The following is a 72,089-nucleotide window of genomic DNA, read 5'->3' on the forward strand; positions in this document are numbered from 1 at the left end:
TGGCGGCGACGTTGGGGGCGGCAGATTAGGGGTTAATAAGTGTAGGTAGGTGGCGGCGACATTTGGGGTGGCAGATTAGGGGTTAATAAATATATTGTAGGTGTCAGCGATGTTGGGGGAAGCAGATTAGGGGCTCATAAGTATAATGTAGGTGGCGGTGGTGTCCGGAGCGGCAGATTAGGGGTTAATAATATAATGCAGGTATCAGCGATGTTGGTGGCAGCAGATTAGGGGTTAATAAGTGTAAGATTAGGGGTGTTTAGACTCGGGGTTCATGTTAGGGTGTTAGGTGTAGACATAACTTTTATTTCCCCATAGGAATCAAAGGGGCTGCGTTAGTGAGTTTTACGCTGCTTTTTTGCAGGTGTTAGACTTTTTTTCAGCCGGCTCTCCCTGTTGATTCCTATGGGGAAATCGTGCACAAGCATGTTACACCAGCTCACCGCTGACTTAAGCAGCGCTGGTATTGGAGTGCGGTAATGATCAAAAATTTTCTCAACGCTCACTTTTTGTCTTTTAACGATGGATTTCTGAAAACTCAACATACCAGCGCTGCATGTAAGTGAGCGGTGAGACAAAACTGCTCGTTAGCACCGCATAGCCTCTAACGCAAAACTCGTAATCTAGGTGATTGAATCTTGTCTCTTGGTCTTGTCTTGCTATTTGGTTTTGAATATTTTTTTACAATATCCTAAATAAATTGCTGAAAGATAGAATAAAACAAATAAGTTTTAATGAATTTAAACACTTGTCTTAGTGAGACTATATACTTGGTTATATAGTGTCATCCATGTGATAAACTTTGCTTTGAATGGTTATCAGCGCTAATGGCTTCTGGTGTGACAGATAAATGACCTTTTTTTAAAGGATGAATATTGGTCACATCTATGGATCTGTCTCATAGATGTGGACCTCATGTTTTCCAATCCCCTTTTGGTATTTACTCTCTTTTATTTAAATATGTCTCAGTAACTTTTGTTTCTACCTCTGTCATGTTTATCTCAGCCAATGGTTCATCATAATTCTAGCTAATGTTTATATTCATAATAAAAATTAGGATTTCACAATCAATAACTGTTGATTATTAAAATGTATCATTCATGTTGTAATACTGAAATACTTCTAATAAATGTTCTTTGTTTAACTGTGATGATTTTATGGGAGTGATTTATGGTAGGTAAGAGTTTTGACCTTTTTCACTCCTCTTTCTCTCCTACACTTTATCTAACATTCTTCTAATTTATACAAATTATGATTTGGGCATTTTACATTAATTTTCTATGTTGTGGTCCTTGGAGGGTGATGAATGGAGTGTAACCTTGTATGAACAATAAACAATGTTTTCTGAGTTCAAAATGCTAACAATATATGATTTTATCATGTTAAAAAATACAGACTGAAAGTATTATTAAAAATGAGCATAAAACATTCATATATCATTAGAAACTAAAGATGACAAGTCTGCTTATACATGAAAGTAAATTTTAAATAAGGTATAAAGTATTTTACCAACATTTTAAAATATTTTAATATAAATTGACGCAGGATAATGGTAATTGAGTAATGTTGATTTGCAACTCAAATTATGCAAATACTTTTTTGAGTAATTAACAAAGACAGAAGGCTACTTTCTAGATGGGCTCCATTTATTGAACTGTGTATGTAGCTTGGGAGCCCTAGTGGTCTAGGCTCTAACATGTGAAACTACAACTGCAAGTTAAAGAGACCGCTGTGTCTTAATCTCTTCACCACCTCATAGTTGGCAGAGTTAAAACATACCAGACTGATCTGCCCAGGATGATTGACATGCCCTGCTCACATGCAATGATATGGCAGGGTAGGGAGGGATTGCACATTCTTAAATTCAAGCATAATATGCTGCACCACTGTTGGCAAACGTGGACAGATGGTTTCCATGCTTGTGGACCTTATCCTCCCATATGTTCATTAATGTGGGCCAAAGACTAAAAGTTACTTTGTGAATAACAGCTAAATAAATGGCAAGTGGATAGGCAAGGGCAATTAAATGACTTAAAGATGTTAGCAATGGGCAGACCTGCAGATGAGAGGCCAGTAAATCACTGGATTGAAGAAACATTTTGCTGGAGAAGACAGGCTTATTACTAAGAGGCAAGGATACACAGGTTTAGCAGTTGAGAAACCAGGAGACAAAGGCTTGCTAGGAAAGACAAAGAGACGCAGGATTTGTACAGAAAAACTTGGAGACACAGGCTTGCTGGAAGCAGCAATGAGTCACAGGTTTCTATGGAAAAACTAGGAGACACAGGTTTGCTGTGCACAGCCTGGAAGACACTGGCCAGCTATGCTAAGAGGCCATAAGACACAGGGTAGCTGTGATAAGACCAGCAGACACAGGACAAGGACTTGCTATATAAAGCTAACATTTTTATGTACAGGCTGCTGTAGGGACCAAGACACAGGCTTAAGCAGAGGTCATGATACAGGGTGCTGAAGAAAACATTTTAGCTTTGAGCAAATAATCTAATCCTAAACTAGTATGCTGCCTAAAACTATATTTTACTTCCAGTCTTAATTGTAATTACATAGAGAACAGCAGCATTTAACTGTGCCACTTAGGCACGTAGGCTTGTTTTGAATATCCCTGAATGTTAAATCTGTGACCAGCTAAATTACTATACTTCATTTGTGAACAGCTGATATTGGAGGCAAGAAAAGCAACTTAATTTATAATTAATATAAATATATATATATATATATATATATATATATATATATATATATATATATATATATATATATATATATATATATATATATATATATATATATAATAAACAGAATTAGGTACTTCTGGGAGTATGTTCTTTTTTAAACTGAACAATTAACTCTTTCTTTCCATCAGTCTAACCAGGTGAGATAAAGCACAATACAAGGACAGCCTCCTAGATCAGTGATTTTTAACCTTTTTTTTGTCATGGCACACTTTTTTAAATTAAAAAATCCTGTGGCACACCACTATCCCAAAATTAAAAAAAAGAAATCACACATTGTAGCCTAATACAGCAAATATATATATATATATACACACATACACATACATACTGTATGTATTGTGCTGGTATGCCATGCCTCCTACAAACTATACGTGACATATTGACATTCATTCACAAACAATCATAATGATTGTCTGTGAACGAATGTCAATATGTCATGGTTGTACATGATGCCTGTCACATACCTCCCAATATTTCCAAATTTGAAAGACGGACACCCCTGCACTGGGAGTAAAAAACAAGCAAAGTTTAAAAAATATGTCACACTGTTGTCAGTCTGCCGCGGCACACCTGAGGATCTCTCACGGCACACTAAGTTGCCTCGGCACACTGGTTGAAAAACACTGTCCTAGATGATCAAATAGCTCTGCAGATAAAAGTAACAAAGAGGGGAGGGCCACAATAGTTCACTTAATCCTTATCAGGAACGTGCTAAAACAGCTACTGGATTACTTCTGAGAAGCAGGTTGTTCAGTTTTTAAAACATTTTATGCCAATAAAACTCTAATTATAATTTTTCAGATGGTGTGTATGAAGATCCATATTCTATTTGTATACTTTTTATACTATTTTGATTTTGAAAAAAACGGCATTTGAGTTCTACCTAAACAATAATTTGCTGAATACCTGGACTAAGTCTATCTGAGTCAGCTGGAATGCTCATGAAAGCTCCTGGCTTGCAGTAATTAACCCTTTGGAATTAAAGGGACAGTTTACTCAAAAAAATTATACTCTTTAATTTGTTCCTAATGATCCACTTTACCTGCTGGAGTGTATTAAATTGTTTACAAGTATTTTGCATTACCCTTATATAGGCATTTGAAATAGTTGATTTAGCTTATGCTATCCCCACCTATTCTGAAAGATTTTGACCTTAAGGTCAAGCTGTGTAAACACAGCCAGCAGAAGAAATTAAACTCCCAGTGTGGTATAGAAGAGATATGGTAATAAAATGTTAATGTTTCATTGTTATTCAAGTATTGGTGATTGGTTTATGGACAGATATAAGATAATGAAGCATGTATATGTACACAATGTGATAAAGTAATGAGATCTAAATTATACTTACAAGCTCAACCCATTTTATTAGATTGTGGCTATTTTATATACACACATAAACCTGAAAAAGCAAATTCTCATACATTTTATACCCTGTAGCTGGTAAAAAAAAGTAATTGGCAAAACATTAAGGGAAAAACAATTTTATAGTATACTGTCCCTTTAAGTACGTTATACTTTAAAAGGAGGGTATACTGTAAAACAGTTTTTACCCTAATATTTTTCCAATTATAAATAAATTATATATTATTCATTTATGTTTATTTTTGTATTTGAAATATCTGATTTTTTTTCTTTGTATCCATAACCCATCAAAATGGGTTGAGCTTGCAGAAAAATCAGTTATCCTTATTGTATTCCTTTCTGTAGACACACACATGCTTCCTTATAATATCTCTGTACACCAAAGCCCAATACTTAGGGAGAACAACAATTGTTGGTATTGCATTTTATATATGCAAGTTGGTAAATTATATCTAAAAGCCTTGAGCCAATGTATAACAGATATGGCCAAAACTTTTGCAGTTTTCACACCACATGCCTCAGCACTTGGAGACTTCTATTTGTGATTTAGTTTAATGTAGATATTAAAAAACAAAATCAAAAACAAATTCCTTGTATGGACTGTGTTTAATGCCATATGTGTGCTTCAATCATAGACTCTGTCTTTAATTGTTCAAAACAACTTCCTTGCATGGCCTGTGGACTGTGTTTAATGCCATACATGTGCTTCAATCATGGACTGTGTCTTTAGTTGCTCAAAAACATCTTCCTTGTATGGCCTGTGGACTGTGTTTAATGCCATACATGTGCTTCAATCATGGACTGTGTCTTTAGTTGCTCAAAAACATCTTCCTTGTATGGCCTGTGGACTGTGTTTTACGGCATACATGTGCATCAATCATGGACTGTGTCTTTAATATTTAAAAACTACCTCCTTGTATGGCCTGTGGACTGTGTTATGGTACAGTCTAGCACAAACACTTGCTCTGATGGAGTGTTTTTTGTTTAAACTCAGGCTATGAGGGAAGGGTGGCTGATCCTGCAATGTAAATTGAAATATGTTCTGTCAATGCAATGGTCCCATGAAACTTTAGCCTGATGTTTAATAAATAATTATCTATTTTACAATTGGAAATCTGATTTAAAGCAGTGGTGGTGACATGTTTATGAATTGTGGTGATCCAAATTAATTAGTCTATGGTCGAATATAAGGTGTACTGTGTAATATATGTAGTACTATAGTACTACTATACGTAGTACTATAATTATAGATGTGGTGGTGGTGGTGGTGTGCATATATATATCATTTTTTTTGTTTTTCTTGAGTGACTTATTCATTTTTTGATACATCTCAGACCAAGTACAATAAAATTGGAATTATTATTATTATTATTAAAGAGACATTGTACTATGGATTTGTAATAAAATTATAGTACTGTGATGGATGAATAGTTGAAGTTAGCTATTAGTTGAGGAAGTTTCTCATATGAGGCAATAACACTTGGCTACCAAGGTATAATTTGTGCATAAACATGTACTTGGTATATTTATTCACATAATTAACATTTTACCTGATGTACTATACTGTCAGGATAAATTATTTGCAATTTTGTTAACATGGTAATATTTAATGTACAATAACCTTATAAATGTATTTACCATAATGCCCATTTAAAAATATTAATATCTCAGAAATATATTTGATAAAAAAAACATTATCTGATTTGACAGAAATCTTGTGTCATCATCATCTTTATTTAAATGTGTTCTGAAATAGATTTGAAATTAAACTTATGTTGTCATTTTATTTAAATGTCTTAATTTAAAAAAGTTGACAGTATTTTGGCAACGTCATATTCTTCATCTACATCTATAACTATAATCTTGTTTGTAACGCATTCGTCTGTGTTGCCAGTTGCGCATGCATCCTCAAATGAATGTTGGCTGCGTGAGGCAGCCAAAAGAATGTTGGCTGCGCGCGCAGCGAAAAGAATCCACCTGGATGTAGCCAAGCTGCATCCCGGTGGATTCTGAAAATGGCAGGGTGGTGAAAGAATTCACCTGCGGTGGATTCTTTCACCACCCTGCAATTTTCAGAATACACATGGATGCAGCGTAGGCAAACCCAAAGCCTTAAAAAAAAACATGCAACCGCCCGCACAAAATAACTAAAAAACACGTAATCGTCCACAAGAAATTAAAAAAAAAGGAACCGCCTTCACGAAGTATAACAAAAAAAACTAACCTCCCGCACGAAGAATGAACAAACACCAAAACCGCCAACCCCTACATCGCAAAACAATAAAGTAATTAACCCCTAATCCACAAATAACATAATTAAAATATTAACCCCTAAACCACCAACCCCCCACAACGCAATAAACCTAATTAATATATTAACCCCTAAGTTAAACAGCTCTTTTACATTGAAAAATTACTACATCCCCCCTAACAGTAACCCCCCCACCCACTAAACCCCCCAAATTAAAAAAACTAACACTAAAAAAAACTTAAAATGGCATTTGTATGGGCATTGCCCTTAAAAGGGCATTCAGCTCCTTTACTACCCTTAAAAGGGCAATCAGCTCTTTTCCAGCCCATTAAATCCCTAATCTTAAAAAAAAGAAAAAAATTCTAACACTAAGCCCCAAATAGGTACTCACCGTTTCTGAAGTCCGGTGGAGAAGGTCTTCTTTCAGGTGGCTCCATCATCTTCATCCGGAGCAAAGGCGGCACAGAACGGAGCTGTCTTTACCGATGCATGGATCCTCAGCAGCAGTCCTCAACGGCGGCGGTCCTTGGCGGCGGAGGTCCTTAGCGTCATGGAGCCTCCTCTTCATGCAATCATCTGTCGCACACTGAAGATTGAATGTAAGGTACCCCATATTTATTAGGGTACCTTGCATTCCTATTTGCTGAAATTTAGAAATCAGCCAATAGGATGAGGGCTACTGAAATCTTATTGGCCGATTTGAACAGCCAATAGGTTTTCAGTAGCTCTAATCCTATTGGCTGATTTCAAAATTTCAATCAATAGGAATGCAAGGTACCCCAAATTGATTGCAGTACCTTGCATTCAATCTTCAGTGTACGATGGACATCGGATGAAGAGGAGCCTCCATGCTGCCAAGGAACGCCGCCATTTAGGACCGCCGCTGAGGATCCACACATCGGGGAAGACAGCTCTGCACCTCCGCTTTGCGCCACCTTCATTCCGGATGAAGATAGAAGATGATGGAGCCACCCGGAAGAAGACCTTCTCTGCCAGACCTCAGGAGCGGTGAGTACATATTTGGGGCTTAGATTTAGGCTTTTTTATTTTAATTTTTGGGTTGATTTTTTTTTAGATTAGGTTTTTTTTGGGCTTGAAAAAAAGTGGATTGTCCTTTTAAAGGCAATAAAGAGCGATGAATGCCCTTTTAAGGGCAATGCCCATACAAATGCCCCTTCAAGGGCAATGGGTAGTTTCGTTTTTTTTTAGTGTTTTTTTTTTTTTTATTTTGGGGGGTGTGGTGGGTGGGTTTTTTTTACTGTTAATGGGAGAGTTAGTATTTTATAGAGGTAAAAGAGCTGCTTAACTTAGGGCAATGCTCTACAGAAGGCCCTTCTATGGGCTATTGGTAGTTTAGTATTAGATTAGGGGGTGTATTTTTTTTTGGGCGGGTTATTTTTATAGTGGTATTAGTTTAGGTTTACCTTTTTTATTTTGGATAGCTTTGTTTATTTTTTTTCTGTAATTTTACTTTTTTTTATTTTTTGTAACTTTAGCTTGGGGGTTTGTTTTCTTAAACATAGACTGCCCTCTGGGAAGGCTTATTGCCTAGTATCTTAATAAAAAGATTTGACATGATATCTGTGTTGATTTTTTACATATGTTTTATTAAAATGTCTTTATATTTTACACATACATTTTAAACAATTCTAGTCTTAACACTTTTTCCATCTTTGAATAAAGGCCTCCTTTCTTTAAAAATGTTTCAAACAGTGTGTTGTGTTTGCCTGGTAAGTAATGAGTTAAAAAAAGCTTGTATACAAGTAAGGACAATTATTTGCTAGATTGTTAAAAACAATTGTCACATATATGGTTGTAAATAAAGGATGTAAGGATATTTGAATTATTATATGTTAACAATCGTTTAATGCAATGTATGTTGAAGCATCTGTTGCTTACCATATACGGTTTTAAGCAATGGTTAATACAATAATTGAACCATTAACTCTTAACAGTTGTGTAATACTATTTATGGTTAGAAACTTCATATCCACCATAAATAGCAGTGAACCTTTGTTTAGATGTAATTATTCATTATTGAATTCACCATTTTTTATCACTATAGAGTTTAAAACTATTGCTTGCAAACAATGTGTAGCACAAAAGGCTAATTACTTGTATGCAAACCTTATTTTAAAGTCATACATTACTATACTGTACAATTACAAGAGCCTGTGTTAAACATGTATTAATGAAAGAAAAACATTTTCCACACTCGAGTGTTGCACTTATTTCATTTTTTCATTTTCATTACATATACTATTTAGTTAATATAATATACATTTAAAAGAAAGTATATTTTGTAGAATAAATTAAAGATAGATTATGTAGTAAAACAATTATTAGAGCATTATTTTTTTACATTTATTTCAAGAAACATAATAGTTAAAAATTAATGTGCACGTATATTTTTCAAATTTATTTTTTAAATATCCTTTCATTATCAAAATATGTTTGCAGAAAAATGTGTGACTGTTCAGAAGCATACACACATATGCTGTAAGTGGCCTGCACATTTATAAACAAACACCACACATTTATATAGAGCTACTAGTCGCCTAGATTTAGAGTTTTGCGGCCAAAGGGGTGCGTTAGCTACGCGTGCTTTTTTCTGGCCGCAGCTTTTAAATACCGCTGGTATTGAGAGTTCACAGAATGGCTGCGTTAGGCTCCAAAAAAGGAGCGTAGAGCATATTTAACGCAACTTCAACTCTCGATACCAGCGGTGCTTACGGACGCGGCCAGCTTCAAAAACGTGCTCGTGCACGATTCCCCCATAGAAAACAATGGAGCTGTTTGAGCTGAAAAAAAACCTAACACCTGCAAAAAAGCCGCGTTCAGCTCCTAATGCAGCCCCATTGTTTGCTATGGGGAAACACTTCCTACGTCTGCACCTAACACTCTAACATGTACCCCGAGTCTAAACACCCCTAACCTTACACTTATTAACCCCTATTCTGCCGCCACCGCTATCGCTGACCCCTGCATATTATTATTAACCCCTAATCTGCCGCTCCGTAAACCGCCGCTAATTACATTATAACTATGTACCCCTAATCTGCTGCCCCTAACACCGCCGACCCCTATATTTTATTTATTAACCCCTAATCTGCCCCCCACAACGTCGCCTCCACCTGCCTACACTTATTAACCCCTAATCTGCCGAGCGGACCGCACCGCTATTATAATAAAGTTATTAACCCCTAATCCGCCTCACTAACCCTATAATAAATAGTATTAACCCCTAATCCCTAACATCGCCGACACCTAACTTCAAACATTAACCCCTAATCTGCCGACCGGAGCTCACCGCTATTCTAATAAATGTATTAACCCCTAAAGCTAAGTCTAACCCTAACACTAACACCCCCCTAAGTTAAATATAATTTTTTTTTTTCGTTTCAAAAGAGCTTTATTGAAATGAATTTAGATTTACAACATATGCATGAATATACATTCCTTCAAATGAACATGGAAAAGAAGAGTTACATATAAAACCTAGAGATGCACATCCATGTACAAACTTATACAAAGCTCCTTCTTTTTCTTTCTTTTTTTCTCTTGAACAGTTTCAATGGTTTACAGATTAAATCATGTACCTTGCCTACAAATCCCAATCAATGGGATCCATGTCGCATTTAACTTTCATATACAGCAATACAGTTTAGACGGTCATATTTAAGAAGAGTTACAGAAAAGCAAGTTTGAGAGATAGAAGGAAATAGAGGAATAGGGGTAGGGGGATGGTGAGGGGGAAGAGAGAAGGAGAAAAAAAAAATGTATTCTATGTCCCTGTCGTTTTAAATAGTGCCCTTCCAGGTTGCTACGATCATTTTGTGCATATCTAATTTGTCTATTTTGAGGTAGTGGTATCTCTCAAGTGTTAGAAGTTCTGTAACTTGATTCTTCCACTCCTCTACAGTTGGTATTTCTTGGGTTTTCCATCTTTTAGGGATAAGCTTTTTTGCTCCAGTTAACATAATCATTAGTAGAGCCTGTCTAGTCGGATCTTTAATTTTAGGTAATGAGCAAAACAGTATACTCTCCATGCAATTAGGTATGTGTGTGTTTACTAGGTTTGAAATTATGTCAAAAATAGTCGCCCAATATCCCTCTAGTTTAGGGCAAGACCACCAAATATGTAATAGGGAACCTTCTTCACCGCATCCCCTCCAGCAGGTGTTGTTGATGGAGGAAAACATTTTATGTAACCTAGCAGGGGTAAGATACCATCTGCTCGTAAGCTTGTAATGCATTTCTTGTATACTAGCTGACACTGAGGAGCGTTTCAGGAGTTCAAAGGCTTTCAACCATACATCTTGTTCGATAGGCTGAGGAAGCTCTTTGTTCCAGGCAAATGCATAGGAGGGCAGTGTTTTTTGGTTATACTATATAGGAGAGAGATTAGGTGCCTTGGAGTGTTGGGGAGGACGCACAACCCCTCAAAAGGGGTAAGTCCACGGCCCAAGTCGTTCCTAAATTTGTGATGAGAAATGAAGTGGATCAGTTGATTATAATGGAGCCATGAAGAAAACAATTCACTATGTGTTTCGGGTAGTTGATTCTGTGTTTTAGTGACATTGTTCTCCCTAATGAATTGCATGGAGCCTACTCTTAGGCTGTAAGGTTGTCTTAGTCTGCTGCTTAGTTTACTATATGGAAGGTCTATGTTCTCGATTATCGGAGTGAGAGGAGAATATCTTGATGAGATGTGAGTGCTAGTTGCCAGGATTTTATCCCATTCTGATAGCGTTTCTGCGGTTATTAGGTATTTGTGTAGATTTTTTGGTCTATGCGCGGTGTGTGTCCACGCCAACGTACCTACATTATTTATAGAAAATATTTGTCTGTCTAAATGTAGCCAGGCCTTATTTGTATCATTATGGGACCATTCAACTATCCTTTGTAGGAAAATTGCTGACCTGTATACGGAAAGATTCGGTAAGCCCAAACCCCCCCTATCTTTAGACATGTACAGTGTCCTCTTGGGGATCCTAGGTCTAGTATTAGCCCATATATAACTTTCTATTGTGGATTGGAGTTGTTTAAGGAATCCCGCCGGTAATGGTATTGGTAAAGCTTGGAGTATGTAAAGAATCCTTGGGAGGATATTCATTTTGAAGACTCCTATCCTCCCCAGCCATGAGATGGGTTTGTTCTTCCAGCTAGACAAATCTCTAATGATGTCATTTTTTAAGGGAATGTAGTTACTCTTAAATAAATCTTGTAAATTTGGTGTTAATTGTATTCCTAAATATTTAATCTTATGATGTGCTATTGGGATATGGTATTTCAAGTTCAGGAGGCGTATGTGTAGTGGGTTAGTGGTAATATTCATGAGTTCTGACTTGTTTATATTAAGGAGAAAGTTAGATACCTTGCTATATGAATTCAGCTCTTGTAGTAATTCTGGGATAGAGGTTTCTGCTTTAGAAAGGGTGAACAGAATGTCGTCGGCATACAGTGCTTGTTTGCACTCCATATCTCCAACCTTAATTCCGGTAATATAGATAGAAATAGCCAAAAGTAAGGGTGACAGGGGGCAACCCTGTCTTGTCCCATTGGATATACAGAAGGTATCAGAGAGGGTGCCATTCACTCGGACCCTAGCATTAGGGGCAGAATAAAGCGCCATTGACATATTTAAAAAGGGTTCTGGGATATTCATTTCTTTCATGGCTCTTCGCAGGAAGGGCCAGCCTACCCTGTCGAAGGCCTTTTCCGCATCTGTTGCTAATAGGGCCATAGGGATTCCAGTGTTTTTAGCATGATTTATCAACTGTATTACTTTTGAGACATTATCTCTCGCTTCCCTCCCTGGGATGAACCCTACTTGATCTTTGTGTATGAGATCTGGAAGGTATTTATTTAATCTATTCGCTAGAATTTTAGCCAGGATTTTCATGTCTGTGTTTATCAGGGATATTGGCCTAAAGTTACTTGGGCTGGTGGCTGGTCAGCCGGGTTTGGGCAGAACTGTGATGTGGGCCTCTAGAAGGGTTCTAGTTATAATAGGGTCCTCTCTAAGGGCATTGAACAATTGTAACATATGGGATGAGAGTGCCTCACCACACTTCTTAAAATAGGTGGATGGAAGCCCGTCAGGGCCTGGGCTTTTCCCAGACGGGATATCCCTAATCGCTTGTTGGAGTTCTTCTAATGTAATTGGGCCAGAGAGAGAATCTGCTGATTGCGTGTCTATGTTAGGGAGTCGGAGGTCTTGGAAGTATTGGTCTAATTTAGTTTCTATGGTAGGGTCATTCTGTGTAGTATTTCCTCTTAAATTATATAGTCTATTATAGTAGTTACGGAACGTGGCAGCAATCATGGGACTATCCTTCACTGTTATGCCGTCTGGTGAATTAAGGGAGTGTACATAGTTACTCAATTGTTTGCGCTTTAAACTCCTAGCTAGGATTTTGCCAGGTTTGTTCCCCCCTTCATAGTAATACTGTCTTAAAGACAGTGCTTTCTGTTGGTGGATTTTTATCAGGTGCTGTTTAAGTAGAAGTCTATTGTCGTTGAGGTCCGAGAGTATTTGTTTGTCTGATGGATTTTGTTTGTGGGTTGTTTCTAGTGATTTAATGTTTTGTAAGAGATTTGCGTGAATCTCCCTAGAGATTTTGTTCAGGAAGGATTTACGTTTTATCAATATACCTCTTACTACTGTTTTATGGGCCTCCCATTCTAGTTGTCTGGATGAGGATGTGTGTGAGTTTAATGAAAAATATTCCGTTATACTCTTTTGGATCGAATCCAGGAACACTGGGTCACTGAGCAGTGTATCCTCCATTCTCCAAATTCTGTGTGTTATCAGGATGTCGGGCCATAGTATGTTACAAGTCACAGGAGCGTGGTCAGACCAAGTGATAGTGCCAATAGAGCATTCGTTTGTTATAGATAAGCCCTGCTGGTCAGTATAAATGTGGTCGATCCTGGTGTAACAATTGTGGGGGTTGGAGTAAAAGGTATAATCCCTATCTGATGGGTGCAGAGTCCTCCAAGGGTCGTGTAACGTGAGATTTTGGAGTATGTTTTTGACTATTTTCAATTTCTTGTTTGTTATGCTTGAAGTACCTTTTGAAGAGTCTATGAGGGGCTCTAGGGACAGGTTGAAATCTCCCGCTAGAAACACCACCCCCTGGGAGTTATCTAAAATTAGGTTTGCTATCTTTCTGAAAAAAGCAATATGCGACTGGTTAGGGGCATAGATATTGATGTGAGTGATTTGGTGTCCATACAGTGAGCCCCTTAGTAATATATATCTGCCTTCTGGATCTTTTTCAGTTTGAAGGATGTTTATAGGTAGGGCCTTATGAAATGCGATACCTACTCCTGCTTTTTTCTTAGGCCCTGAAGCAAAAATGGCATTTGGGTATTGTGTGTTGTGCCATTTAGGCTCTTTTCCTCTCTGAAAATGAGTCTCTTGAAGCATAAGTATGTGACTGTTAAGTTTGTTCAGGTCTTTGAAGGCTATAGAGCGTTTACCTGGGTTGTTTAGCCCTTTTGTGTTTATTGTGGTCAGTCGTAATGTGTGATCCTGGAATCTACTGATCTTGGTATGCATTTTGAGGGGGGGTAAGGGGAAGAAAAAAAAAAAAAAAAGATAGGGGGAAGGTAAGAGAAGGAGTGGATAGAAAGGAGTAGAAAAAGGAGTTGTTAGGTAGAAAAAGTAAGAAAAGAGTTTCAAGAGGCCTCAAAAAAGTCCTCTGATGAGAATCACTATGGATATGTGCGTTACAGTTTTTATTTTCAAAGTATAGTAACTATCTGGGCCGCAGTAGTCCAGGGAACAAGAAAACAGTTCGTAAAACCACTGCGGACAGAACAACAGACAACGTAAAATCAACAATTGGGGTGAGTACACCCATGCAAGGTCAGCACAAGAGAGTAACATATTAAAATAGAGAGTGATAACTTATAAACCCAGCATAACAGGGACATCAAGGGGAGGTTGGTACAGGAGGGGATAGGGGAATCAGTAGGGGGAAGAATGAAGGGGAAAGTTTGAATGGGTATAGGGAGTGGGTAGGACTGGGAAGAAGATTCTGGGAGTGTTGATAGGTGGAGGCATGAGGGTTAGGTCTGAGGGGGGACAGAGGATAGTGAGGAACAGAACAGGGAAGTTCAAGTAAGGTACCATGCATTACATTGACTTTAACTATATTTCTGTCTTTTACATTGGGTCTTTAACTAAGCCTCTCAAGTAGTATAAATTAATTGGAAGAAAGTCTGTAATCAGTGCAGTTCCATCTTTGTTTGCGGGGACAAGCGTCTATTATCCCCTTTATCCCTGTGACCAGGAATGCCCAGACAGGCTCTTTGTGGGGATATTGAGGAGTGGGGAGGGGGGGCGTTGAAAACAGAACTGAAAAGGTATTAAGGTGTGGAGTGTGGAAGGGAAAGAGGGGAAAGGGGAAGGAGAGGAGCAAAGGCAAAATATATATTCTGGTACAACAATAAAGCATATATTTACTGTTAGGTTTGTATACCCAATTTATATACAGATTTCGGTATAGAGCATAAAACCGAATGTCCTTAATATGATATCACATTGGTCTCCGCTAGGGGAGGACAGAATAAAAGTCCTGTGAAGTGAGTCTCTTAAGATACATTGGTTTCTCATTCTGGGAAGAGTCTTACATGTTTGTCTATACCTTTCCATTTAGCTTTATCTTTTTAATGCTAACATATAGAACTTTGAAAACATTGAAAACATTGGAGTCATTCCCACCTCCCAAAAGGCATACATAGTACTTATCTGGATATCTTAGGTGGAATGTTCTATGAAGTCGGTCGATTTGCTCCCGTCCATTCTTGGTAGTTGTTGTCTGGTTTGCATGTTAATCTCCGGCACGGATAAATCCTTGAAAAAAGATTGAGGGTCTGAGCCTGGCTTGTAGATGACCGTTTTGTTGTTGTGGTTTACAATGAGAGATACTGGGAATCCCCAGCGGTACTGGATTTAATTTTTCCTGAGGTGGGATGTTATGTAGGGTGACTGGAGAGAGATCTGTGAAGATTTGAATTTCTTCCCCTGCGTGGAATCAGCCAATCAGAATCAAGTTCAATCCGATTGGCTGATTCAATCAGCCAATCAGATTGAGCTCGCATTCTATTGGCTGTTCCGATCAGCCAATAGAATGCGAGCTCAATCTGATTGGCTGATCGGATCAGCCAATCGGATTGAACTTGATTCTGATTGGCTGATTCCATCAGCCAATCAGAATTTTCCTACCTTAATTCCGATTGGCTGATAGAATCGTATCAGCCAATCAGAATTCGATGGACGCCATCTTGGATGACGTCCCTTAAAGGAACCATCATTCGTCGGGAAGTTGTCGGTGAAGAAGGATGGATCCACGATGGAGGTCTTGAAGATTAGCCGGTCATCATCGGATTGAAGAACATAGAAGATGCGGCTTGGATGAAGATGTTTGCCGGTCCGGATATCCTCTTCTGCCCGCTTGGATCAAGACTTCAGCCGGAGGATGGACGTCACTCTTCAGCCCCCCGCTTGGGCTTGGATCAAGACATCGGAGGCTCTTCTGGATCGATCGGTGAACCTGGCATGGTGAAGACAAGGTAGGAAGATCTTCAGGGGCTTAGTGTTAGGTTTATTTAAGGGGGGTTTGGGTCAGATTAGGGGTATGTGGGTGATGGGTTGTAATGTTGGGGGGGGGGGGTATTGTATGTTTTTTTTTACAGGCAAAAGAGCTGAATTCTTTGGGGCATGCCCCGCAAAGGGCCCTGTTCAGGGCTGGTAAGGTAAGAGAGCTTTGAACTTTTGTAATTTAGAATAGGGTAGGGCATTTTTTTATTTTGGGGGTCTTTGTTATTTTATTAGGGGGCTTAGAGTAGGTGTAATTAGTTTAAAATTGTTGTAATTTTTTTCTAATGTTTGTAAATATTTTTTTATTTTTTGTAACTTAGTTCTTTTTTATTTTTTGTACTTTAGTTAGTTTATTTAATTGTATTTATTTGTAGGAATTGTATTTAATTTATTTATTGATAGTGTAGTGTTAGGTTTAATTGTAGATAATTGTAGGTATTTTATTTAATTTATTTATTGATAGTGTAGTATTAGGTTTAATTGTAGGTAATTGTAGGTATTTTATTTAATTTATTTATTGATAGTGTAGTGTTAGGTTTAATTGTAATTTAGGTTAGGATTTATTTTACATGTAATTTTGTAATTATTTTAACTATTTTAGCTATTAAATAGTTCTTAACTATTTAATAGCTATTGTACCTGGTTAAAATAAATACAAAGTTGCCTGTAAAATAAATATAAATCCTAAAATAGCTATAATATAATTATAATTTATATTGTAGCTATATTAGGGTTTATTTTACAGGTAAGTATTTAGCTTTAAATAGGAATAATTTATTTAATAAGAGTTAATTAATTTCGTTAGATTTAAATTATATTTAACTTAGGGGGGTGTTAGTGTTAGGGTTAGACTTAGCTTTAGGGGTTAATCCATTTATTACAGTAGCGGCGAGATTCGGTCGGCAGATTAGGGGTTAATTATTGAAGTTAGGTGTCGGCGATGTTAGGGAGGGCAGATTAGGGGTTAATACTATTTATTATAGGGTTATTGAGGCGGGAGTGAGGCGAATTAAGGGTTAATAGCTTTATTATAGTAGCGGTGAGATCCGCTCGGCAGATTAGGGGTTAATAAGTGTAGGCAGGTGGAGGTGACGTTGAGGGGGGCAGATTAGGGGTTAATAAATATAATATAGGGGTCGGCGGTGTTAGGGGCAGCAGATTAGGGGTACATAGCTATAATGTAGGTGGCGGCGCTTTGCGGTCGGCAGATTAGGGGTTAATTATTGTAGGGAGCTGGCGGCGACGTTGTGGGGGTGCAGGTTAGGGGTTAATAAATATAATATAGGGGTCGGCGGTGTTAGGGGCAGCAGATTAGGGGTACATAAGTATAACGTAGGTGGCGGTCGGCAGATTAGGGGTTAAAAAATTTAATCGAGTGGCGGCCATTTGGGGGGACCTCGGTTTAGGGGTACATAGGTAGTTTATGGGTGTTAGTGTACTTTACCGGCGTTAGCCAAGAAAGCTCTTAACTACTGACTTTTTTCTGCGGCTGGAGTTTTGTTGTTAGATTTCTAACGCTCACTTCAGCCACGACTCTAAATACCGGAGTTAGAAAGATCCCATTGAAAAGATAGGATACGCAATTGACGTAAGGGGATCTGCGGTATGGAAAAGTCGCGGCTGGAAAGTGAGCGTTAGACCCTTTCCTGACTGACTCCAAATACCGGCAGTAGCCTAAAACCAGCGTTAGGAGCCTCTAACGCTGGTTTTGACGGCTACCGCCAAACTCTAAATCTAGGCCAGTGGCTTTTATAGTTATGATGTACTGTACAATAAACAAATAAAACAAAAACAAGATTGTAGGTACATGACTATGTTAAGCCTTCTGTAGCACGTATGATGCCTATTATGGACCTCTCCTTAAAAACAGTATAACTCAAATATCTCATAAGGTTTGACACATGAAAGGTAATGAACATAGAAATAGAGTGGGGGGGGGGAAACAGATCCCAACTATCTCCTTAAGGAGACGGTCCTTACGGTAGGAATAGTCAAGTAGCACATCAATTAGTAGGGGGGAGGAGTCTTATGTCATGGCAGATGGGCACCAGGAGGTCTCATTGTCTAGCTTTCCAGTCAGCCCATGCCATTTCAAACAAATCAGATTTATTCAGATCGAAATATATAGCCTTTTCCATAGTATAGAGAAAGGCCATCATACCCACAATATCCCCCCATTTAGGAGGTGATTCCTTTTTCCCCGCTCTAGCTATGTTTATTTTGATTGAGGGCAGTAGGTATATACTGATTAAGCTATGATGTTTACTCAAGGTGAGTAACCCCAAGTGGAGAAGGGCTGAGGCTGGGCTGTTGGGAATCCTAATTCCCATGTTAGTTAGGGCACGAAAACCTCTATCCCAAAGGGGTGTGATTTTGGGGCATTCCCACCAAATGTGTAACATATCACCAGGCAGACCACAACCTTTCCAACAAAGAGGGGAAGTGCCGGGAAACATTTTGGATAGCCGCATGGGAACAAGATACCAGTGAGAGATGACTTTATAATAAGGCTCGAACATTGTTATGCAGTGTAATGATTTCTTGGTCAGTAGGATGATCTTTGCCAGGTGTCAACTGGAATGTGAGTGTGCAGGAGTGTGTCCCACCTAAGCAGATGTGGAGCTAGCTCAGGAGGCAAGGTGCCATCCAGTAATTTGTAGTATGTCGTCAGTGGTTTGACAAGTCTGCGACCCCCCGGTCAGATGGACTCCCATGGGGTGAGAGGGCGGGAGGATGAGGGAAAAAAGCCCCAACTTTTCAGAAATGTTTTGACTCTAAGGGCTTCAAAGTAAAGAATAGGGGGAATATCTGCACAAGACTCCAAGTGGGATAGTTCAATAAATCCATCTTGTTGGGTCACAGACCAAAAGTCTGAGACCTGCCTAACCTCCAGTCGAGCCTAGATGTTAGGGTGAGTCTCCGCAAGTCCTTTAAAAAGACCCGCTGCCGAAGTAATCAGGGAGGGTTGAAGTGCAATTAACTGACGATGTTGAATCTTATCCCAGACTGAGAGGCATTATAGAATGACAGAGTTATGAATGCCCAGGGACCTGCGGCAGTGCTGTGGGGTCCAGATCAAATCTTTAAGAAAAACATTGGAGGGCAACGAAGCTTGCTCAATTTCCCTCCACCTGTTACACGACTGGAGTACTCCCCACTGGGAAACATGCGTGAGCATAGCAGCCTCATAATATTTCATGATGGAGGGGGAGGCCAATCCCCCCAGATGGATGAGGAACTGAAGAGTTTTGTGGGCAATTCTAGGAGTTTTAGAAAATTGAAACTGGAAAAAGCGGAGCACAGGAAAGCACTTTGAAGCATTTATTTTGTAAGCAGCACATAAAAAAGCAATAAAAAAATATACTTGCAAGTACAGGATAGGCGGTATGATGCGTTTCGGCCTAAGCCGTCATCAGATACCTAGATAATCACTAGTACTGTAGCCTTTTATAGGCATATGTTATACTGATTAGGAACACCTGATAGTCATTGATGAAAAACTCACATGTGCGAATTTAGACTCATTCTTTATTACTTAACCCTTAAATCCATTTTGTATGGTTTATGTATGGCTAATACCAAAAGAACCTATATTAGAATAGTTTTATCTTTATAAGACCTAAGCTCAAAATAAGACCCTTTATCTATCTAGTGTGTTATTTACATTCTTTGTGTTATATCAATGGCCCAAGACTTGCACTAAAGACATTATGTCTTAAATATACAGCCAGTATCTAAATTGCCACCCCTCTCTGGAGTCCTGACCTTTTCTATTATCAACCATTTAAATGTGTTCACAAGGCCGTCATGTTTCTCTATGAAATGCTGTGCAAGAGCAGAACAGGGAATTGATGATGAAATATCATTTAAATGTTCCCTGATTCTTACTCTGGCCTCCCTAGTGGTCAATTCTAGGAGTCTTACCTTGCCAGATAAAGTTTGATATCTCACTCTGAAATTGTAACAAAAGATGCATGGGGATTTTAATCGGGAGGCATTGAAAGAGATACGTGAGCTAAGGGAAGCTATTCGCCCCATCCAGGAGATGGACTTGTGGTCCCATGTGTGTTTAAGGGTACGCAATTCCATCAGGAGGGAGATAGTTATCTTTGACCATTTGTGCTACACTGTTGGATATCCGCACACCTAAGTAAGTGACCTGTTCACTTGTCCACTTAAAATTAAATTTGTCCTTCAATTTGAAGATGTAGTCTTGCGGGTATCCCCAAAAATATATCTCAGTCTTGGAAACATAGAGTTTGTAAAAGGAAAGGTTGCCATAGGCTTTTAGGGTATCCAAGAGTAGATATGGTGCTGGAAGGATCTGCCAAGAATATAGTAATATCTTCCACGAATAAGGCGATTTTATGTTTGGTACCCGATAGTATAATTCCCTGCATGTCTTTGTCTAAACAAATTCGTTTTGCCAGGGGTTCCACCGCTGGTGCTGTTCGAGATTCGAAAAGGAGGAGAGTGGAAACCTAAGCACCTGACAATTGCCGTCGGAGTGGAGTACAGGGAGTGCAGAATTATTAGGCAAGTTGTATTTTTGAGGAATAATTTTATTATTGAACAACAACCATGTTCTCAATGAACCCAAAAAACTCATTAATATCAAAGCTGAATATTTTTGGAAGTAGTTTTTAGTTTGTTTTTAGTTTTAGCTATTTTAGGGGGATATCTGTGTATGCAGGTGACTATTACTGCGCATAATTATTAGGCAACTTAACAAAAAACAAATATATACCCATTTCAATTATTTATTTTTACCAGTGAAACCAATATAACATCTCAACATTCACAAATATACATTTCTGACATTCAAAAACAAAACAAAAACAAATCAGTGACCAATATAGCCACCTTTCTTTGCAAGGACACTCAAAAGCCTGCCATCCATGGATTCTGTCAGTGTTTTGATCTGTTCACCATCAACATTGCGTGCAGCAGCAACCACAGCCTCCCAGACACTGTTCAGAGAGGTGTACTGTTTTCCCTCCTTGTAAATCTCACATTTGATGATGGACCACAGGTTCTCAATGGGGTTCAGATCAGGTGAACAAGGAGGCCATGTCATTAGATTTTCTTCTTTTATACCCTTTCTTGCCAGCCACGCTGTGGAGTACTTGGACGCATGTGATGGAGCATTGTCCTGCATGAAAATCATGTTTTTCTTGAAGGATGCAGACTTCTTCCTGTACCACTGCTTGAAGAAGGTGTCTTCCAGAAACTGGCAGTAGGACTGGGAGTTGAGCTTGACTCCATCCTCAACCTTGAAAATGCCCCACAAGCTCATCTTTGATGATACCAGCCCAAACCAGTACTCCACCTCCACCTTGCTGGTGTCTGAGTCAGACTGGAGCTCTCTGCCCTTTACCAATCCAGCCACGGGCCCATCCATCTGGCCCATCAAGACTCACTCTCATTTCATCAGTCCATAAAACCTTAGAAAAATCAGTCTTGAAATATTTCTTGGCCCAGTCTTGACGTTTCAGCTTGTGTGTCTTGTTCAGTGGTGGTCGTCTTTCAGCCTTTCTTACCTTGGCCATGTCTCTGAGTATTGCACACCTTGTGCTTTTGGGCACTCCAGTGATGTTGCAGCTCTGAAATATGGCCAAACTGGTGGCAAGTGGCATCTTGGCAGCTGCACGCTTGACTTTTCTCAGTTCATGGGCAGTTATTTTGCGCCTTGGTTTTTCCACACGCTTCTTGCGACCCTGTTGACTATTTTGAATGAAACGCTTGATTGTTCGATGATCACGCTTCAGAAGCTTTGCGATTTTAAGAGTGCTGCATCCCTCTGCAAGATATCTCACTATTTTTTACTTTTCTGAGCCTGTCAAGTCCTTCTTTTGACCCATTTTGCCAAAGGAAAGGAAGTTGCCTAATAATTATGCACACCTGATATAGGGTGTTGATGTCATTAGACCACACCCCTTCTCATTACAGAGATGCACATCACCTAATATGCTTAATTGGTAGTAGGCTTTCGAGCCTATACAGCTTGGAGTAAGACAACATGCATAAAGAGGATGATGTGGTCAAAATACTAATTTGCCTAATAATTCTGCACTCCCTGTATAGGGCCTGAATAGCCCGACAGATTGCAGGGGGACATTTTAATAATTTTAATGTTTCCCATAGGTAGGCTCATCAAACTCAATTGAAAGCCCTCTCGGGATCCAAAGAGATGACCGAGAAAGGCTTATGCATCCTAGTGGACTCGTTCACAATGTTGATAAGTCACCTAGTATTAACAGGGCCTTCACGATTGTGGATGAAGCACATCTGGTTAGGGTTAATTTGACTCGGCAGAAGTTTAAAGACTCGATTAGCTAACAATTTAGAATATATTTTGACATCTATGTTGATCAAAGAGATCGGTCTGTAGCTAGAACAGAAAGTGGAGTTCTTATTTGGATTAGGTTTCGTGACAATGGTAGCCTCTAAAAACTCCTCTCTGAAATGTCCCTTACCTCCCGCAAAATAAAAAAAACTCAAAAATAGGGGGGGATAATTTGTGAATATTAGTCTTGTAAAATTGGGCAGGGAATCCATCCAGCCCAGGGGCCTTAAAGGGCTTTAGTTTGACTGTTTATTTAAGTTCCGTCAGTGTAAATGGGGCTGTTAGTGAGTCTTGTTGTTCGATGAGATTCAGACTAGCTAGAAACGGCCTGATGGTATGAATGGGGGCTGGTTGAGATTTTTCTGTGGTTTCAATATTGTATAATTTGGAATAATAGTCTGCAAAACTTTCCCCTATCAAAGATGGTGTTCTGAATGTTTTGTGGTTATACTGAATATAGTGTATTCGGGAGGCGTTATGTTTATGTCGCAGTTTATTAGCCAGCATTGTATCAGCCATATTGCATTTGTGGTAGTAAAGTTGCTTGAGCTTAATAAGGTTGTACTGGGTTCGGCGTAACTCTAACTGATTAATATGATCTCTAATGGCAGTGATTTGTGCTGTGATGTCTACATTGATAGAAGCCCGATTAGTAGACTCTAAATTTCAAAGCTTAGTATGTGCCTGTGCCAGTGTGAGTCTCTCCAACTTTCTCAAGGGGGCTTGCTTTCGATTCGAATAATAAATCCTCTAACCATTGCTTTAATGCCCCCCCAGAGGGTGTCATCCATAGTCTGCATATTGTCATTCTGTTTAATGAGTTCAATCATATGTTGTCTCAGTTCCTCCCGGAATGGGATGTCTATTGTCTACCAGAATGTGCCTTGGGAGGCACCAATTAGCTCAGGGAGGTGGGTTGTCAGAGGGACGCAAGTCGTGATCTGACCAGGAGCTGAGGGAAATGCAAGTATGTGAGATTGAGCCAAGAGTCTCCACTTGGTAAAACATATGGTTTAACTGAGAGTAAGTTTTATGCAGATGGGAATAGTGGGTGTAGTCTCTCTCTCTCTTTAGCATGCATCAATCTCCAGATATCAAAATATCCAAAATGTGACATAACCAGCCTGAACTGAGCAGAGGTGTGGTCAGCGTGTGGATTGTTCCTGCCCATGGTCTCTGTCTTACGGTCAACCTTGGATTCACAAACCATATTGAAGTCCCCCACTAATAGGACCCTGCCCTGTCTATATTTGTCTACTACTTGAAATATCTAAGGTATGCCGGTTGATGAGAATTGGGCAAGTATATTGACACCAATGTGTGGAGCACATGGTTTAGCCTACAAACCAAGATAGTGTATCTGGCCTGCGGATCACTAATCAACTGTATATGTTCATAAGCCACCCTAATATGTATCAATATAGCTGTACCTCTAGCTTTCTTACTGAATGTGGAATATTCCAAGGTTGTGTAGGAACGAGAGTGGAAGCTAAGGGGGTGCCCATCTGCCAATGAATCTCCCATAGGAAAACTACGTCTGGGTTGTGGAATTTAAGAGAGTGGGCCAAAAGGCTCCTCTTAAAAGGAGAATTGAGGCCCCTTATGGGTGAGAAATCTGTGGTGGTTTATCGTCATTATCTGCTCTTATTAATCAGTTCGAGAGGGGGAGGACAAAGCTGGAGCAATTTCAGAGTAGACATTCAGGGGGTTTAAGGTGAGGGATAGAAGATAGCAAAGAATGGAGGGGAAGAAGGGAGAAGGAGAAGGAAGGGGAAGTCAGCCAAGTTCGGGTAATGTATTAAGAATTGAGGTGGAAAAAGTCCACCTGGGTGGAACCCTGGAACGGGCTACCCTATGCGGGGGGAGCTAAGCGTAATGAAGGGGTCATAAGGGCCAGAATGTCCGGCCCGTTCCACAAGTATGGAGGTTGAGTCATGTGAATGGTCTTTGGTGTCTGTCAACCTAAGGGGTGTGTAGAGATATAATAACATTTGTTCAGAAGTAACAACAAAATAACAGTACATTAAGATATCAGCAAAGTTATCAGTATTATTATCACGCCATCGAGGCTATGAACTTTTAACCTGTGCCGTGCCAGCCCTATGCCATAATTTAACATGTACAACATCAAACAGAATAAATAAAAAAGACAAACTGAATAAACTTATCTGAACTATTGGGGCATCTTCTAAGCCATGTATAATTAAAAAAACCTCACGTCACTCTGAAACAACTGCTGGAATTAACAGAGACAGAAAGACTCTTTAAAAGGATTTAACTGTCCTACAAGAAGAATTTGTGGTCAGAGGGGAAGTGCATGGGGTCGCTGAGAATCCTGCATCGGCTGCATTTTTGCCTGACCATTCAGGAGCAGTGGCCTACAGTTTAACCTGAGTAGGAGGGGGTTCTTGCAGATTATCAGCTGTGAGTCCCCATTAAGCAAGCTAAGTGGTCCCCTGGTGGACACTGTGTGTGTCTGATTATCCCTGGAGACAATCAATTTGGTTGGATAGCCCCATTTGTATTTGATACCTGCCCATCTGAGTATCATTGTGACTGGTTGGTACAATCTCCTATGTTGTAGAGTGTGCGCCGATAGGTCAGGCAACAATTGGATATCCTTAATCTTCTCCAGCATCTGCGGCTTGCGAAAGGCAGCCTGCATAAGCTTATCCTTGAAGAGAAAGCTGTGGAAGCAGATGATGACATCTCTTGGTTTCTCTTGTGAGACTGATCTCGGCGCAAAGCCCTAGGGGCTCTCTCCATGGTAGCAGTCATGCCCTCGATAGGGCCCAATAGTTCACCAACGTGCTCATTTAAATAGTTCTGAAGCTCGGCTGGTGGGATATCCTCTGGAATCCCTCTAAATCTGATGTTGTTCCTGCGGGCTCGGTCTTCAACATCAGCCAGCTTAAACTCAAGTAGGCTTAGTTGATCTGATAATGCCTCTGAGTACGCCAAGAGATTTGTTTGATCGGTGAAAATGTTATCTTGTTTTCTCTCAAGGGAGTCCACCCTTTCCCTAATTTCTGAGATGTCCTTTTTAAGCTCAGCATGACTCCTCTGAATTTCCTTTGTAATGGAGCGCGTTTGACATGCAACATTTTTTTGGAGGGTGGCTTCCGTGATGAAATGTTGGGATTGAGAAGACAGCGAGGTATCAGGTTGATATCCCTCTCACAGGGAATCTGACTCACTGAGACCATCATTTGAGTCTTCCTCTGGTTCCTTGGACGGCTGTGTGAAATGGTCTAGAACTGTTTTTTTAATGGGCCCAGGGGTTTTCGAGTGTCGTCTGGAAGTATGTCTCATTCTCGAATGTAATGGGGAAGCAAACAAATAAGAAAGGCTTATATGCTGGATAGAGAAGATGGATACTCAGTTCACACTGTAAACACAGTGCTAATAAGAATCATAGAGGCGCCACCCAAGGCTAATTGATGATTCAGGTATTCCACCAAAGGGCAGCTCTTCACTGAAACGATAAATCTGGATAATATAGGATGATATAAAAAGGTGCTCCAATGGCGTATAATCTCAAGGATATGAGCCCTCCAACCACATGAAATGGCCCAAATAGGAGTTATACTCACAAGCTCCAAGCACTTATCGCAAAGTGCTCAATAATGCAGTCTGGAAAATTAGGAGCTTCCCAGCTAGCTCTCAAACGATCTAGTGATGTTGAAGGTTCCCACAGTGCCAAATAACACCCTTGAGGAACTCAGTAAATACACTTCAAGGTTCGAAAGTGTCAAGTACAATTTATTAAAATGTGCAATAAAACACATTAAAAACAAGCTGAACGCGTTTTGCAAGGGATTCTTGCTTCCTCAAGCAGCATGCTGCTTCCTCTGCAGCAACGCCATTGGAGCGCCTTCTCATTTTTATATGCAGGATATATATGGATATAAAGACACAGGACGGTTATCCCTCAGGTTGACAGAATAAGTGTAAAATCAAAAATTTCTGAGCATTAGCCATCAGAGCTGGGCCAGATGGCCCCCTTGACCTCATCTGGAAGTATGAGGTATTTACAGTTATGGATTGTAGATACAAGCTATATACAAATGTAAGGGCACAGAGTAATTATCAATTGGAGTGACAGAGTAAATGCAAAGTTAAAATTTACTGTATAATAACATTCAGAGCAGAGCTAGACGACCCCTCCGGACCCCTAACCCCTCATGTCAGCGATCATTATATAGACCAAAACTCTGTCGGGCTTAGAATGTGCCGAAGAGTGCTGCAACAAAGAGGCAGGGATCAGTGAGGCTCCCCAAGCACAGGCCAAAAGCTATGACCCTCAGTACTTTAAGACAGTAAGAGACCCCCTCTCAACTCGGGGAATAGGGGATATGACCCGAAGGAAGGGGAAAAGAAAAAGGGAGGTGACTAGCTCAGACAAGCAGACCTGGAAAGGGAGAGTTTTCGAGGGAGTCCCACAATTCTCAGTGTACACAGAAACAGAAAAGCTTCAGTAAAACACACAGTGCAATCAAAACTTATGGCATATGGTATAATGGCAGATAATACAAGATTAGAACCCTATGGATGTAAGATTATAGGTTAAGCAGTAAAATGACACTACACTTTGGGTTGATTTCCAAAAATCTACTAATGAAAGTTCCTCACAGGTATGCTAATGCCACAAAAGATGTGTTTATGACTTCTCTAAGAACCACCTCCAGAATCTCCACAGAGAGGGTAACCAAGTATGAAGGCTTTTAGGTGACCCAAGTAACATCAGAGCAAGTCCAGGTCAGGGATAGGCCTGAAAGTACAGGTTTCCTCACCATGGGATGGAGGCACTAGGTTCCCCACTATAGGTGCTAGCCAAACAGAAGGGGAGAGCAATGTTCCCAGTGGGGCCAATAGGATAGGGGACAAGGGGTAGAAGGGCTTTCCTGCAGGATTCCTCTGCAATGTCCCTCTCTTTCTGCCCCTGTTTACCCTCTCAGGAGTAACAGTCTAAGCACTAATGGTGTCCCTACTGCTATAGAGGGATAACATATTTTTACACTTTCATAGCTATATAATATGCCTTTTGTTTTAGCACATAGCCCAAAATGTGTGCTTGTCAGTGCTGCTATATGAATGTACATTTTCCAAATACAATGTGCCAACTTTGCTACTTACAACATGACACCAGACTTCCGACTCAACATTCACTAACTTACTTTCACTCAACACCATTATATTTCCACTCGCCAATGGCTTTTGGAAATTTTGAGTCCTGTGTGCAACGATGGGCAGCAAATGTAATTATATATATATATATATATATATATATATATATATATATATATATGTTGATATGTGTATATACATATAGTTCCCATAGACCACAATGTAAAGGCCCCCCATAGTTGCCAACTTTAGACCTTAAAAAAAATTAGCGCTCCACCTGTTATCTAGTCCTATGTGTATAAAGTGTGGTTCATCAGATACAGATCTTAGACAGATCTTAGACATTATCTAACACAATGTTCAAAATAGGACAATTTTGGCAAAAAGTGCCACATAGAAAAAAAATGACAGGACAATAACTGAAGACAGAGAAAATGTAAGTTATTTGATTGATCTTAATATAAAATAACTCTGTAATATAATATTAATTACTAGGATATATATTTAAGCAACTGTTACTCACAGAAGCTCCTACAATATATAAAACATTTATTTTTTTATTGCAGATATTTTATATTGATATTTGGAAGGTTCACCAGCCTTGACATGCATGTTATGTGGTTAATGCAGTGGATGGAAGTTATTGTGGTTAGGATTTATTGCAGTGGGGGGCTTCAGCTTTGATTATGGGGACAACAAGTGGCCCAGACGAATCAATTGATAACTATTTGGTGACTGTTACTTAAAAAAAACAAAAAAAAAATGTGCCTCTATTTTTGTGGCTTTGTTAAGTATCTAGCACTTATATGGACACAGTTTTAGGGGCCTATTTAACAAAGGTCTGTCGGACCTGATCCGACAGTGCGGATCAGGTCCAACAGACCTCGCTAAATGCGGAGAGCAATACGCACTCCGTATTCAGCATTGTACCAGCTGCTGGTGCAACACCGCCCCCTGCAGATTCGCGGCCAATTGGCCGCAGCAGGGGGGTGTCAATGAACCCGATCATACTCTATCGGGTTAATTTCCGGAGATGTCTGTCCGCCTCCTCAGAGCAGGCAGACAGGTTATGGAGGCCTGCAGGCTCGTCAAAAACACAGGGCTTTAAGCTCAGTACGGAGCTTGATAGATATGCCCCTTGCAGGTTAATCTGATTCTTTTATTTGAAGAAAGACGCATACATTTTTTTTATTTTTTTTTGAGTTTTAAATTTTTATTGAGAGAAAATAACATATACACATTGCAGAAAAATGACAAATTATCAGATATTTACAGCATATCTTTGTCCATTATAAACAGCATTCCTCTTTTTGTTTTTGAGTCCATAAGCTAATCATATAGTGACACAGAGGAACTATATCTAGAGAAGAAGACAACATTTCAATTACATAACTACCGGAAACTGTTGTGGTGATACATGGGCCACAACTAGGCACATATTTTATGCATACCCGCTTACCAAGTATAAAGTAATGTTAAGCGGAATAAAAGAAAAAACATATTAAGAAAAAGAAATAGGCTAACTACCACTTTTAGATTGTCGTGCTCACTTAGATGGGTTCGGTCAGCTATGCGTCATTGAAAGGGTAATTTTGCATCTCCTGTCTAGTTGAGGGGACCACCCAGTGATCTAATAATTTCCTAAATATATTTGGAGCAGAGCGTAATACTATTCCCCCTATTGTTGAGTAGGGATAACATCATTGTAGCATTCACAGTATTATAATTAAGTTTAGTGAAAAGGAACAGTTAAAATGTGCCTTATATTTCTAGGTAAAAGGTGGCATCCTATAAGCTGTTGGTCTAGCTGCTAGGTTAGAACCATATAAGTGTAAACCTATTGGGGAACTTCTGCCCTATTATGTGTGGATTGGCTATGAAATATATTTGCTATAAAAACAAAAAACAAAACAAAAAACATTCCATAAAAAAACATCTATAGAATTATTCTATAGAACCAAATTGATTTAATCCCCATCCAGAGAGAGGTTACCCCTTATATCACTCCACATACATACACTTGTATAATATTATAAGTATAGAAATTAAATGAAAATCTATTGGGAAAGAGTTCCCTTTATAATAGTGTGTTCAGCTTACATCATACCATAGTATGTTTTGTTGTATGTTCCTTACATTCTTTGTTCATAAATTTATACATTTATCCCCCTTTTTTCATAACACAAGGTTTTTCTAAACATAATAATGTTAAGCTCCATTCATAGTTTATTTGCTAAGAACCCCTTTACTATGTATAATAAAGTTTTAAGTACATTTACCTTGAGGGGATAAACTACTAAAGAGTTAACATAGGGTTAAATGTCTTTTCTAATACAGGTGTGGAAGGTTGAGTAACGCTGCTCAAGAACCAATCAAAGGGTTTTTAATACTTTTTAAAGAGTTTAGAGCAAGCATGTAATAGGCTATGAGTACGGGAGTTTCCCAAAACGCGTAAGCTGCACAACTGCACTCTCTTTTCACCTTTTTTTCTTTGGCGGCTATGTCAAGATTTTAAAGTTTGACAAATAAAGATACAATTTTTTATTCATCACATCCAAGCGTGAATTTTTCTCCTTTTCAAGTTATTGAAGTAAAGGGTTGGCAGTATATTATAGGTAAGTTATTAAATTAGGTATATATCTGCTTATATATGTTCACTTGTTTGCAACTAGGAATTCACTCCCATATCATCACCTATATATATGTATATGTGAACAGGATCCCCTTATTACGCCCTGTGGTTCAAGTAGAAACATTATGTAGACCTGCAAATATGGAGATATATGCATAATTGTTAAAGGAGAGCTTCTACTAAATACGGCAGCTCTGCACCAAATGTTTACAAACATGTCATGCTTCTTATCCTCACCTATTGTAACATAGCACTGGCCCTTTAAATCCCCTGCAACTTCCATAAATAGCAACAATCCTCACTTACTCATTGCTTGGTATTGATTCATTCCGGACCAGACCTGAGCTCCACCCTCTACCTGCAGTCTGTGCAGCAACCGCTCCCTGAGCCCTGTCTCATTCAAGCTGTTTCCCTGTGAAGTGAACTGCTCCGCTAACCGGAACTCCGGCCTCTGTGACGTCACACGCCACTCTCTGCCGACTTCAGCTGCTATCTTACCGCTCTCAGCACTTACCTTACTTGCGGTTATACCGAAGTCCAGTCTCCAACTTTAGGTCTATCAGGTACCAATATTAAGGGGGTTCTTTTGCTTATATTGTTATGCTGCTCAAACTGTACACTTTGCCGCAATCTTCTATGTGCACTAGTTACAAGAGCTCATGTTACTTTACAAGTATCCATTTTCCCATTGCTTCCAAAAAACCTTAAGCCTTTTCCATTCCTTGTTCTGTGCACAAACATATATATATTCAAGGTATAACGTTAACAATAATTTCATAATTGAGGTTAAAGCAACTAGTTACACTTTTATTTTATTAATCCTGATACTTCAGCTATAGTGCTTGCTGCTGCTTTGTTTATTTTTTTTCCTTTCTTCACATAATAACTGCTAGTTGTGTGTGTGCTAGGTTATCACATATTACTAAAGGGTAATATCTATGTGACACCCTGCTACACACTTAGCTACACCATTTATATATTTATATATTGTTTAATCAGTAGCTGAGGTCCACTCTAACATATGTCTCTTTTTTCAGACATTACAAAACACCAACATTATTTATGCATTTTCCAGGGGCTGAGGGGGATATCAGTGAGGAGGAAGCATTTGAAGTACATTATGCAATATAAATTTAACATTGTAGAGCAACAAATAATAACTGAGTAAGACATGCATTGAACAAAACTTACATGTGGAAATGCTATATTTTTAAAAGGGTACCTAACTAATGATATTTAGTCCGAAATTCTCTTCAACCTGTATCAAGTCTTGTAGTTGGCTTGGTTTTTGTTATTGAAAAGAGCGGAAAGTTCCCTGAAGTTGCGACTGATATGCTATAGATAGCATTATTTGGTATAGCTATCTCAAACTCACATTGTGTTGATGGTAATCGAACATTATAATAATGCATTTCTAAAGCAGTGACGGTTATCTCCGGGTCAAATTTTCTCCCCTCACCAGGCTTGCTGTGCGAAAAGTACCATAAAAGTTGCTGCTGATATGCCGTTAATACTTTTTGTCGTTGTAATTGTCCCTGTCTCACGAGGTGCTGATGGTGATCGGGTATTGCGGTGATGCAGTTTAGGATCTGTTGTACTCATCCCCTGTTCAAGATTTTTTCTCTCACTAGGCATGGTTCCAGCTCGCTCACCAGGAATGAAGGAGATCTGTGCGGTCATATCTGGCAGCCATGAGGTATGTGATTGTCTTTCAGCCACGCCAGGGCCCTTCGGCGCAGCCTGTAAAGTAGAACCAACCAGAGCTTTTTCTCTGCCATAGGGATGGTAGTTGATCTCTCGGGAGGCATTGATTAATGCTTGATCACCCCGTTTTGTTGGCAGGACTGGTATAAGGGAAAGTCTCTCCTCCGTTAACGCTCCCCTCTGGTTGCCATCTTTATTTCCAGGTGTTGGTAAAGCACTGGTCTGATATGTCGGTATGTGAATTCCTGTGGCCAGTGTCCTCTGTGGGGACTTGAGGAGATCTTTGGTATATTTTTTTAAGCAAACTGTTCAATCTAGCGAAAGGCAGATCAAGTTCCTGTTCCATCCCTATATCCCAAGCGGTCACCATTTTAGAATAATCTGCTATCCGGTAGTTTATAGAGTAAAGATTAGTTTTGTTATGAATTTTGTAGCGATATGCTAAGCTATGCAATGTTGCTTAGAAGGTCAGTAAGGCTGTCACCCGCTGACAGAACTGGTAACCCGGAGGAGCGGGGGGGGGGTCGCTACCTATGGATGGGCCGCCGCCTAGGTATTAAGCCTCCAAACCGTGGCAAATGAAAGTTGGAATATGTTCACCTTATGTTAGGTAATAATAGTTTGTTGAGTGGAGTAGCAGGATTTGCTGTTAAAGGCTCTAAAATTAAAGAGAAGTCTTTCAGAGCTTACAGTAAGTGCGCAGTTTGGACACGCCCCTCCAACACATACATTTTTTAAACAAGTTCAAATGCTATTTGTAGATGGAGCCCAACACTAAAAAAAAGAATAGAACAACTGCTTTAGTAAAATAACATCAAATAATTAGTGAGACATGAGACTGGAGAGTTCCATAAATGTCAGTTAAAATTCATCATATCTAAAACAAAAAACTGATGTCATATATTTAATTTCTCTCTCACTGATGGATTCACCAATTTCTCTGCATTTATTTAAAAAATCTTATTCAGTGATGCATGGCAAATAAAGTGTTAAGACAATCAAAAAAGACCCTTATTTTGTTTGTTAATCGACCAATAGTACTTATTATTACTATTACTGCATCCAGCTAATGTATGTATATGTGGAAGGCAAATAGTAATTTCAGGCATATAGATTTAGCCTAGGCAAATATTTTTTGAGATATTGTTTAAGCTTTAAAAACCTTTGTCTAACTACCATTCAGGCAAATAGTTTTCAGAAAGTGATTTTTAAACCTAAGATACCCTGGGAAAATATATGCCCCCTGGCACCCTGGGAAAGTTGCCCCTGCTTGCCAATAAGTTAGCAGGACCCCCAAGGAAAGTGGCCCCTGCTTGCCAATAGGCTCCCAGGCCCCCCCGGGAAACTGGCCCTTGCTTGCCAATATACTTCGAGGCACTCCCAGGAAATCTGCCCTATTTTTCCAACATGCTCCCAGGCACCCCAGGAAAGTGTCCCTTTCTTGCCAATATACTCCCAGGCACCTGGGAAAGTGGCCTCTGCTCCCCAATAGGCTCCCAGGCACACTGAGAAAGTGGCCCCTACATGCCAATAAGATCACAGGACCATTGGGAAAGTGGCCCCTGCTCACCAATAGGTTCCTCAGCACCTCAGGAAAGTGACCCCTGCTCATCAATAGGCTCCCCAAAGAAGTAACACCTGCTTGCCAATAGACTCCCAGTACCCACGGGATTTGGTCCCTGCTCAACAATAGGCTCTCTGGCACCCCACAAAAGTGGTCACTGATCAACAATAGGCTTCAAAGCACCTATTGGCAAGCAAGGCAACTTTTCCAGGGTGCGTGGGAACATATTGGCAAGCAGGAGCCACTTTTTTGGGGTGCCTGGGAGCCTATTGTTGAGCAGAGGCCACTTTCCCATGGTGTCTGGGAGCCTATTAGTGAAAAGGGTCCACTTTCCTGGGGTGTCTGGGAGTCTACTGGAAAGCAGGGACCATCTTCCTGAAGTGCCTTGGAGCCTATTGGCAGGTAGGGGGCACTTTTCTGAGATGACTGTGAACATATTGGTAAACTTACTGGTGAGCATTGGCCACTTTCCCAGTATGCCTATGAGCCTATTGGTTAGCAGGGTCCACCTTCCTGGGGTGCCTTGGAACATATTGTCAAGCAGGGGCCACATTCCCAGGAGGGATGGGAACCTATTGGTGCCCAGGGGCCACTTTCCTGGGGTACCTAGGAGCCTATTGGCAAGCAGGGGCTAATATTTCGGGGCAACATGGGAGACTATTGACTTTTCCAGGTTCCTGGGAGCCTTTTTGCAAGCAGGGGTCATTTTCCTTGGAGGTCTTGGGAACTTATTGCAAGCAGGGGGCCACTTTCTCAAGGTGTCTGGGAACCTATTGATGAGCAGGAGCCACTTTCCCAAGGTGTCTTGGCTTTGAAAAGCTAAAAACAAAAGACTATGCACAGCTAATTATACTTTCTGAATAATTTGACTTACTGAAAACCATGCCTAAATATCATGGCTTTTAAATCTTAAAGCTTCAAAAACTATTTGCCTAGACAAAAGCTTTTTGCCTACCTACCCCCCCCCCCCCCCACACACACACACATATATATAGAGCTCATATATAAGAAACAAGTATTGCATTATATTGCATGTGATTAACATGCTATAGCTTTTTCTATACTGTTCATATCATTTTACCAAGGATCTGAAGATAGATGCTTTTAACCTCTTAGGACTAACAAAGAGCTGTGCATTTTATTTCCTATCTTCTTAGAAATATTTTGCATTTAAAATAGCTATAAATCTTTTGGTATGTTACATTTGTATTCAATTAATTATCTTCTTCTCATGTTATAATACAGCTTTTTAGAGGTAGCGTTGCCATAGTACATAGTATATTACTTTTGCAGACTAATGCCCAGGAATATTTAAATTTAATGTAGGGACAGACACATTTTTCATCTGAGAATTATGCTTTAAACAATTTGCAGCTAATACATACAGTATGTACCTTATCTACACCCACAGCTGAAACATTGGTTGGTATGCTCTATTTAATAGCCGTTTGAAAGTCACAGATGCATGGTGCTGTTAGAGTTTGTCTATTTATGTGAATTCTTGTTAGTTAGTCTTGGCCTGGAAATCAATCCAAATCCTGAAAATTTCAAGTAGACAGATCTAGTAACTTTTCAGATGTTTAACATTTAAAAAAAATCTACATAAATTGTAATAGAATATTGTGCAAAAGTTCATTTATTTCACTAATGCAACTTAAAAGGAGAAACTAATATATGAGATAGACTCAATATATGCAAAGCAAGATAGTTCAAGATGTGATTTGTCATAATTGTGATGATTATTGCTTACAGCTCATGAAAACCCCAAATCCACAATCTCAGAAAATTAGAATATTGTGAAAAGGTGCAATATTCTAGGCTCAAAGTGTCCCACTCTAATCAGCTAATTTAGCCATAACACCTGTAAAGGGTTCCTGAGCCTTTAAATGGTCTCTCAGTCTGGTTCAGTAGGAATCACAATCATGGGAAAAACTGCTGACCTGACAGTTGTGCAGAAAACCATAATTGACACCCTCCATAAGGAGGGAAAGCCTCAAAAGGTAATTGCAAAAGAAGTTGGATGTTCCCAAGCACATTAATAGAACGTTATCTGGAAGGGAAAAGTGTGGAAGAAAAAGGTGCACAAGCAGTAGGGATGACCGCAGCATGGAGAGGATTGTCAGGTAAAGGCCATTCAAAAGTGTTGGGGACTTTCACAAGGAGTGGACTGAGGCTGGAGTCAGTGCATCAAGAGCCACCACACACTGACGGATCCTGGACATGGGCTTCAAATGTCGTATTCCTCTTGTCAAGCCAATCCTGAACAACAAACAATGCCAGAAGCGTCTTACCTGGGCTAAAGAAAAACAGACCTGGTCTGTTGCTCAGTGGTCCAAAGTCCTCTTTTCTGATGAGAGCAGATTTTGCATCTCATTTGGAAATCAAGGACCCAGAGTATGGAGGAAGAATGCAGAGGCACACACTGCAAGATGCTTGAAGTCCAGTATGAATTTTCCACAGTCTGTGTTGATTTGGGGAGACATGTCATCTGCTGGTGTTGGTCCACTGTGCTTCATTAAGTCTAAGGTCAATGCAGCCGTCTACCAGGAGATTTTGGAGCACTTCATGCTTCCTTCCACAGACGAGCTCTATGGGGATGCTGGCTTCAATTTCCAGCAGGACTTGGCACCTGCCCACACTGCCAAAAGCACCAAAACCTGGTTCAATGACCGTGGGATTACTGTGCTTGATTGGTCAGCAAACTCGCCTGACTAGAACCCCATAGAGAATCTATGGGGCATTGCCAAGAGAAAGATGAGAGACATGAGACCGAACAATGCAGAAGAGCTGAAGGCCGCTATTGAAGCATCCTGGTCTTCCATAACACCTCAGCAGTGCCACAGGCTGATAGCTTCCATGCCATGCCGCATTGAGGCAGTTATTGCTGCAAAAGGGGCCCAAACCAAGTACTGAGTACATACAGTATGCAAGCTTATACTTTTCAGACGTCCGATATTGTTCTATGTACAGTACAATCCTTGTTTTATTGATTGAATGTCATATTCTAATTTTCTGAGATTGTGGATTTGGGGTTTTCATGAGCTGTAAGCCATAATCATCCCTATTATGACAAATCACGGCTTGAACTGTCTTGCTTTGCATGTAATGAGTCTATCTCATATATTAGTTTCACCTTTTAAGTTGCATTAGTAAAATAAATGAACTTTTGCTCCATCTCTTTTATGGAGATGCAACTAGATGACTTCTAAACTCGTTTTTTTCAAAATATATTTTTTAAAGATTCTAAGATGTAAGCATTTAAAACTAATAAAAAATTTAAAACATGCAAACATCTAAAGAAATTACTTTTTCATACTTAGGAAAGTATGGTCAGTAGGTTTTTTAATGTATTTTGTATAGTTGATGTTATATCTACATATTGCCTAGGTTAAAATAGAGCACATTTCAGAAATCCATTATATATTTATTTTCTTAAATGAAACTGAGTTTGTGTGTATGGTTTTTGCATAATGGAATAATTAAATAAGCTCATTTAGAAAGAGAACTTGCATGTGAATAGTTTTCATATGAGATATTCTGAATGACTTATTGTTGTAATGGTGCATGGAAAATGCATGTAGAATTAATTAAGAGCTTGTACAGCTTAATGGTTATGTTGACTGACTCATTTAGTCTATGCCCCAGGTTCAAGTATTCTTGAAAATACTTTATTTATTGTTTGTATAGTTATCTATGGGCTGTTATAAACAAAACTCTTGCTTTTTGTCTATGTGTTACAACAAGGGTTTAGTCAACCTTCTATGTATAGTATAAAAAGTCATAACATTTATAGTATAAAAGATAATGAAAATTAATTGAAAAAAAAAAACATTCATATCATTGTTCTCACTCCTACAACACAATAACATCTGATGATATTATTATTGTAGAAGAGCCGCACAAAATTGCACAGCATTAATCATTGACGTTGCATTTTATTTGCCTAATACAGTCCTTGGCAGAGAGTGCTTTAGGTGTATCCTTGAATTGAGGCCCTTTCCTCAAGTTTCAGTTATAGTTAATGGATTTTTTGGTTTGGAAAAGTTTATGTTAGAGATATAGTAACCAAAAGATTGCCATTGAGCAGAGCCACTGATAATTTAGGAAGGTATGTGTTTAACCCTTGAAAAGAGGGTTAAACACCATTTGGACCTAACTGATCAGATCTGGTAATTCAATGGCAAAAGGCAAGTTTGTTTAGCCTCCAATCACCAGCAAGCTCACAGCAGTGCATTGCTACTTATGAGCATACCTAAGTATGCTTTTCAACAAGCAATACCAAGAGAACAAAGTATGTTTGATAACAGAATTAAATTGAAAAGTCTCTTAAAAGGAAAATGTAATTTAGTCTTTCATGTTACTTCACGTGTTACAAACCCCTAAACCCCACTATTTTAAATGAATGTTCCTGCTCTTTCAAATGGTGGGAGTCTTGCAGTGTAAAGCAAATGCAAAGACTTAAAAAATAAACAAAGCTCCATATTCCACAAATTGCTGTGCATGACAGATTTTGGGGTACAAAAACACAAGTAGCCCCACATTTGAAGCAACAACATGTAAAATCTGTGTATAATTAAATAAGTGTCATCAAACTTGTGTGTTGTCTACTTTCTTATCTTTATAGCTAAACCTCCCAAAATAATACTGTGGTGCCCTCTCTTTATGTCCTTTTAGCTCACCTTACAAGAATTTGGTGACAACTTGCAGAGAGGATCCACTTTCTAAAGGGACAGTACACCGTAAAATTGTTTTCCAATTAATGTATTTTCAATGACTTTATTATATTATTTTGTTTATATTATTTTGTTATACCAGCTGTTTGAGAATTTGCATTTTCAGGTTTATTTATGTATATGAATTAGCTGGTTTATGCTTTAAACCACAGCCTATTACAATGGGTTGAGCTTCAAGCTAATATCAGATCACTTTTATTCACACAGACTTGCTTCCTTAGCTTATATCTGTTTGTAAAGCAAAACTCAATACTTAGAAAGGACAATGGAAAAGTCAAATTGTATTACTTAAACTATCCTGCAACCCACTGATACTGTAATTTCTTCTGCTGGCTGTGTTTACATAGTCTGTCAATAGCATATACTCCAGTATCAAAACCTTGATAATACCACAAAATACTTGTAATACCACAGGTTAAATTAGCTATTTCATATGCTGAAATAGGCTTAAAGGAGCTACTTGTAAACAATTTAATATACTACAGCAGGTAAAATTGATCATTTTTTTGGGTGAACTGTCCCTTTAAGCTTTATAATTAAGGGCATTTTCCTTATGAACTGTGAACTAATGAGCTGCTTGTGTCTAAGCTGTCTGTATGATATGAAAATCTAATAAATTTTAAAGGGTCCCATAAAAGAAAAGTTTCATTATAATTTGCTATTAGCTAACTCACTAAATAGTGTCTACTATTATAAGGCTTGGTCCTATACAATACAGGGAGTGCAGAATTATTAGGCAAGTTGTATTTTTGAGGATTAATTTTATTATTGAACAACAACCATGTTCTCAATGAACCCAAAAAACTCATTAATATCAAAGCTGAATAGTTTTGGAAGTAGTTTTTAGTTTGTTTTTAGTTATAGCTATTTTAGGGGGATATCTGTGTGTGCAGGTGACTATTACTGTGCATAATTATTAGGCAACTTAACAAAAAACAAATATATACCCATTTCAATTATTTATTTTTACCAGTGAAACCAATATAACATCTCAACATTCACAAATATACATTTCTGACATTCAAAAACAAAACAAAAACAAATCAGTGACCAATATAGCCACCTTTCTTTGCAAGGACACTCAAAAGCCTGCCATCCATGGATTCTGTCAGTGTTTTGATCTGTTTACCATCAACATTGCGTGCAGCAGCAACCACAGCCTCCCAGACACTGTTCAGAGAGGTGTACTGTTTTCCCTCCTTGTAAACCTCACATTTGAAGATGGACCACAGGTTCTCAATGGGGTTCAGATCAGGTGAACAAGGAGGCCATGTCATTAGATTTTCTTCTTTTTTTTTTTTGAAAATAATTTTTTTATTGAAGTTAAAGCATATATCATGACAACAAGAACTCGCCCTAAGGCCAAAGTTACAACAAAGAAAATAATACATTGTCTATATAGAGGTATTATAAAGTAAGCAATATGCATATATATTTCAAATCTGGACATGAAAATAGACAATGTCTTAGGCGAGATGGGATAGAACTTCATTTTATATTATCAGCATATGAGCTCCACATTCTAATAGTGTATTACCTAAGACCAACATAACAGCCTGTGGAGATTTAACATGAGTATCAGCCACTCTTGGGCTGAGCTATATAGGGGGGAGGGGGATATTCAGCGGGTAAGCACCGCTATGTGCATAGGGAAAGGAGGTGGGGGGACGGAGCCATGTATAAATGTAAGTAACATAGGGTGTCTGAAGTGGACTTAGAAATGCCCGATCGTAAAGATCTTATGTTATTGGAGTTTAAGTAATGTCAATGTACCCTACAATATATATGGATCTAAGTGGGGAAATTACTAAAACCTCCTGTAGTTATATATAGGCTAAAGAGTAGATGGGTTGCAGGAGGGTTGTTATAAGTTGCAAAATGTATGTGTCTATATGAGATGGAGCAGATGCATTATTGTCTGGGCTAGCAGCTATTGTCATGGGTATAAACACCTAGTTATTGGCATATTTTAAGACTTATGTTATGTCGTGTAGCCAATAATCTATCTAACTTAGTACATTTGAGAAATATTTTAAGCATATCTAAGACTTAGAGAACATGAGGAAACCACGACAAAACAGACAATATATAGTATAAGAATTGTATAACAATTAGCCAACATAAACAAATACCTGTAGGTCTAAGAATAGAGTTAAGTCTATATAATACCAAACAAAGAATAGAGCATGCTTAAACATAAGAAAGTTACCTCTAAAACAGTAAGGAGCTGCGGACCTATACTACGTGTAAATGTGAATTATACAATTCTTGATAGGAGTTAATTTTAGGGTAAGAAGTGATCCAGCAATGCATAATGCTAGATTGAATATGGACCAGGATGCTAAGGTACACCTAAATACAGATTTATAGTCATATAACCGTTTTCTTCTATACTGCTACCCCAAAACTAACAGCATACTTAGATATGGCACAAAAGTAGAAAGCTAGACAGGAATAATCTCTGAGAGAGATACACGTGTTAATAGTAAGGTGAGGTATGTCCTCAATAGCCAGTTTAAACACATAGGTTTAGATAGACGTGCAACACAACATAGACCCCACTCTTAGGAGATCTTGTATATAGAAAATATTACCATGGAATGTATAACTATATCTAAGTTGTAAGGTCAGATTAATACATTATTTAGGTATAAGATAAAGGAGCATAAAACCTTAGAGAAATTCCCTATTGCTAGTATCATGTTACTTAGATACAATAATCAGGGATCTCTACCTATTGGATGATAAATAATCTGGATTTAAACAGCCTATATAATATTTAACGGCCTAAATTGTACCTAGGTACATAGGATAGAGGCTTAACATATATCATAAGATAAACTAAAGATATTCTAGTATTTTTTTTTTGTTTCTTGTTATATAATTACATTGATCAGTCCAGCATACTCTATAAGCTGATATAGTAGATATAGATTATATTGTCTGTTAGCATACGCAGTTAATGGGACATGGAGACAAGCTTACATTGTTTGTGCTATGAACTAAATCCATTATTTTATACACCTGATTGTTTCTCAGAGAATGCTATATGAAGGTTTAAGGACAGTTAAGCACATAAATTGTGAGTAATTGTAAAGCACTCCAGTAATCTGGGTGAGTGCCAAATAAGAGATGATATTAAAATACTGAGTTTGGTATCAACCCTAAGAGCATGCCTAAGAACCCATCTAACATATAAAACAAACCTAGGATATTGTAGTCTTAATAAACTATATAATTAATAAAGAGAATATATTCCAAATGTCCTTTCAGTCAATGAGCATTTAACGTTGCAGATGTAACTATAAAACAAGTAAATAGGCCCTAGAGTCAGCATAGATAAAGTTCAGCAGCTACTCCATAAAAATCCGGATTAAGAGATAATAGGTACCTAAGTACCCTGTTATGTGGAATAGACAGTGCCTCCAGGATTAGGGACTCTTAAGGAACCTAGGTAGGCTGATCATTTAGCGTTAGTGTTATTATTCAGAGAGAAAGTTTCAGACATATAAGGGAAAACGCCATCAAACCATACTGTTATACTGACTAAAAAGTTTGTGTGCCTCACGTGAGTCTCTGTATATAGATGTGTTATCCCAGAAGTTATATCTCTGTAAAACCAGCAAAGTCCAGCAGATTAGTACTTCACTAGTAGCAGGTTATACACCGGGCAGGAGATGATTCAACCAATTCCCCTTCTAATGTAGTCTGCAGAGGGGGCAATGGCAAGCAGGAGCTCTGAAAAATGCAGCAAGTGCGATTTCCGGACCATGGCTGCTAGCTGATATCTTGCCCTAATCTTTTGCAGGAATGTAATGTACACTGATTCAGGTAGTCTCTGCGTGCATCTATGATCAATATGAAGGGGCATTTCCCATAGTTGGTCTGCATAGCTTCTCACTTTAGAACCCGGGTCTCGCTCTCCCAAAGTAAGAAATATCCCCATACCTGGCGGTGCAGAGGGTAGGGCGTGATCCGCTTGATCTGCTTCTTGTGAAATCGGCCGTAATCCTTGTGTCCTGAGAGATGAGGCGATCATATCAGGACTCTGACTGAATGTGTAGTCTGGCCACAGAAGAGGTACGGGATCTCTAGTGGAACTTTTCAGCTGAGCCGCCTTGTTCTTGTTAGCTGCCGCTTGCAAAGGTCTTCTTGCGGTGTGGTTGGATGGGCATAAGTTAGCCGAGTCTTGCCATGTATTTCCCGTATCTGACTCGCAGCTGTCATGCATGATGTTACTCTGCATATTCTCAGATCGATATACCGGCAGTTGCTCCGTGTGCGCATCTGCTCGGTCAGGGTCTCCCTTGGCTGATTCCCCACGAGTCACCATTTTCAGGGTGTTTTGTAAATCTAGGAAACAATTATCTAATTGCCGATCAAACGCTAATAATAGAGTCTGCATCAATCTGTGTGTCTCCTCCATCTTGAGTGCAGTCCCTGAAGTATTAGGAGATAGAAACAATACAGATATTATATCTGATGTATCAGAGGCGTTAATGGCGTCGCGATGAGGCCTCAGTAGGCCAGAGCAGGGCAAAAACTGATAGAATGCCAATACAGATATTGAAGTTAGTTAAGGCTCCCGAACTCCACTTCAGAGTGTTTTATGCAGCTGGGGTGATCATCAAAACCAGAATAAATGCTAAATAATTGCTGATTAAGCTCTATTCTAGACATCTGGAGCCGGGAGCTCTGCAAATATGCGTCCATCCAGATTTTCTTCTTTTATACAATTTCTTGCCAGCCACGCTGTGGAGTACTTGGACGCGTGTGATGGAGCATTGTCCTGCATGAAAATCATGTTTTTCTTGAAGGATGCAGACTTCTTCCTGTACCACTGCTTGAAGAAGGTGTCTTCCAGAAACTGGCAGTAGGACTGGGAGTTGAGCTTGACTCCATCCTCAACCCGAAAAGGACCCACAAGCTCATCTTTGATGATACCAGCCCAAACCAGTACTCCACCTCCACCTTGCTGGCGTCTGAGTCGGACTGGAGCTCTCTGCCCTTTACCAATCCAGCCACGGGCCCATCCATCTGGCCCATCAAGACTCACTCTCATTTCATCACTCCATAAAACCTTAGAAAAATCAGTCTTGAGATATTTCTTGGCCCAGTCTTGACGTTTCAGCTTGTGTGTCTTGTTCAGTGGTGGTAGTCTTTCAGCCTTTCTTACCTTGGCCATGTCTCTGAGTATTGCACACCTTGTGCTTTTGGGCACTCCAGTGATGTTGCAGCTCTGAAATATGGCCAAACTGGTGGCAAGTGGCATCTTGGCAGCTGCACGCTTGACTTTTCTCAGTTCATGGGCAGTTATTTTGCGCCTTGGTTTTTCCACACGCTTCTTGCGACCCTGTTGACTATTTTGAATGAAACGCTTGATTGTTCGATGATCACGCTTCAGAAGCTTTGCAATTTTAAGAGTGCTGCATCCCTCTGCAAGATATCTCACTATTTTTTACTTCTTTTCTGAGCCTGTCAAGTCCTTCTTTTGACCCATTTTGCCAAAGGAAAGGAAGTTACCTAATAATTATGCACACCTGATATAGGGTGTTGATGTCATTAGACCACACCCCTTCTCATTACAGAGATGCACATCACCTAATATGCTTAATTGGTAGTAGGCTTTCGAGCCTATACAGCTTGGAGTAAGACAACATGCATAAAGAGGATGATGTGGTCAAAATACTCATTTGCCTAATAATTCTGCACTCCCTGTATACTTTTGATAGAAACAGTTGCACAGCATTATTGCAGGACTGTAACTATCAATGGATGGTAGTCAGCCATCATACTTCAGACCTCAAAAATTGTGATGCTCCTAATAAATACTAAGAAATGATCCATTGCACTGAGGTTTAACCCTTGAAGAGGTTAACTCTAGCACTTCTGACCACCCCACACAGACTACTACAAACATTAGCTCCTCACAAAAAACTAAAACTATTCCTTCTTAAAACTACCATTAGAAATGAATCCAAACTTGGTGCCCAGATCCTCAACAGAAAAATATCCTCACCTAAGCCCCCCAAAATTGCTGACCCAGTATCATTAAAATCAAATATCATGACAAGTTAAATCATTAAATCATGTTAATCAGGATTGTGACTGGCAAGCTGCTACAATTAAGTTTGCCCACTCTTCAGAATGGTTGATAACATTGGGTGGGTGTTAAAGGGACACAAAACCCAAACTTTATATTTCATGATTCAGGTAGAGAATACAATTTTAAACAACATTCATATTTACTTCTATTATCTAATTTGCTTTATTTTTTAGATATCCTTTGTTGAAGAAATATCAGTGCACATGGGTGAGCCATTCATATGATGCATCTATGTGCAGCCACCAATCAACAGCTACTCAGCCTATCTAGATATGCTTTTCAGTCAAGGATATCAAGAGAATGAAGCAAATAAGATAATGTAAGTAAATTAGAAAGTTGTTTAAAATTGCATTCTCTTTCTAAACCATGAAAGAAAAACATGGGGTTTCTGTCCCTTTAAACAAAACTTCCCCCTATGACTAAACATCTACTTAAACTTAAAGGGACATAAAACCCATTTTTTTTTCTTTCATGGTTTAGAAAGAGCATGCAATTTTAAACAACTTTCTAATTTACTTACATTATCTAATTTGCTTTATTCTCTTGACATCCTTGACTGAAAAGCATATCTAGATAGGCTGAGTAGCTGTTGATTGGTGGCTGCACATAGATGCATCATATTATTGGCTCACCCATGACCATTGCTATTTCTTCAACAAAGGATATCTAAAAATAAAGCAAATTAGATAATAGAAGTAAATATGAATGTTGTTTTAAATTGTATTCTCTACCTGAATCATGAAATATAAAGTTTGGGTTTTGAGTCCCTTTAAAGGGACACTGAACCCAATTTTTTTTTCTTTTGTAATTCAGAAAGAACATGGAATTTTAAGCAACTTTCTAATTTACTCCTATTATCAATTTTTCTTCGTTCTCTTGCTATCATTATTTGAAAAAGAAGGCATCTAAGCTTTTTTTGGTTTCAGTACTCTGGACAGCACTTTTTTATTGGTGGATGAATTTATCCACCAATCAGCAAGGACAACCCAGGTTGTTCACCAAAAATGGGCCGGCATCTAAACTTACATTCTTACATTTCAAATAAAGATACCAAGAAAATGAAGAAAATTTGATAATAGGAGTAAATTATAAAGTTGCTTAAAATTTCATGCTCAATCTGAATCACGAAATAAAATTTTTGGGTACAGTGTCCCTTTAAGTATAATTAAGTTGGCAGATATTTGCTTTTCTGGGGGATGTTTTGGTTAAGATTAAATGTGTCAGGGTATTAAGTAGAGCTTGGCTATGATATTTTGCAGCAGAGGGAGTAAGTGTGGTTTGTGTCTTTTTTGTGAGAATTGAGGTAAAGTTGTTTTGTGATGGGTATTTTGAAACAGTTGTAGTATTTTGCTTCAGATGGTTCAGGACAACTGTACTGTAAAATGTTTATCAAAGCTTCATAAGCCTGTTATTCAGAAAAAAGTAGAGGTGCATTTTGTTTCAGGACAATTTTGGAATTCGGCCGAATTTTGGCCGATTCGGAGATTCAGATGCATCCGAATTTCCTAATCTGCACATCCCGAAAAATTCAGAAAATTAATAAATTAGTTTCTGAATTTTCGGATCCATTATTCATATTCGGGAATTTTTCATTGTTCCTAAACTACAGTTCCCAGACACTAACTCTGTCTATAATAAAGCTATTAACCCCTAAATCGCCATTCCCCGACATCACAGACAAGAACTAAACCTATTAACCCCTAAACCACACCCCCACAATGCCAACACAAACTAAACCTATTAACCCCTAAAGCGCCAGCCCCACATCGCAACAACCTAAATTTAGACATGTGCGTTTCATTTCGGACAAATTCGAAATTTGGCTGAATTTTGCCTGATTCAGAGATTCGGATGCATCCGAATTTCCAAATCGGCACATCCCAAAAAATTCCGAAAAATTCAGAAAATGAATAAATTAGTTTCTGAATTTTAGGATCCATTATTCATATTCTGAATTTTCAATATTCCTAAACCGCAGTTCCCTGACACTAACTCTAAGTTTATAATAAAGCTATTAACCCATAAACCACCGTTCCCCGACGTCGCTGACACTAACTAAACCTAATTACCCCTAAACCGCCATCCCAAAACATTGCTGACACAAACTAAAGATATTAACCCCTAAACCGCCGTTCCCAAACATCGCTGCTACTAAATAAAGCTATTAACTCCTAAACCGCACCCCCACATCGCCAACACTACCTAAACCTATTAACCCCTAAGCCCAACCTCCCCCACATTGCCAACAGGAACTAAACCTATTAACCCATAAACTGCTACTCCCCCACATTGCCAACACTAACTAAACCTATTAACCCCTAAACCGCCTGCCCCCACATCTCAACAACCTAAATTAAACTATATTAACCCCTAACACTACCTAACTTTAAACCTAACCCTAAACCTAACACCCCCTAACTTTACCATAATTAAAAATAGACCTAAATTTAAGTAAAAAATATTAACTAAATAAATAGTATACCTATTTAAAACTAAATACAAACGGCTAGATTATGAGTTTTTGTCGGTAAGGCTGTGCGGTGCTAACGCTCCTTTTTTTCTCACCACTCACTTAAGACAGCACTGGTATTACGAGTTTTCTGCAAGCCGGCGTTAGCCTCAGAAAAGTGAGCGTTGAGCAAAATTTAGCTCCACATCTCACCTCAATACCAGCGCTGCTTACATTAGCGGTGAGCTGGCTAAACGTGCTCATGCACGATTTCCCAGGAAATAATGGGGCTGAGATGGCTGAAAAAAACCCTAACACCTGCAAAAAAGCAGCGTTCAGCTCCTAATGCAGACCCATTGATTCCTATGGGGAAATACATTTTACGTCAACACCTAACACCCTAACATGAACCCCGAGTCTAAACACCCCTACACTTATTAACCCCTAATCTGTCACCCCCAACATCGCTGACACCTACATTATATTATTAACCCCTAATCTGCCGCTCCGGACACCGCCGCCACCTACATTATACCTGTGAACCCCTAATCTGATGCTCCTAACATCGCCGACCCCTACATTTGATTTATTAACCCCTAATCTGCCGCCCCCAACGTCGCAGCAACCTAACTTTAATTATTACCCCTAATCTGCCACTATAATAAAGTTATTAACCCCTAAATCTAAGTCTAACCCTAACCCTAACAACCCCTAACTTAAATATCATTTAAATAAATCTAAATAAATATTTCTATCATTAAATAAATTGTTCCTATTTAAAACTAAATACTTACCTATAAAATAAACCCTAAACTAGCTACAATATAACTAATAGTTACATTGAGACGTCTTCACCCAGCTGGGCCAAAGTCCTCCAAGAAGCCGGGAACAAGTGATCCTCCAGATGGCCAGAAGTCTTCATTCGATCCGGGCAGAAGAGGTCCTCCAGAGGAGCAGAAGTCTTCATCCAGGCAGCATCTTCTATCTTCATCCTTTCGGAGTGGAGCGGGTCCATCTTCAATCCAGATTACGTGGAGCATCATCTTCCAACGAAGTCCACCAGATGAATGAAGGTTCCTTTAAATGACATCATCCAAGATGGCGTCCCTTGAATTACGATTGGCTGATAGGATTCTATCAGCCAATCGGAATTAATATAGGAAAATTCCTATCGGCTGATGCACCGGCTGGGTGAAGACGTCTCAAGGTAGGGTAATCTTCAAGGAGTTAGTGTTAGGCTTTATTAAGGGGGGTTTGGGTGGGTTTTAGAGTAGGGTTGGGTGTGTGGGTGGTGGGTTTTAATGTTGGGAGGGGTATTGTATTTTTTTTTCAGGTAAAAGAGCTGATTACTTTGGGGCAATGCCCTGCAAAAGGCCCTTTTAAGGGCTATTTGTAATTTAGTATATTTTTTGGGGGGCTTTTTTATTTTATTAGGGGGATTAGATTAGGTGTAATTAGTTTAAAATATTGTATTTTTTTTTATTTTCTGTAATTTAGAGTTTTTTTTTCATAATTTAGTTTATTTAATTTAATTGTATTTAATTGTAGTTAGGGAATTAATTTAATTATAGTGTAGTGTTAGGTGTAATTGTAACTTAGGTAAGGGTTTATTTTACAGTTAAATTTGTCTTTATTTTAGCTAGGTAGTTATTAATTAATTAATAACTATTTAATAACTATTGTACCTAGTTAAAATAAATACAAAGTTGCCTGTAAAATAAAAATAAACCCTAAGATAGATACAATGTAACTATTAGTTATATTGTAGCTAGCTTAGGGTTTATTTTATAGGTAAGTATTTAGTTTTAAATAGGATTAATTTATTTAATTGTAGTAATTTTATTTTGTTTTATTTAAATTATATTTAAGTTAGGGGGTGTTAGGGTTAGACTTAGGTTTAGGGGTTAATAAATTTAGTATAGTGGCGGCGAAGTTGGGGGCTGTAGATTAGGGGTTAATAAATGTAGGTAGGTGTTGTCGATGTTAGGGATGGCAGATTAGGAGTTAGTAATATTTAACTAGTGTTTGCAAGGCAGGAGTGCAGCGGTTTAGGGATTAATATATTTATGTAAGTGGCGGCTATGTCCGGTCGGCAGATTAGGGGTTAAAAACTTTAGTCAAGTGTTTGCGATGTGGGGGGGGGGGGTTGGTTTAGCGGTTAATAGGTAGTTTATGGGTGTTAGTGTACTTTTTAGCACTTTAGTTAAGAGTTTTATGTTACGGCGTTAGCCCATAAAACTCTTAACTACTGACTTTTAAATGCGGTAGGAGTCTTGACAGGAGAGGGTGTACCGCTCACTTTTTCAAGCAATCGTAATACCGGCGCTAGGAAAATCCCATTGAAAAGACAGGAAACACAACTGACGTAAGGGTATTTGCGGTATGCTAAAATCGTGGAAAAAAAGTGAGCGGTACACCTGTACCTGTCAGACTCGTAATACCAGCGGGCGTTAAAAAGCAGGGTTGGGACCCCTCAACGCTGCTTTTTAAGGCTAACGCAAGACTCGTAATCTAGGCGAAAGTAACTTAACTGTGAAATAAAACCTAAGCTAACTACAATATAACAAATAGTTATATTGTAGCTAGCTTAGGTTTTATTTTTATTTGACAGGTAAGTTTGTATTTATTTTAACAAGGTAGACTATTTAGTAAATAGTTATTAACTATTTACTAACTACGTAGTTAAAATATATACAAACTTACCTGTGAAATAAAAGTAAAACCTAAGCTGCCTTAAACAAAAACCTAACATTACAAAATAAAAAAACCATCATTACAAAAAATAAAAAAACACTAAAATTACACACAAAAAAAAAACTACCATTACAAAAAATAACAAACGAAATTATCCAGAACAATAAAAATGATTCCTATGCCTTTTGTAGGGCATTGCCCTAAAGAAATCAGCTATTTTTCTAGAATAAAATACAAAAACCCACTAACATTACAAACCCCCACCCCCCCAAACCCACAAAATAAAAAAACTATCTAAAAAAACCTAATCTACCCATTGCCCTGAAATGGGCATTTGTATGGGAATAGCCCTTAAAAGGGCATTCAGCTCTTTTACTGCCCTTAAAAGGGCATTCATCTGTTTTAAGAGTACCCATTACCTTAATCTAAAAAAAAAACACACCAAAAAAACCTTAAAAAAACCTAACACTAACCCCTCTTTAGGTACTCACAGTTGCTGCAGTTCCACTTGAACGGTCTTCATCCCAGCGGCTCCATCTTTTCCAAGCGGCTCCATCTTCATCCCTCGCGGGACCAGCATCTTCTTCATCCCTGCGGAGGCGGAGCGGCGATGCGCGGAGGCGGAGGTCCATCGATCTGACAAGGAGGTCCTCTTCATGCAATTGTCCGCCGCACACTGAGGATTGAAATGCTAGGTACTCCTTTTTTTATTGGGGGTACCATTGCATTCCTATTGGCTGAACAGTCAATAGGAATGAGAGCTGCTTAAATGCCCTTTTAAGGGCAGTAAAAGAGCTGAATGCCCTTTAAAGGGCAATGCCCATACAAATGCCCTTTTCATGGCAATGGGAAGATTAGGTTTTTTGGGTAGTTTTTTTATTTTGTGGGGTTTGTAATGTTAGTGGGTCTTTGTATTTTTGTTTAGAAAAAGAGCTGCTTTCTTTAGGGCAATGCCCTACAAAAGGCCCTATTAAGGGCTATTGGTAGTTTATTATAGATTAGGTTTCTTTTTTTTGGGGTATTTTTTTTTAAATGGGTATTAGAATAGGATAATTGTTATTATTTTGGATAATTTGTTTGTTATTTTGTGTAATGTTTGTTTTCATTTTGGGTGTTTTTTTTTTTTTAGAATAGCCATTTTTTTATTTTTAATGGGCAGCAAAAGAGCTGAATGCCCTTTTCAGGGCAATGGGTAGATTAGGTTTTAGTTTTTTTTTTTTATTTTGCGGGTTTGTTTTTCTTTTGTAGGAAAAGAGATGATTTATTTAGGGCAATGCCCTACAAAAGGCCCATTTAAGGGCCCTTATTATTTTTTTTTATAGATTAGGCTTTTTTTATTTTGGGGTGTTTTTTTTTTTTAAACAGAGTATTAGAAAAGGAATATTTTTTATTCTTTTGGATAATTTCGTTTGTTAGTTTTTGTAATGGTAGTTTTTTTATTTTTTGTAATTTTAGTTTTTTTTTATTTTTTTTTAATGGTAGGTTTTTTTTATTTTCTAATGTTAGGTTTTAGTGTAAGGCAGCTTAGGTTTTACTTTTATTTTACAGGTAAATGTGTCTTTATTTTAACTAGGTAGCTATTAAATAGTTAATAACTATTTAATAACTATTCTACCTAGTTAAAATAAATACAAACTTGCCTGTAAAATAAAAATAAACCCTAAGATAGCTACAATATAACTATTAGTTATATTGTAGCTAGCTTAGGTTTTATTTCACAGGTAAGTTTGTTTTTAGTTTTAAAGGTATTATTTAGTTAATAATTGTAAGTTTAATTTAGCTCTATTTAAATTATGTTAAATTTAGGGGGTGTTAGGGTTTGGGTTTAGGGTTAGGTCTAGGGGTTAATATAGTTTAATTTAGGTTGTTGCAGAGGTTTAGGGGTTAGGGGTTAATAGGTTTAGTTAGTGTCAGCGATTTTGGGTAACTGCGGTTTAGGGGTTACTAAGTTTAGTTAGTGTTGGCGATGTTTGGGAATGGTGGCTTAGGGTTTAATACTTTATTTAGTGATTTATTTAGTGTTGACAATGTTTGGGAACATGCAGTTTAGGGGTTAATAGGTTTGGGTAGTGTTGGCGATCTGGGGGGTGCATTTTAGGGGTAAACAGGTTTAGTTCATGTACGCGATGTCGGGCAACTGCGGTTTAGGGGTTAATAACTTTATTTTGTGATTTAGTTAGTGTTGGGATGTGGTGGGGCGGCAGTTTAGGGGTTAATTGGTTTAGGTAGTGTTAGCGATGTGGGGGGGCGGCAATTTAGGGGTCAATAGCTTTATTTAGTGGCAGCGGCAGTGGTTTAACATAATTTTTTTGGCAATAGCCGAAACATTAGTTAGAAATAGCGATTCGGTCCGTAATAACGATTTGGTCCTACATTAATATTAATTCAGTTACGGTTTCGAATGAATCTGAATTTCAAAATTCAGAACGACACAAATAAATCCTGAAACCAAATTACTGACACATACCGAATTATTACGAATGTCTTGAACCGAATTTCTTTATGACTCAAATCGAAACAAAACAAAGCAAAACAAATTTTTTGATCATGCACAAGTCTAGAAAATAGTCAAGCATAATACATTGTGCTTGCCCTTGAATTTGAAATATAGGGTTCCATTTACTAAAGGCTGGATGGACAAAGGCGAACAATTCTGCCCCTGTCTGCCCAGCGTTGTGGCTAGTGGGAAGCAATATGCTGCACGCATGTATCATGCACAAGCCGCTGCATGTGCATTGCCTCACTCTGCCAATCATGTGCAAACAGGGACTGTCATTTACACCAGTCAGAGAAATCTGGGGGGGATTGAGAAACGCCACTTTAGAGTTGGTATAGTAGGTTAAAAAGCAGCCGTCTTTTAACTGCTACTCTTAGTAATAGGCTTCAGTCTCGTTCATGTGAGCCTGCAGCTGAGGGCGCTCTAGAGCTGCATTCACAGCTTCTAAAATGGAGCCCATAATTGAGCTTAAAGGGAAATGAAACCCCAAAATTTGTTTCAGATAGAGAATACATATTATATATTTTAATAAATCTTTCCAATTGACTTATATTATCAAATTTGCTTCATTCTCTTGGTATCCTTTTTGAAGAAGTATCCTTGCACTACTAGGAGCTAGCTGAATACATTGGTAAGCCAGTGACTATAGTCATTTATGTGCAACCACCAATCAGCAGCTATCTCTTATTAACCCTACCTTGGTATCCTTTTCAACAAAGAATACCAAGAGAATGAATCAACTTAGATAACAGAAGTAAATTGGAAAGGTGTTCAATATCATATGATCTATCTGAATCATGAAGGAAACATTTTGGGTTTCATGATCCTTTAAAAGTATAAAATGTAAAATACTGTTTGCAAAATGCACAATGCCCAATGCAAAACTGTTTTTTATTCCTTTTAATCCTTCTTAAAGATTACATAAACATTTCTGTGTTTAAAAAATAATTTGGCTTGCGTTCAATAACTCTTAGCTAAGCTGCTTTTATTATATCTCTGTTCAAATACATTTATCTGTTTTCTTACAAATAAGCAAACGTCATTTCCTAGAAATAACCATTCTACTTTCTATGTAATTAAACTATTAAGATGTAATTTGTAAAAAGAGAATTAAATATTGTTTAGCCATTTCCAAAATAAAAAAAATGAAATAGCAGACAGATCTTCAATAAATAAATGACTGTATAGCACCAAATGCTTCATACCACATTAAAAACAAATGTTTAAACTTCCTTAATTAAGTTAGCGGATGGTTAGAGCAGCCAAAATATATACAACTAATATTTCATATCGTTTTAACAGTAAGAAAAGGATCATTGGGTAGTTTAATTTTGGTAAAAAAAAAATAAAAGTATAAAGATAGAAAGCACAAGATTCCTATTTATACTAAGCACAATTCTCCATTCAAGCAAAACAACTATAAAGTGACATGTTATTGTCCTTTGGAACAATCCAATTAAATAATTGAAAATATACTCACTGGTGTGTGAAACAAAGGTCATATGTTTGCACAAAATGCAACCCACCATTTCCAAGGTATCCCTCTAATGAAGGCAATATGGATTCATCTTTTATTAAAATAAATGCTTCAAATAAGAAACAACATGTGGGCATATATTTAGTGAGCATACAGCAAAACAACTATACATTTATCTTTTTCCATGTGTGAGTGATATTTAAAAGTTATCAGGGATCCAAAGTAAATGGTATAAGACAAGGCGTTTGACTGCAAAGGGTTATATTGTATATATACATACATATATATATATATATATATATATATATATATATATATATATATATATATATATATATATATGTACAGATGTGTGTACAGGTGTATTTATGTTTTAATGTGTTTTACTGTATATCTACTGTACATCTTTAACATTCCAATGTTCTTCACATGATAATGTAATTTTTATTGTAAATACACATTTCTATAAATATCTGTATATACCTATACTGGTATATTAGTGCATTTAGATATATAGGTATAGATATCTATTTTACATTAACATTATCACATATATATATATATATATATATATATATATATATATATATATATATATATATATATATATATATATATAAATATATATTTAATAATAAAAAAAAATATATGTGAAGAACATAGGAATATAAAATATGCGTTATGCAATTCATGTTTCGCTATTTAGGTTTAAAGCGGGGTCAGGTAAACGCACATGAAGAATTACTAATCTTACATCACATTATTGAAATATTACATATAAAATATTTAACATAAAATAATAATAATAATTATTTAAATCATTATAGATACTGTAAAAAATTCTAAATAATCCATAGGGGAAAAATAATAATTAAAAAGAAAAATTAATATATATATATATATATATATATATATAGAGAGAGAGAGAGAGAGAGAGAGATAGAAAATGATTAGTGGAGGATTTTAAACTCACTTTTCGCCTCCCCATAAATTTAAATTTTGTTGTATTTCGCACAGAAATCAACTTCACCCAGCAGTGATTCAAACCTGCTCCCAGCTGATGAGTGGCAAACACCATGGAAAAGGCTGTCCTGGGATGGTTCTGAATCACTGTACAAACCCTAGCTAAGCGTATAAGCTGTGTGAACAGCAATGCTATATCGTAAAGGGAGTCTGCATAAAAGCAGATTGAAGTAAAAAAGGGAATCATTGTGAACCTCATTTGCCTATCTTACCCAGAATCCTTTGTTCAGATGTTTTCTGTGGGAAAAACAAGCCTTTTGGCTTGTCTAGATTTGTTAATGTACTACACAATGAGTTATTTGCTCTATATTTTGTGCTTAGTGGAGGATTTTAAACTCACTTTTCACCTCCCCATAATTTTAAATGTTAAACATATATACATGTACATATATATTTCAGTATCTATAATCATTTTTATTTATATTATCCTCTAAATGAAGAACATTGGAATGTGAAATATTCACAACTTCTGTTGGGTTAGTGTGCTAGTGATAGGATTTTTTTCTTCTGCGTTCTCCATTTACTTCTATGGCGAGAATACATTAACATGGTCACGATATTTGGTTAGCATGTGCTGGATTTCTCTTGTGCGCAAACTTTTTATTTCCAACTTGTACTATGCGCACAACCATCATGTTCAAAAAGCTTACTTTCGCTCAAGCGAAAAGCACTAAATAGCATGCCACTTTAATCTAGCCCTTAATGATGTATTATTGTGATACAACATTACTAAAAATTGTCTGGTGACTTATACACATGGATTTCCTATTTGTAACATTGGCTCACAAGCTCTATCCCTAAAAAAGATATCATTATGTTTTCTCTTTTTGGAGTGGTTGGGGGAGGGGATCTTTTTATTTTGCTAAACTCTGTAGTCAACTGTAAATTCTTAATTTATAATTTGTAACATTGATGTAATCATCAGTATCCTTGCAAATATGCTCTGTAGAGTTATCACAGAAATCATTAACATTCTCAATAGAAACAAGAAAGGCTAATATGCAGTGTATTTGGAAGAACTTACAGAGTCCAATTAGGAACATGATGAAATGCTTTATTGATTTCAAGAAGCATATGAAAAAGATTGTTTTGTTTGCTAGAATAATTTTCATTTTAATTAAATCAGTAATAATGTCTTTCAGTATATTAATCTTTTAAGAGATAAAAACAAAAAAAGGACAAGAATATGAAATTTGGAGGTGCATATAATTACAATATACCATAATTTATTAACAAATTTAAATAACTGATGCATATCATATCCATCTTATTTGGATAAGGTAAGGGTATTTTGAAGAGAAATAGACTAATAAAAAAAATTAGAAGCAAAAATACTATTACTGTAACATATTTTGGCCAAAAACACTCATTTTCAAGCCAAGGAATAATACAATAAAATACTATGGAATCTTTGATTATTTTTTTTTTTACACATAAAATACACCAATGTAAAAAAATTATACATTCATTCCTGTTTTCCAATTGGCTTGGATTGCACAACATTGTAAAGTTAGTGATTTAAATAAATAATTTCAAGTACTTTTTAACAAACTGTGAAAAAACATAACACAGTAACATACTATGTTCAAAAAAATAGAGGGCTAAACAAAGTCCATATTAACATACAGATCAACAAATAGAAAACATACTTTGATGAACAAAATATAAAAAATAACAGATTTAATGGCTTAAGGTCAGTGGCAAAGGATACATAAGAGTTAATTGAATTAAATATGTGCAAATGACAAAAAAATTACATAAATATAATCTTTTAGAAGATTAAAGGGACATCAAACACTAAATATATTTCATGCACCTCCCTCTAACTATAGGTGAGAAAACTTAGGTTTCACTGCACTGAAGGTGTCTGAAGGAGAGTTTCTGCACACTTGCAAGCACATGTCAGCACTGGAGTGCACAGAGCGCTAGATTTTAACATGGCATCCCCAATGATGAGAGGGAGGATAACCTTTACTGTTTAATGTTCCTTTAAGTTGAGCATTCACGGGACACTGAACCCAAAATGTATCTTTCGTGATTTAGATAGATCATGCAATTTTAAGCAACTTTCTAATTTACTCCTATTATCAATTTGTCTTCGTTCTCTTGCTATCTTTATTTGAAAAAGGCATCTAAGCTTTTTACTCTGTTCAGAACTCTGGACAGCACTTTTTGATTGGTGGATGAATTTATCCACCAATCAGCAAGGACAACCCAGGTTGTTCACCAACAATGGGCCGGCATCTAAACTTACATTCTTGCATTTCAAATAAAGATACCAAGAAAATAAAGAAAATTTGATAATAGGAGTAAATTAGAAAGTTGCTTAAAATTTCCAGCTCTATCTGAATCACGAAAGAAAAAAAATTGGGGTTCAGAGTCCCTTTAAGGTGGACTATATGATATGACATGCGGAAAGATGATATAGGGATATTATAAGTATCAACCAGCATTTATTGTATTCAGTATTGCCATTAGGATATATTGGATTTATAAAAAATATCTATCTACATTCTTTCTTAAGTAATTGTAATTAAATTGCACTTGCAGACTTGGAAATAATATATTGTTCAAATTTAGGGGTTTGCCACACCTATGATTTATTAAGATTTCCTTAATCATATTTTGGCAAACTCTGTAATTGCCATAAGTATCTTACCCTATAACAATTACAATCAAATAATTGAAAAGAAGATTTTTTTTTTAGGTGAAAAGTTCCACCTAAATATGGAAGGGGTGGGTAAACTGGTTTGAAGACCAGAGGAAAACTTTTTTTATACTATATACAGCACAGCTCACACAGGAACAAACACTGCAACCAAACAATATCTCTTTAAAGAGGAAAAAAGATGACTTCAAAATCAGGACCTGCCTACACATCTACAAGAGAGAACCTGTTGTTCTGGGGGTACCCCTAGTTACATTTTTTAATTCATCCCAATTTATAGGGTAGGGTCCAGGTATTTTAAGGTCCATTAAATGGATATGGAATCAACAATTAAACATTCATGCTCCAGATACAGAGCACAATTTAAAAAAATCTTTTTTACTTTGGTCCTTTCCAAGAGGGCATAGAAGTGTGCGTGTGTGAAGGCGCGCATAGTTTTTATTTCTATTGTAGCTGTTTTAAACAATGTTACACATATAAAGCTCAAAACAAATGTACACTATTTAGCCAACTTCAGTATGCTTTAATGGCAACGAGTTTAGTTTAAAAAAAAGGTAAAGAGAAAAAGCTTAATTTGATAACATAAGTAAACATAAAAAATATTTCCTTTTCTTTAATTTTATACCCTATCTGAATTTTAAATTTTAAATTACGTATCCCTATAAAAGTTTTTTTTTAATCATTAACAGTTCAGGGATGCACCCATTGAAAAGCCTGTTTGAATCAAATGTTTGTTGAGGCTTATTAGGGACAGATGTGAATGAACTTGTACTCAGAGCAACTACTGTGTAGAATGTTGCAGGATCAGTTAATTTCACCATAAAGTAAAATACTGACACTTCAGCCTGTCTGGAAGGAGTGTAACAAAAATAATTTTCAGATGTACACTGTGTGCAGAATTATTAGGCAAATGAGTATTTTGACCACATCATCCTCTTTATGCATGTTGTCTTACTCCAAGCTGTATAGGCTCGAAAGCCTGCTACCAATTAAGCATATTAGGTGATGTGCATCTCTGTAATGAGAAGGGGTGTGGTCTAATGACATCAACACCCTATATCAGGTGTGCATAATTATTAGGCAACTTCCTTTCCTTTGGCAAAATGGGTCAAAAGAAGGACTTGACAGGCTCAGAAAAGTAAAAAATAGTGAGATCTCTTGCAGAGGGATGCAGCACTCTTAAAATTGCAAAGCTTCTGAAGCGTGATCATCGAACAATCAAGCGTTTTATTCAAAATAGTCAACAGGGTCGCAAGAAGTCTGTGGAAAGACCAAGGCGCAAAATAACTGCCCATGAACTGAGAAAAGTCAAGCGTGCAGCTGCCAAGATGCCACTTGCCACCAGTTTGGCCATATTTCAGAGCGGCAACATCACTGGAGTGCCCAAAAGCACAAGGTGTGCAATACTCAGAGACATGGCCAAGGTAAGAAAGGCTGAAAGACGACCACCACTGAACAAGACACACAAGCTGAAACGTCAAGACTGGGCCAAGAAATATCTCAAGACTGATTTTTCTAAGGTTTTGTGGACTGATGAAATGAGAGTGAGTCTTGATGGGCCAGATGGATGGGCCCGTGGCTGGATTGGTAAAGGGCAGAGAGCTCCAGTCCGACTCAGATGCCAGCAAGGTGGAGGTGGAGTACTGGTTTGGGCTGGCATCATCAAAGATGAGCTTGTGGGGCCTTTTCGGGTTGAGGATGGAGTCAAGCTCAACTCCCAGTCCTACTGCCAGTTTCTGGAAGACACCTTCTTCAAGCAGTGGTACAGGAAGAAGGCTGCATCCTTCAAGAAAAACATGATTTTCATGCAGGACAATGCTCCATCACACGCGTCCAAGTACTCCACAGCGTGGCTGGCAAGAAAGGGTATAAAAGAAGAAAATCTAATGACATGGCCTCCTTGTTCACCTGATCTGAACCCCATTGAGAACCTGTGGTCCATCATCAAATGTGAGATTTACAAGGAGGGAAAACAGTACACCTCTCTGAACAGTGTCTGGGAGGCTGTGGTTGCTGCTGCACGCAATGTTGATGGTGAACAGATCAAAACACTGACAGAATCCATGGATGGCAGGCTTTTGAGTGTCCTTGCAAAGAAAGGTGGCTATATTGTCACTGATTTGTTTTTGTTTTGTTTTTGAATGTCAGAAATGTATATTTGTGAATGTTGAGATGTTATATTGGTTTCACTGGTAAAAATAAATAATTGAAATGGGTATATATTTGTTTTTTGTTAAGTTGCCTAATAATTATGCACAGTAATAGTCACCTGCACACACAGATATTCCCCTAAAATAGCTATAACTAAAAACAAACTAAAAACTACTTCCAAAACTATTCAGCTTTGATATTAATGAGTTTTTTGGGTTCATTGAGAACATGGTTGTTGTTCAATAATAAAATTAATCCTCAAAAATACAACTTGCCTAATAATTCTGCACTCCCTGTATTTTACAACGAAAGCAGGTAAAATAAATAAAGTTTGTGCCTTGCAGAGTTGTTATTTTCCTTAAGTACACAATTTAAGGGAGATTTACATTCTGATGTAAATTATTTATGAATTCCTTTGCTCATTTAAGTCTTTTGCAGCAACTCACATATCTTTTTTAAGTAAATCATGTTCAACCAACAAGACAGTACCTCATACAAAATTATTGTCTTCTCCAATCAAGGCCAGCTTTTTTTAAGGCACACCACACTAAATAAAAAAATATATATGATGCCTATGAAAAAACAGCATTTTTTCATAAAGACATGTTAAATAAAGGCTGTTTAATATATTTAAATGAAAACAAATGTAAATGTATCAGATAAGAGCATCTCTCATAGCTCTATTGGAAGACAGGGCCACTCCTCTTCAAGGGCCAGATGATAAAAAATTCACCTGCTTGGTATTGTATATTACTTTAGACTTCAGATTAAGTTTTATTACATTTAAAACTTTGCATTTTGTATTTTAATGCATATAGAGTCTGTATTTAGAATTGTGATTTTACAAATTCTGATTATGCTTTGACAATTTCTGTCCAACTTAGGGTCATACTTTGTATATTTATGGGTATGTCATTTGTAAAATATACACATAAATATACAAAGTATGACTCTAATTTGTTAAAAGGATATGAACCTCCAAAAAATTATTTTGTAATTACGACAGAGCATACAATTTTAAATACGTTTCCAGTTTACTTCTATTATTATTATTTGCCTTGTCCCTGTGAAATTATGTGTTGAAGTGATACCTAGATAGGAACCTGGAGCACTACATGGCAATAAACAGTGCTCCCATCTAGTGTTCTTGCAAATGGATAAAATTCTTGCAAAACTGCTGCCATATAGTGCTCTAGAAATATGCCAGCACCTGAGAATGTGTCCCTGCTTTTCAACAAAAGATACCAAGAGAACAAATAAAATTGGATAATAGAAGTAACTAGAAAGTTGTTTAAAATTGCATGCTCTAACTGAATCATGAAAGAAAAATGTGGGATTAATACAAAATATCAAAGCATAATCAAAATTTGTAAAATCACAATTCTAAATACACTGCTTTATACAGAATATATATATATATATATATATATATATATATATATATATATATATATATATATATATATATATATATATATATATATATATATATATATATATATATATATATATATATTAATCCCAAAAAGAAGCAGGCACTCTCCGTTTGAATTTCAAAACAATTTTACTTTGTAAAATTGTTTTGAAATTCAAACGGAAAGTGCCTGCTTCTTTTTGGGATTGTTTGCACTTTTGCTGTGCACCCCGGATTATAATTGAGAGTGCTTTACCACTGGATTTTGCTATATATATATTAAAATACAAAATAAAAAGTGCAAAGTTTAAATGTAATGAAGCTTAATCTGTAGTATAAAGTAATATAAAATACTAAGCACAACGTGTAAATGCAGCAGAACTGTCATGGCATGCAGTGTTTTATTCCACTGGGCTTGTCTCTCCTTCATATACAGAAATGCAGGGAATGCCCCTTGGAGTTGTATAGCAACATGTGCTTTTTTAGAATCTTGGGAGGGATCTCGCTGTGAGGATCATTTTATATCATCTCATCTGAGCAGAGCTTTATATTGCCAGGAAATAAATTTGACAGAAAAGTAACAAGTAAAAAAAATGAAAATGTCATCTTTTGTTGAAGTAAATAAAAACAATGACTAATATCCCTTTAGGTCGAAATCATTTAAATGCACATTGTTTGCTTGTGTTGTATAATATATTGCTTGTGTTGTATAATATATTTTATTATTATAAACATAATCAGAAATGATCATATACTCTTCTTGACTTTCCATTATTTTATAATAAACTTGATACCTCATTTACCTAAGCAGAAAATATAAAGAAATCTCTACACTATGAGAGATGAGCATCAGTGTTTACTTCTACAATGTTTCAATGGTAGAAACACAGATCTTTAAATTAATTTAATCTTCTTTCACCTACAGTATGTTTATTGTCTTTTTATGCTTTTTTTCTAATGTCCTAAATACCTACTGGATGTGTTTCTCTATTACTCATATTGTAAAATGGGCATATCTTAAATTTGCATAATAGATGCCTACATGGAACATTAGTAGAAATCACAACCTCTCCCTTACATATCATATGAGTTTATTATATTACAATATAGGCCCAATATTTTGACCTATATTCATGAAGAGGAAGTGTATACCACAAGGTCTTTATCATGAATGGGTGAATCAGTAGTAAGATAATATCTATAACATTTATTATTCTATATTAGTGCATTTGAGGATTATTTTACTCTTTAATTGCTTAAAAAATCCACTGGGGATCATAGACCCAACATTAATATGCTATATATTTCAATTAAGGGTCTAATTAGCTAGCAGAAAATGAACATTACATTATTAAAAAAGATATATGTGTTTCTGTTAATTAAGTTTGTGTTAGACTCCTGTCAGCCTTATTACTAATGTATCTATACTTCCTCTTTATTTTTAAAAGCTGTCTATATGAGTTTTATTTTAAACGCTCCAGGAATAAAACAGTGTACCTTAAATTAATTTAAAATACAATTTAGATCTTAGCGAGCATATAACAATGCTACAGAAAAAAATGGCACAAAAAGGATAATGATAATAACTGTTTCCTGGGTGATAAAGGTTTATGTTAGCAATTTGTACCATTTTTATGTGAATTCTTTACATATGGTTGGACACAGTCCATTTTTACTATAAGTTTAGGTAGCTATGTACTAAAAAATGTAAAGTAACATTAAAAGTTGTTTTTATAGATTTATAACATATAAGAGCAAATTCAGACAAGATTGCAAATCTACAAAAAGTATTTTAAATTACTTATTTATTTATTTATATTATTTTGGTAGAACAATCTACAAGGTTCCTCCTGTGCCTTTTCAAATCCATTCTCCTGTTTTTTTTTGTTTTTTTTTAAAAAAGTTTAAATGAGGACAAAAAGCATATATCATACATTATATAAACATTGTACCAGATATTCACATCATATCTGAAAAAGATTACATACTGTATATTGGGTTATAGTCCTTGTTTATTCTTCCCCTTTTTTTCAATGTTAGGCCACTCATGGACCCATTGAGATGATCTTGTTTGAGTCCAGGGGTTAATGCAAAGCTGTAAGGAAAACTCAAATGGAAAGAAAAAAAAGGAGACTGCATCTAATAGAAAATCATTGCTGGAATAGTATGGGCAGATTTCTCTTGTTAAGTGTAGTCAGTCCACGGGTCATCCATTACTTATGGGATTATATCTCCTTCCCAACAGGAAGTTGCAAGAGGATCACCCAAGCAGAGCTGCTATATAGCTCCTCCCCTCACATGTCATATCCAGTCATTCTCTTGCAACTCAACATAGATAGGTCGTTGTGAGAGGTCTGTGGTGTTTTTTAAACTTAGTTTATGTCTTCAATCAAAAGTTTGTTATTTTAAATGGCACCGGAGTGTGCTGTTTGTTCTCAGGCAGTATTAGAAGAAGAATCTGCCTGCATTTTCTATGATCTTAGCAGAAGTAACTAAGATCCACTGGCTGTTTCTCGCACATTCTGAGGAGTGAGGTAACTTCAGAAAGGGGAATAGCATGCGGGGCCCCCCTGCAAACGAGGTATGTGCAGTAAATTATTTTTCTAAGGAATGGAATTGACTAGAAAATACTGCTGTTACCAATGTAATGTAAGTACAGCCTTGAATGCAGTGGTAGCGACTGGTATTAGGCTGATGAGTGTACGTGCACTGGAGTATTTTTCTAGGGAATGGAATTTGTCTAAGAAAATACTGTTAATGCTGAAGTAATGTTTGAGCCTTAACTGCAGTAAAAGCGACTGGTAGCAGGCTTATTAATAACACTTCATAATCTTTTAATGTTCAAAACGTTTACTGGCATGTTAATCGTTTTTTGTGAGGTACTTGGTGATAAAACTTATTGGGGCATGATTTTTCCACATGGCTAACGTTTATTTCTGCATAGAAACAGTTAACTGAGATTTCCCACTGTTGTAATATGAGTGGGAGGGGCCTATTTTAGCGCTTTTTTGCGCAGTAAAAATTCAGTCACAGTCTTCCTACTTCATCCTCCATGATCCAGGACGTGCCTAGAGAGCTCAGGGGTCTTCAAAATTCATTTTGAGGGAGGTAATCAGTCACAGCAGACCTGTGACAGTGTGTTTGACTGTGATAAAAACGTTATTTGTTAAATTGATATCCGTTTTTGGGTATTAAGGGGTTAATCATCCATTTGCTGGTGGGTGCAATCCTTTGCTAATTTAATACATTTACTGTGAAATTTTGGTTGCTATAACTGATTTGGTTCATTGTTATTTCAACTGTGACAGCTGTTTGTGCTTCTTAAAGGCGCAGTAGCGTTTTTTATATTGCTTGTAAATTTATTTGAAAGTATTTTCCAAGCTTGCTAGTCTCATTGCTAGTCTGTTTAAACATGTCTGACACAGATGAATCTGCTTGTTCACTATGTTTGAAGGCCAATGTGGAGCCCCATAGAAATTTGTGTACTAAATGCATTGATGTCACTTTAAATAAAAGTCAATCTTTACATGTAAAGAAATTATCACCAGACAACGAGGGGGAAGTTATGCTGACTAACTCTCCTCACGTGTCAGTACCTTCGCCTCCCGCTCAGGAGGTGCGTGATATTGTGGCGCCAAGTACATCAGAGAGGCCCATACAAATCACTTTGCAAGACATGGCTACTGTTATGACCGAGCTATTATCAAAATTGCCAGAATTAAGAGGCAAGCTCGATTGCTCGGGGTTAAGGACAGAGCGCGCTGATGATGGGAGAGCCATGTCTGATACTGCTTCACAATTTGCAGAACATGAGGACGGAGAGCTTCATTCTGTGGGTGACAGATCTGATCCAAGGAGACTGGATTCAGAGATTTCTAATTTTAAATTTAAGCTTGAAAACCTCTGCGTACTGCTAGGGGAGGTATTAGCAGCTCTGAATGATTGTAACACGGTTGCAATTCCAGAGAAATTATGTAGGCTGGATAGATACTATGCGGTACCGGTGTGTACTGACATTTTTCCTATACCTAAGAGGCTTACAGAGATTATTAGCAAGGAGTGGGATAGGCCCGGTGTGCCCTTTTCCCCCCCTCCTATATTTAGGAAAATGTTTCCAATAGACGCCACCACACGGGACTTATGGCAGACGGTCCCTAAGGTGGAGGGAGCAGTTTCTACTTTGGCTAAGCATACCACTATCCCGGTGGAGGATAGTTGTGCTTTTTCAGATCCAATGGATAAAAAATTAGAAGGTTACCTTAAGAGAATTTTTGTTCAACAAGGTTTTATCTTACAGCCCCTTGCATGCATTGCGCCTGTCACTGCTGCTGCGGCATTCTGGTTTGAGTCTCTGGAAGAGGCCATTCGCACAGCTCCATTGGATGAGATTATGAACAATCTTAAAGCACTTAAGCTAGCTAACGCATTTGTTTCTGATGCCGTTGTACATTTAACCAAATTAACGGCTAAGAACTCTGTTTTCGCCATCCAAGCGCGCAGAGCGCTATGGCTTAAATCATGGTCAGCTGATGTGACTTCTAAATCTAAATTGCTTAATATTCCTTTCAAAGGGCAGACCTTGTTCGGGCCCGGCTTGAAAGAAATTATTGCTGACATTACTGGGGGTAAGGGTCATACTCTTCCTCAGGACAAGGCCAAATCAAAGGCCAAACAGTCTAATTTTCGTGCCTTTCGTAACTTCAAGGCAGGAGCAGCATCAACTTCCTCCGCTCCAAAACAGGAAGGAACTGTTGCTCGTTACAGACAGGGCTGGAAAGCTAACCAGTCCTGGAACAAGGGCAAGCAGGCCAGAAAACCTGCTTCTGCCCCTAAGACAGCATGAAGAGAGGGCCCCCTATCCGGAAACGGATCTATTGGGGGGCAGACTATCTCTCTTTGCCCAGGCTTGGGCAAGAGAAGTCCAGGATCCCTGGGCGTTGGAGATCATATCTCAGGGATACCTTCTGGACTTCAAAGCTTCTCCTCCACAAGGGAGATTTCATCTTTCAAGGTTATCAGCAAACCAAATAAAGAAAGAGGCGTTTCTACGCTGTGTACAAGACCTCTTATTAATGGGGGTGATCCACCCAGTTCCGCGGACGGAACAAGGGCAAGGATTTTACTCAAATCTGTTTGTGGTCCCCAAGACCGGGTTAGCTACGGCCCCGAGAATCTTTACAAAGGTTCTGGGCTCTCTTCTGGCGGTACTAAGACCGCGAGGCATAGCGGTGGCTCCGTACCTAGACGACATTCTGATACAAGCGTCAAGTTTTCAAATTGCCAAGTCTCACACAGAGATAGTTCTGGCGTTTCTAAGGTTGCATGGGTGGAAGGTGAACGTGGAAAATAGTTCTCTATTACCACTCACAAGGGTTCCCTTCCTATGGACTCTTATAGATTCTATAGAGATGAAAATTTACCTGACGGAGTCCAGGTTATTAAAGCTTCAAAATACTTGCCGTGCCCTTCATTCCATTCCACACCCGTCAGTAGCTCAGTGCATGGAAGTAATCGGCTTAATGGTTGCGGCAATGGACATAGTACCATTTGCGCGCCTGCATCTCAGACCACTGCAATTGTGCATGCTCAGTCAGTGGAATGGGGATTACTCAGATTTGTCCCCTCTACTAAATCTGGATCAAGAGACCAGAGATTCTCTTCTATGGTGGCTTTCTCGGCCCCATCTGTCCAAGGGGATGACCTTTCGCAGGCCAGATTGGACGATTGTAACAACAGATGCCAGCCTTCTAGGTTGGGGCGCAGTCTGGAATTCCCTGAAGGCTCAGGGATCATGGACTCAGGAGGAGAAACTCCTCCCAATAAATATTCTGGAGTTAAGAGCAATATTCAATGCTCTTTTAACTTGGCCTCAGTTAGCAACTCTGAGGTTCATCAGATTTCAGTCGGACAACATCACGACTGTGGCTTACATCAACCATCAAGGGGGAACCAGGAGTTCCCTAGCGATGTTGGAAGTCTCAAAGATAATTCGCTGGGCAGAGTCTCACTCTTGCCACCTGTCAGCGATCTACATCCCAGGCGTGGAGAACTGGGAGGCGGATTTTCTGAGTCGCCAGACTTTTCATCCGGGGGAGTGGGAACTTCATCCGGAGGTCTTCGCTCAACTGATTCATCGTTGGGGCAAACCAGATCTGGATCTCATGGCGTCTTGCCAGAACGCCAAGCTTCCTTGTTATGGTTCCAGATCCAGGGACCCGGGAGCGGCGCTGATAGATGCTCTGACAGCCCCTTGGGTCTTCAACATGGCTTATGTGTTTCCACCATTCCCGATGCTGCCTCGACTGATTGCCAAGATCAAACAGGAGAGAGCATCAGTGATTTTGGTAGCGCCTGCGTGGCCACGCAGGTCCTGGTATGCAGACCTAGTGGACATGTCGTCCTGTCCACCATGGTCTCTGCCTCTGAGGCAGGACCTTCTAATTCAGGGTCCTTTCAACCATCCAAATCTAATTTCTCTGAGACTGACTGCATGGAGATTGAACGCTTGATTGATTCTATCAAAGCGTGGCTTCTCGGAGTCGGTTATTGATACTTTAATACAGGCTCGGAAACCTGTTACCAGAAAAATTTACCATAAGATATGGCGTAAATATTTATATTGGTGCGAATCCAAGAGTTACTCATGGAGTAAGGTTAGGATTCCTAGGATATTGTCTTTTCTACAAGAGGGTTTAGAAAAGGGCTTATCTGCTAGTTCGTTAAAGGGACATATTTCGGCTCTGTCTATTCTTCTACACAAACGTCTGGCAGAAGTTCCAGATGTTCAGGCTTTTTGTCAGGCTTTGGCTAGGATTAAGCCTGTGTTTAAGACTGTTGCTCCGCCGTGGAGCTTAAACTTAGTTCTTAACGTTTTGCAAGGTGTTCCATTTGAACCCCTTCATTCCATTGATATCAAGCTGTTATCTTGGAAAGTTCTGTTTTTGATGGCTATTTCCTCGGCTCGAAGAGTCTCTGAGTTATCTGCCTTAAATTGTGATTCTCCTTATCTATTTTTTCATTCAGACAATGTAGTTCTGCGTACTAAACCTGGGTTTTTACCTAAGGTAGTTTCTAACAGGAATATCAATCAAGAGATTGTTGTTCCATCTTTGTGTCCTAACCCTTCTTCAAAGAAGGAACGACTTTTGCATAATCTGGACGTAGTCCGTGCCCTGAAGTTCTATTTGCAGGCAACTAAGGATTTTCGTCAAACTTCTTCTCTGTTTGTCGTTTACTCTGGACAGAGGAGAGGTCAAAAAGCTTCGGCTACCTCTCTCTCCTTTTGGCTTCGTAGCATCATACGTTTAGCCTATGAGACTGCTGGACAGCAGCCTCCTGAAAGAATTACAGCTCATTCCACTAGAGCTGTGGCTTCCACCTGGGCCTCCAAGAATGAGGCCTCTGTTGAACAGATTTGCAAGGCTGCAACTTGGTCTTCACTTCACACTTTTTCGAAATTTTACAAATTTGACACTTTTGCTTCTTCGGAGGCTATTTTTGGGAGAAAGGTTCTTCAGGCAGTGGTTCCTTCCATTTAAAGTTCCTGCCTTGTCCCTCCCATCATCCGTGTACTTTTTGCTTTGGTATTGGTATCCCATAAGTAATGGATGACCCGTGGACTGACTACACTTAACAAGAGAAAACATAATTTATGCTTACCTGATAAATGTATTTCTCTTGTAGTGTAGTCAGTCCATGGCCCGCCCTGTCTTTAAGGCAGGTTTAAATTTTAATTAAACTCCAGTCACCACTGCACCCTATGGTTTCTCCTTTCTCGTCTTGTTTCGGTCGAATGACTGGATATGACATGTGAGGGGAGGAGCTATATAGCAGCTCTGCTTGGGTGATCCTCTTGCAACTTCCTGTTGGGAAGGAGATATAATCCCATAAGTAATGGATGACCCGTGGACTGACTACACTACAAGAGAAATAAATTTATCAGGTAAGCATAAATTATGTTTTTTAGATGCCAAAACTAAGCACATTGAAAACATACAATGCATTAAAATATGTAAGTACAACTGTGTTACATTTAATAAGTGTCACTGTTATAAGGAGATGAGTTGAAATCTATGCATGACAAAAGCATGAGAGGATAACTTAATGTCTACATGAGCTACCATATGAGTTTAATCTGAGCATGAATTTTTGTGTTCCTTATTGGAGTTATATGTAGGTGAGTAGTTGTGTTATTGAGATACGTGCACATATGGGCATCATTCAGAAATGGTATAGAGATTTAGCTCTCCCTGTATGATATATAGCATTACCTTTTGTGTATCCTTCCTGCAGCCCCGGCCGCAGACCGCAGGACAGGACAACATCAAAATGACAGCTCCATATCAGGGAACAGTAGTTCAATAATCCTAATAGCCCCCAATCTATAAATACTGTGTTAATTGTTTCCCCGGAGGCCCCCCACAAACCCCAGAAGAAACACTGGTATGCAAAGGGCAGTATAGGACAAGTCTGTGAGCGTTCTGAATGTGCTACATGGTGTACTTCTGTGGAATGTATTTATTCTTTATGGTGTCATTTTGTAAAGATATGCGATTTGTCATCTGCATGCAAATTTTAGGGTTATACCACAGAGCGAATACAAACAACATTTATCAAATCCGTAGTGGAAAGAGGATCAAAACTGAAAAACTAAATAACCTGTTATTAACTTTCTATAGTTAACTTCTAACAACCATTGACACAGAAAGTGTATATAAATTTAGGTAGAACTTTGTTACTCGTAGGTTTTAATAAAAAAAACTAAAATAATAAAAAAAAAATACACCATATATGTCCCTCAGTAAAATTCAAAGTGTCTTGTAGGGCAACGAGCAAGGCAAATTATTTAAGGTGGTGTTCTAAGTGGATCTACTCCCCAGACTCTTGCCTGTTTGAAGCAAGCGGCTCTGAGGCCCAGGTGGATATCTTCCTGTATAGAATGCTGGAAGATCCCTTTAAGGGTGTGTAATCCTTTAAATGATGTTAAACCTTCTAGATATGGAAAAAAGTCTGGTTGTGGAGAGTTGCCCTTCACTCCGCTCTCATAGATGAAGGCAGATCCAGGACGGGCTTCTTCAACTTTTGAAGTAATCTGGGAGTCCCCCCAAGTTCCCTTAAAGATGCAGGTATTGGCAAAATCCTTCCCGCCTGCAAAGGCCATTGTAATGCACGATCCTCAGCAGAATGACCCCAACTCCCCAAAGTGCTTGGAAGGTAGGTGTAAAGGGGATGGATGCTCTCCGTGTAATCTATTGTGAGTTATGTCCCTTGGTTTGCGGGCATTGGGACCTCCTGCTGCATAGCTTTCTTTAGGCATTTAGATAATGCGGGATCCCATGTGGTTGTTTTATCCTCTGTCTTTGAGCTTTTATCTGAGACTCTGGTAACAGGTGCCTGTATTTTAGTTGTAGCAAAACTTTCCGTCAGGTAATCAAATGGTGCTCTTTCAAGTAAATTTAGTATTCGCTTTTCAAAATTCTCCAAGTGGAGGTTGATGCAAGACATAAAATCTGATTTCCACTCAGAGGCAATGTTTACCGCAATGTAGTATGTGCTATAAAAGTAAGTTCCTTGATCCATTCTGCTGTTTATCGGAGATGTTGTGCGTTTATGGTTAGGGGGTCAATTTACTAATGTGCGAGTGGACATGATACGATGTAGCGTATCATGTCCGCTGCACATCGATAAATGCCGACAGCATATGCTGTCAGCATTTATCATTGCACCAGCAGTTCTTGTGAACTGCTGGTGCAATACCGCCACCTGCAGATTCGTGGCCAATCGGCCGATAGCAGGGGGTGTCAACCAACCCTATTGCATCCGATCGGGTTGATTTCTGTCCGCCTCCTCAGAGCAGGCGGACAGGTTATGGAGCAGCGGTCTTTAGACCACTGCTTCATAACTTCTGTTTCTGGCTAGCCTGAAGGCTCGCCGGAAACACGAGTCATCAAGCTCCGTACGGAGCTTGATAAATTGACCCCTATATGTTCAGGACTAGTTATGAACCAGAGTCATGCTCAGTTTTGGCTGGAAACTTTGGGTTACCGAGGGGGGTAGTGCTGCCTATTGTGAGCTGCCGCATAGGCCTCAATTGTCCTGTACCTCACTCTAACTTCAAGAATACAGCTGATATCTTGTAAAATGCTATGCTACAAAGTAGCACAATGATTGAGGTTTATAATAACTGGTAATCGCTGTTAGATGGCTCCGATATTGGCAGATCAGTCAGAGCTCTGGGAATGTGCGATCATTCAAGATCACAGTTCGGAACAGGCCCCCTCTATTCTCCTGTTTTAACAACTTAAAGGTGAAGCTCCATGTCTTCATAGTGGTGCTGCCATTTAGTAGCTCAGGTATTCTCACGCCCTGTGAGAGAAGCTTTGCATTTTACAGATTTGTGATGTTGTCAGGTTTTTGACAACTGCATTTTGTCGTAAGGTTACATTCATTATACACACAGCAGGAGCTTTACATTTTTTATCTATATAAAGGAACATGAAACTCAAATTTTTTTTCTATCATGGTTTAGAAAGAGCATGCAATTTTAAACAATTTTCCAATCTACTTCTATTATCTAATTTGCTTCATTCTCTTGTTGTCCTTTGTTGAAAAGCATATCTAAATAAGCTTGGAAGCTGCTGATTGGTGGCTGCACATAGATTCCTCGTGTGATTGGCTCACCCATGCGCATTGTTATTTCTTCAAGAAAGGATATCTAAAAAAATAACCAAATTAGATAATATAGGTAAATTGGAAAGTCGTTTAAAATTGTATTCTCTATCTGAATCATGAAAGAAAAGTTTTGGGTTTTATGTCCTTTTAATCCTTAGTTGTTTTTTTTTTTTAATATTTGCTGTAACTGTAAAACTTTGTTAAATGCAATAGTGTAAAGCTCACACTCTGTATGATACATGCTAGCCCCAAGCAAATGATAAAACTGTCTAAAAGCCAGCAGCATCATTGATTTGTGAGTGTGCACGACTTCTGTCACAGGGAGTGAGAATATGTGTGATCTAAGATGGCATAGCCCAGGATGAAGACGTTACAACATCTAGCACCTTTAAAGTGTTAAAATAGGAGAACAGCTTTGAAGAGAGCTGCAGGCACATTAGGAAATACAACAACTTGTTTGCAGTGACTATTATATTGTAGTTGTGCAGTTTAATGTCCCTTTAAAAACTTACTTAGAATCCATCGTCCTGGTTTTCTTTTGTTGTGGCCAGTTAGAGACATATATAAATGTGCTTGCACCATGAATTAACCAATCACAGCGTGGAGTGTAGCAGGGCAGTTACATTTCACTGTCATTGGATGGATTCAAAATGAAAAAATAATCTACATTGCAATTATTTTATTTTCTGTAATTACCGGTACTTTTTAGGGGGAAATTACATTCTAAGATTAAAGTTTCTTTAAATATTAAAAATTGTGTAAATATAAAACAAATTACATTTAAATTAGGAGGATACTATCAGTAACCTTCCCAGTCTGTTCAGTTACATGACAACTTAGAATTTTTTTAT

Source organism: Bombina bombina, chromosome 2, assembly GCF_027579735.1.
Source record: "Bombina bombina isolate aBomBom1 chromosome 2, aBomBom1.pri, whole genome shotgun sequence".
NCBI classification, from domain to species: Eukaryota; Metazoa; Chordata; class Amphibia; order Anura; family Bombinatoridae; genus Bombina; species Bombina bombina.